The 72,089-nt window shown below is 34.2% G+C and overlaps 2 protein-coding genes and 1 long non-coding RNA gene across 4 annotated transcripts; all 3 read left to right on the forward strand.

Moving 5' to 3' along the window:
- Positions 1-9,294: 9,294 nt before the first annotated feature.
- On the forward strand, positions 9,295-13,288 carry LOC128215596 (uncharacterized). Of its 2 annotated transcripts, none has more exons than XM_052922307.1 (6): positions 9,295-9,335; positions 9,986-10,073; positions 10,718-10,828; positions 11,046-11,096; positions 11,895-12,060; positions 12,759-13,288. In XM_052922307.1, the coding sequence occupies exons 2-6, from the start codon at positions 10,011-10,013 to the stop codon at positions 12,953-12,955; spliced, it is 588 nt and encodes a 195-aa protein (XP_052778267.1). In that variant the 5' UTR covers positions 9,295-9,335; positions 9,986-10,010; the 3' UTR covers positions 12,956-13,288. The 2 variants fall into 2 exon arrangements, with proteins under 2 accessions (XP_052778267.1, XP_052778269.1); XM_052922309.1 differs by having other exon boundaries at positions 12,854-13,288.
- A 21,040-nt stretch (positions 13,289-34,328) lies between these two features.
- Positions 34,329-48,186, forward strand: LOC128212838 (uncharacterized). The gene is made up of 3 exons (XR_008257623.1): positions 34,329-34,438; positions 34,758-34,866; positions 48,113-48,186. It is a non-coding gene; the product is annotated as an uncharacterized LOC128212838 (long non-coding RNA).
- A 3,073-nt stretch (positions 48,187-51,259) lies between these two features.
- On the forward strand, positions 51,260-59,977 carry LOC128212839 (acetylcholine receptor subunit alpha-type acr-16-like). The gene is made up of 9 exons (XM_052918185.1): positions 51,260-51,406; positions 52,027-52,175; positions 54,896-55,044; positions 55,361-55,469; positions 57,124-57,362; positions 57,900-58,125; positions 58,389-58,555; positions 58,846-58,975; positions 59,257-59,977. Exons 1-9 carry the CDS (start codon positions 51,367-51,369, stop codon positions 59,467-59,469), a joined length of 1,422 nt encoding a protein of 473 aa, XP_052774145.1. The 5' UTR covers positions 51,260-51,366; the 3' UTR covers positions 59,470-59,977.
- The last annotated feature ends 12,112 nt before the right edge of the window (positions 59,978-72,089 follow it).

Here is a 72,089-nt window from a genome sequence, read left to right on the forward strand (position 1 = left end):
TTAACCCTCCACTAATTCACATTGCACCACCTATCCACATTGTGTAGTTACATAATACTTGTAATAAATAGTTATACTGCTCTTCTGATGAAAACGTAATCATAGATTGATTGACGTGTATATAAATGACAGTGCGTTTATTTGACGTTGCGATGATGTCACCACCAACGTTGTTATACTTATGTTCTATATCCTCCAGTAACAAGTGGTAAAAGTTTATAAAAGCTGTGTCGGGCTTCTTATTGACGATTTCGACTAATAATGGATATATATTTTATTATCTTTACGGGTTAATCTTACAAACGAAGCAGCCAGCTCTCTGAAGTACATTTATGGCACTATAGGTTAATGTTCTTGTTTATAATTGCCAGAAAGATCAAAGGCCTTGACTGAGACAGGTCAAACACAAACAACACACAAACAACACATGCAGTAACATAACCACCCAGTGCAGTTATAGTTAAATTAAACGATATAATTGCTGGTGATAATGTATTGGTTAAAATCAATACTCAACTGTATACAACTCATGGTTATTTATACAATTTCTTAAAACGAGATGGCTATCTTGTTTACTTTGTTAAATTTACTTTCGCTTGAAATGCGATACAAACATTGTTAAAAAAGAACTTGAGAAAAGTTCCCCTTTTAATGTAAAAAAAACACTAAATGATTAATTTGTAGCAAACTTATGGCGGTATAAAAGTGTCATATAAGCACAGTAGACTAAAATAAAATCAAGTTTAATTGAGCAATTCAAGGACCATAACTCTAAAGTAAGTCGGGCGATTCCACTAGTTAACGAATTTTGCCGAGATATTCTACTCTTATGCTTGTTGTCCGAGTTTGTGCCGCCTGCCACAGATGAATCCATAAAATGTCCATATTATGACGGGCGTATAAAAGGGTTGGGAAAGCCGAATTTATGCTGGACCACCCTGTATTTTACTAACCTTAATTGACACACTTTTGCAACAAGTAAAACCTACTTCATGTTAATAGATGGCATATTCTGTCTGACAAATTTGCTTTTGGCATTACAACAAGTAACGCCAAAATTTAATTAAAAAAACAATTTATTCACAAACAATATTGATGCTAAGGCAAGGCAACGTGACCGCAAGACATTTTGAAGCACAGAAGATTGTAAGAGGCGGCAATATCATACATACAAGTGCAATATTGTTTAACATAATACAGAATGTAAAAGGCTCTTAGCCGCCAAATATCAGTTAATTAAGTCCATGTTTTGGGTCAGAACGGTTGGTACGCGTAGACAAGTACATATATTCAAAAATAAACTGTTACAAATTAACTCTTCCATGACATATGGAGTGAATCTGTTTATTAGTTTATTTTAATGTATCATTAAATACACATTAACCTTTCAGACTTGTTCTGATGCTGTGATTCAGATTGATAGAATTTCGACAGGCATGATTCGGACATCCTCAATCATTTGATTTGATTTAAACATATTTCATTTAACATATCTATATATATAATAATAAAAATAGTCGAGGTACACATTAAATACAATATAAATATTTGCATTAATATATTGAATCGGATTGAAACGAAAGCATAGCTTATAAATTTATCTCCGTGAAAATTAAAATACACGTTATGCAGAATAGTGAAAAGGTTAGACGATTTCAATTACATGTAAATATGTTGTTTATGAAAACATGCAGAATAGTATCCCAAGAGAACGAAAAAATGCAATTAAATTTATCTAGAAAAATCATCATTTTGGCAACAAAAAAGTAATAAAAGAAGAAAAAGAATGAACTAAGAAAGCATGGTTGAAAACAAAAGTAGACAGAGAGAGAGAATATGCAAGTTTGATGATAGTTAGATGGATGATAGCTTGGTACATATACCGTCACTCATTTGCAGTTCATGTCATAATAACCCATCGTAAGTTGGTGCCTTATGTGTAAGTGTATGACCTTATACGCGTTTTTAAACCATTTTTAACCGTCGTAATCCTAAATGCGCTTATAAGATTATACGTTCTTAGCAGGAGGAGTGGGCAGCGATAAAACAGGAGACGATAAAGATTCCCTCAATGCGACGTCGTTGTATTGCAGTGACGCCAATGATGAACATAGCAGATATTGAATTTGTTGTGAACAGCAGCTTCGTAATGGAATCTGTGTATGATGGTTGCTACAGCAGCAATTGATATGTCTGTTTTGATATATTTCTACTAATGTAATGAAATTTTCTCTTTATGTTGTTAAAATGTCATAGAGGGAAAATAAAGTGTACACATTTCTAGGTTTCTTTTTCCTTTGTTCAGTGCTGTGGCGATGTAGTATCGCCAGTGCATTAACGGTCATTGTTTTTGTGGTTATTTGTGTTTTTGTTGTTAATATGAATAATGTTCGCATCTATGGGTGTCTAGAAAAGATTTCATGGACGGCGCTGCAGTTTCATATCCAACGTTTTGTCGTCGAATTTCATTATTTATTTGAGTATGAATTTATTCCAAAGTACTATCGTATTTTATAAATTATTGATGATTTTATGAAATGTAAAAATATAATTGAACATTGAACATAGTGTAAGCTCAAACTTTAAAAACCATTTTATCAAAATGCAAATAAAAGTATTTCTCTTATATGAATAAGTTAATATTTGATAGTTAATAATTAATATAACTTTTAGTCATTTGGCAACGGCTTTCACTTGCTGGGATAACCAGGAACAATATATCTCATCTTAAGAAAACTCATGAAATGATTTTGCAACAGTTTATAATATGTAAATCTACAGTTTAATTATTCTTCATTAACTACTACTATTACTAAACTGAAACATGATTACATAATTTAGGATATCATTAACTAATGTCGAATTAATTACATGCATACATTTTTTTTTACATCTAATCTCCATAATAAATGGTCTTATCAGCTAGAACAACATTTTAAAGCATGTTTTATGTCAACCTGTCCGGGGGCATCTCTCCCGTGTCAGATAGCACATATTTGTTTATCTTCCGGTATGCCCGTTGAGCTATTGTTTTTACTAATTGGTGTAATTACCGTTTCGATTGTTTCAATTGAGGTGTTTTATCCTGGGTTGACACTGCTTCACTGCTATCACTTTGAATTGATTTTGGACACATTTTAGACCAGACAAATGGTAATTCATTGGTTGACTGCTGATAGTCCTTCGGAAAGTTGGCATCATTTTTACGCATGACAGAAGCGGATCTTTTTGTCTACTTTAATTAAGTACGTTACTGGTCCTTTCATAAACTATTCCTGAAAATCACCTCGATTTTCCCCCACCAAATAACATTTTATGACTCCTGTCATAATGTTCCTTCATTCGTTCCTGCTTTTTCTGGATTTATTGCTCTTAATTTAGTTGATGGAAGGTCGACCGTATTCGTAGTTTCTATTTTTTGGAAAAAACAACAACAAACTACTTGCGATTCTATGGTAATTGAATGAGGTGTATTACGTAGAATTCAGTAGAATTCATGCCAGTCTGTAATTCAGTGAATCATTTTATTTTCATTTTGTCAGAAACAAGCTCAGTAGCAAAAGGTTTAAACATAAACCCGGTTTAGTGGCACTGGGTAAACGCCAAAGACATATACCATAAAATCACAAACAAGAAACAAATAAGAAAAGCACAAAACTCCACAAACAGCACAGTGCATACATACTATATAAAAAAATAGGTATGTTTATCAAGAATTGTTAGGTACCTCCTTGGAACGGTCAGTAGTATGTAAATTTACTGGGGGTTTAAGCCAGTTTATGTGCACAAACCTCACTCTTATCCCAACAATCCTTAATAAAGATAAAACGCAAAAGGTAAATCTGATCAAAGTATGCATTAACTTGAGGAAAGTTATCAATAAAACAAATAATAATAAACGTATAGGTAAACCCTAGGTACTAATATGATTAGAGATCCCAACTCTATCTGCAGACGGAGGGATACAATTCAGAGCACCTAATGCAAAAACTTTTCAAAGATACGATGCAGTCATTGTTTGAAACTAAAAACATCCCGCACAGTCTGCCTTATAAAATAAAAGGTTTAAAACTGTGTGATCATAGAGTTTCATAAGAAAAAGCATCATTGTACTAAAACTGGGAACAAATAAGGAACACATTATTAACAAGCATTTTCAGTGAAAAGATATCCCCCGCCAACGATGGCTTGTTTGTGCTTGATGGCTTGTTTGTGCTTGAAGGTTAAAAAAAATCTCAGAAAGAATAAGATAAGCACATTGGTTTATCCCTTTCCGAGCCAAATTATAAAATATCGACCGTACTTTATGATAAAAAAAATTTAACGAAATAAATCAGAGGGATGATTAAATAAAACTGTCCTTTCCGAAACTGCTTACTCGGAAACATCAATCATTGCAAAATAGTACTCAATAGTTGAGATAAAAATGTAGCCGTAGAAATTCACCGAAGAAGTTCATTGCAGGATGTTGGTTCATATAACATTCAAGTTTCATTAAATTCTAGCAGCTAGTTACTGAGAAACGGCTGCAAACAATTATGTTTTAATAAATCAAGGGCAATAACTCTAAGGAAAATGATACCAATCCAAAAGAAAAATAGACAGGCATCATCACAGTATGTTTGTTCTTATTTATTCCAAGTGTCATGAAATTCTACCAGCTAGTTGCATAGAAAAGGCTGCAAACATGGATCTTTTAATAAATCAAGGGTAAATAACTCATAAAGAAATTACACAATCCAAAATATAAATGAACAGGCATCATCGCAGTATGTTGGTTCATATCTATTTCAAGTTTCAAGATTTTCTACCAACTAGTTACTGAGAAATGGCTGTAAATGAGAGTTTTTCAAAAACTCAAGGGCAATAACTCCAAGTACAATTGACCAATCCAAAAAAAAATGAACAGGCATCATCCCAGTATAGTAAATCATATTAATTTTAAGTTTCATGAAATTTTGCCAGCTAGTGACTGAGAAATGGCTGTGAATGTGCATTTTTCAAAAAATCAAGGGCAATAACTCCAAGGACAATTGACCAATCGATTTTTTTTGGACGGGCATCATTCCAGTATAGTGGTTCATATTTATTTTAAGTTTCATGAAATTCTACCGGCTAGTTACTGAGAAAACGCTGGTGACGGACGGACGGACGGACGGAAGGAAGGAAGGACGGACGGACGGAAGGAAAGACGGACGGACAGACGAAAGGTCGGACGGACAACGCCATTTCAATATCCCCCTCCCCATTTCATAGGCGGGGGATAAAAATAAAAGCGACATAGTATTAGCTGATCTTTCCTTCCAAATGATTTGAAAATGTAAAATATTTGAAGAAAATGTAGTCACATGCCAAAACACTCCGAGTCAGCCAAAAACGTGTTCGCCAATTACGGTTTTAAAGATAACATGAATTAGCAAAATCTTCATAAAAAAATCAAAGGACTGAAAGCTTAGTTATGAAAGGATGTTATATTCAACCCTATATTTTGTTTCAGGTAAGCTTAGTTATGAAAGGATGTTATATTCAACCCTATATTTTGTTTCAGGTATTCATCTTCAAAAAACTAGAAGGCAAGTGCTCTTCAAAATATTGCCTTTATATCCACGGTTTAAATAAAATCCAAGAAATTCATTAAGTCTATCTGCCCAACTTCCTGCTGGAAACATTTGAATTTTACGAATTTTCTTTAAAACATCACCATAAAAATCGGGATGAGCAAGTTGTTTCTTAAGAGCCTTTTTGAGAACTTGAGTCGCCCGTCCTTTTGCCCCGTTCTAACTAGAATGGTAGGCAGGATCCAGAGTTCGTTTGATACCAGTGTTCACCAGAAAGTCTTTGAAGTCCAAAGATGTAAACCTCAGATCTTTGCCATTGTTCTCTTTTTGTAAAGTCCATGTTCTGAATAGTTCATTCATTTCCATATTGGTGTTTGTACTCGAGGTTAATTTCATCGGCTTGACGTCGATCGATCCAATTGGAATATGAATCTATAACCACCACAATAGTGTGTTGCCTGAATTCAGCAAAGTCGTTGTGTACTCTCTACCATGACCTTGCAGCCAATCTTCAGAGGATAAGCGGTGCATTGTTTGGTGGACTTTGAACTGACATACATGTAGCAAAGGCCCGTACTATTTATTCAATGTCCCTATGTATGTTTTCCCACCATACATAGCTGCCATCGCTCTCGTTCATCCCATATCCAGATTGCGATCATGCAGCTCGTCTCATATTCCTTGCCTGAATCCCCATTGTATCACTTCTTTGTCTTTGGTCGATTCATTTCTCCAGTTCAAATACAGTTTAAGTCCCTTTTAGTCACATGGTCTGACCAACCATTCATTGTTTACTCTTACACTCGAAACCGGGTGTTATCGAATTATTTCTGCAATACTTTGGCAGATATGGATTACCATACGCTAAAGATAGTGATTCTCTATGAATCTGACTATACTTTTCTAAGTGTCCGTCAGTGTCCACGAAGCAAAAGCAATTTTACCGCTTTTACCCATCGTCTATAATATGCGACAATACTTCACTAATGCCGTTTGAGTCAATTGGTAACATCGACGGCAATTTCATGTTATAGTGAACCAATAAACAACTGTTCACTAAAAGGCCATTGCTTTCATTGAACGCCTTGTCGCAAGCGTCAGACCACGCCCATTTGCCCCCTTCTTCAAGAGAACATAAACGGGTTGCAAGAGTTTTACGAAAATGACCTGTAGTATCCAAAAAGCCCAAATATAATGATTTAAATTAAAAATATTGACGCAAGTTTGAGGTTTAGATATATTTTGATAATATCGACTTATTCTTGTGTGGCCCGAACGCCATGTTTCTTTAGAACTTCATTCAAACTTGTCAAATGAGATTGATCATTCGGCCAGTAATCAATATATCTTCAAATCTACACACAACATTTAGAATTACAGCCATTATGGTCTAAACATCGATGTACTGCTACTTATTCCGTAAACTAATACGCGCTACCAATACATTCTCTTTGATGTGTTTAAAGTTAGCAATTGCTCTGAATCTTTTTCCATCTGAAGCTGTAAATATGCCTGAGACAGAACCTTCCTGCTAGTATCGCAAATAAATATTCTGTATAAGGGATTGGAAACTGTGTCTAGCTTGTGTCGATATTTACTGTAACCTTTTTAGTGTCCACAAATTTGCTTTATCTGGCCTTGGAACCAGCAACAGTGGCGTTGCCCATACTCTTTACCTTGTAAACAATCCCCGTAATTTTCCATGCACTCGTTCTAGCGTTATCTGTATTGCATATGGCACTGGTCTAGCCGTACATTTTGCTTCGTCTTTCATATTGGTGTGCGCTTTCATTATTCAAGAGGTGCTTAAGCTCCTTTCTCACACACTCCAATGATTTTTCGTGCTGTCTTTCCAGTTGAGTGGGATTTACTGAAGCCATTTTTTTTTAAAAGCGCTGGATGCTTCCCTTTGCACATGAAAGCTTATATTTCTGATTTTCATATTCCACCGGAACTTCGCATTCCAAGAAAGTAACTACAATTTTACATTTTTAGCCATGAATGGATACTTGTTAAGAACAAAGTACATCAGAACCTATTGACACAGAACTTCCTGTATCGAGTTCCATATCGACCTAAGTACCTCCAAGAATCAGTGTGACGGACCCGAAGACGACGACTGTTATATGACATTTAAGTTGCGCATCTGATTTAGTTTCCTCCCCGTAGTAACTTGTTTGCCATTCTTTGATTGCCGGATTTCCCGTGCATTTACAGTTAACGCATTTATCAGGACCAAGTTTACCGCCACAACGGAAGCAACGTTTCAATGTTTAGATTGTTTGCTTCCTGTTTTTTTAGATTTCCCTCTGTGTAAAACTTCAGCGTTAAACGACACCCGACGCTCCTGAATATAGGCCGTGTCCCTTTCAGCCATCCCCATTGTATTTGCAATTTAGCAAGCCTTGTCAAATGTCGAATTGACCTCTGACAACAGTTTTGAGTGTAATCCACAGACAAGCCGACCACACAATGCACCGTTAGAAAAATCATTGAACTCACAAGGCGTTGCCAATTGCTTCAGCACCACTACATAGTCCAACTATTTCCCCCCATTCCTTTAATTACGTTTACTGAACTTAAAACGTTCCAAAAATGACCAACGACTGGGGCATTTAGTGATTCGTGGGCGTATTAACTAACTGTTCAAACGACTTGTCATTCTGTAACGCCAGTATAAATAAGTTCCGTAAGACACCATATTGCTCAGCACCAATGACCGATAGTAACATTGGCATCTGGTTTGCAGAGAAAAAATGTCCCAGTCATTCAATTTCCTTATTTTCCAAAACCAGCAATGATTGTAATTTTGATTCCATCTCAAAACCAAAGTCCGATTTATTTATTCTGAAAGTCTGTATCTTCTTTGAAAGATGTAATATCTTGGAGCTTAAAAGATCAACGAACCGCAGAGCTTTACTACACATTTAACAAAACTGCTATCAAAGAGGCTTTCACTGGCTGGTGAATACCAGGTAGTATTTCATTACCAAATGAAATTTACTACAAATATTGGTACTTGACCTCAAAATTCGACTTTGGTACACTATATACCAAATATTCAATATTCAAAATAGGAAAGCCTTTTGGTTTTCTGAAAATAACTTTAATAAAGTGTTATACATGTATATATAAATATATATAAACAGTTAAAATGTTCAAAGGCGAGGCTAACCCTGAACTAAAATGAATGGTCACACTTGCTGTTGGTGAGCTGCTATTTTTGTAACAAATCCTAAACGAGCCTAAATTGATTACTTTATTATGTGGCTTATATTTTTTTCTGATTCAGAAAAGGATGCTTGTCTTTGCATGAGATGTTCTCATGTGGTTTTTATTTTCAATTTTCAATCTTTCAAACGCTGTGCCAATATCATACTTATTAGCCTGAACTTTAATGTCTTAATTTACGATTTTCGTTAAGACAACCTTGCCACTGACTGTAATATAGAACTGCGGCTTATTACGATATTGCAGTATGTTATATGTTAGTTTGAATTTGAATTAGTACCGTCTCTAAAATTGCTTTACAAACTATATACACACTGTTGTAATTAACCTTCTGTATATGTATATATGTTTTGCTCTCCAACCTGGAGGAATAAAAGATATCTATCTATCTATCTAACTGCTGACAAATACTTAGATACATACATTATGTTTGTTAACTTCCTCATTATCAAGGATTGGCTAATGTAAATTATGAGTCGGGCATTTAAATGGTTTCAGACGCAAAGAAATATTTAATAGATGAAGCCGGCCATCATCATATAGACGGTAAGTTATTTAATATTTATTTGTACGAATATCGTACCTTTTTCTCGACACTTTACCATCGTACATATATTTGAAAAATAGTTATTAATAAATGAATAATTATTTATAACAAATTAGAAAATATTTTTATAAATGTACAGTTTGTAATCTCATATAGATATGTTCACCTAAAGTACTATTTAACATGTTAGGATCATTTTGTCACCTATTTGTTAAAGAAAGGCATAAAAGATTTGTGATTACGCATATTTTACCTGTAGCTAATTGTTCTTTATTTAGTCTGGGCTTTATGAAGGAAAGAAGTTGTTGAAACAAAATTTGTTATCTTAAAACCTTGACCATGCTTAGTTGGTTCAATTTTTCAGTGTGATTGTGTGGTTCCCTCAGAAGGAATGAATAGCAAAAAAACACATCGAAACCTAATTTAAGAAAAAAAAGCCTATGTGTAGAATTGCATCTGAACCAAGACGTATATCATAGACAGGGTTAAGTTAAACTATCTATATATGAATAAACCTGCAAAAGCACAATAATGTTTTTCTCGGTATAAATGTGAATATTAAAAAAATGGACAAGCCATTAGATATAAAATTATTTTAGTATAGCCTTCTTCATTTATGATTGTTTAATAGTCCTTCGACTGTTTTCAGGTGTCGCAATTTCCATCGAAAAAATATGAAATTGATCATTTTCATTTGCCTTGCCGCGTCGTCAGAGTGTTTCCCTGAAATCTATGAGGTATTTGTTACAACTTGTTTCGCAATTTCGCCATAATTAGTGACTTTTTAGATAAACATTTTCATTTGGTATTTTGATAACTAGATTGTATGCCTTTTCTCTAATATAATGTAAAACTACGCATAATAAGATTAATACATTTGAGATTTCTTAAATTGATAAAAGGCTTTTGTAAGAAATTTGTCCGAAAGCATACACATGTTGCATGAAAAAGACAAACTGTGGTCGGATTAAGATATGGAATACTTTTAGCAAATAGACTTATATAACTAAGGCAGGAGCACGACGTCGTTGTGCTCATTTCTACCGTAAATAAACATTTATAATCAAACTTGCCATATTCAAAACGTTTTGGGTTTTACAGGTTACGTGTCATGAATAAATAAATTCTGAATGACTTAACATACTATTTATAATGTAGGAATACAACACTGACACTGCCCAAGAGAAGTGGCTTATTTATACTTTTTTAAAAATCACCAAGTCAAATTGCATTGGTCTATAGACAAGTTCATTCATAATTACTCCACCGGAAACTCAAATTAAATCTCTACAGAGTGCAGCAGCCGCCTCGTTTTTTCGGCTGTTCATGGATATCAATCGTAGGTGCAACTCTTACATAGCTCAAACGTTATCTATCTCAGACTGAAGGCCTGACTGCTGAAGCTGTGAATGCGACAGAGTATGAAGTTGGTGTTGAAATCAGGGACGAACACGGGGAGCTTGTTTCACAGTCTGATATATTTATAAACGAGGTAGGGTTCTGATTTCCATTTTTGACAACACAGGGAAAGCACAAAAGTATTGCAAATATAATGCCTTTTTTAAACAGTTCATATTAACGTTATTTCCTGGTGATGTAAGTATTTAAACTTCAGTGGTTAAATTCCTTCAATTGTATAATAAAACTATGTCGTTAATTGTTCTAGAGTGATTCATATATGTTTATTTGATACAAACTTACTGTTTTAGAATTTTCAAGTGGAAAAGCCGGTGAACAGAAGCGTCTGTTTGATCAAGGAGGTAAGTTAACTGGCACGACATGCATATGCACACAGAGTAAATGTCCTAGCTCCATGTTGCCTTCGTTATTTGTTTAGCTCATATAACTTGCTTAGGTACTTTACTTGTTACTTAATGCGATCTCTATAAACATGTTAAATCCTTACTCAATCCGAAAAATATATTTCCATAAACTTGTCACATAAATTTTTCGTGCGCTCCCGCGTTTAAGGTGTTCATGTCACCGGTTAAACATCGAAGTTGGCCGGCATCTTAACATAGAAAGAAATGGCAGAATATGTGCGTCCGGCTTAATCAACGAGAACAGGCTTTTTTGAGAAGATGAATTTCATGCGTTTTATATGCCCGAGGTTCAATCTGACCTACATGCCTTTTACAGACTCCTACAGTCAGATAATAGTTTTGTTATAAGACAAGTGGCAATATTTGTTTTTGTTAAAAATGGCGGATTGAAATTTGTATACAATTTGTATTGAGCAATGACACCACTGTATTGTAATTAATGATGTTAACATAATAGTATGTATTTTGGGCCGGAGGCCTTTGTGTACTGAATAAAGTTGAGTTGAGCTGAGTTGAGAACAATAGAACTATGTCGTTTCAGTATTTTATACATCTCAGTAGAAACATACCTCTTAATGTGGACTCGTGGGCATTCTATTATTGTCAGTGAATCGTATTTGGTACCGTTTTAGCTATCCTTTCTTCAAAATAAATTCGATGTAATGAATGTTCTGGCAAAGGCTATATGATGTTTCAACCCAGTTATTAATGATTTTTTCAACATTTTGAATTTAGATCAACGACACCAGCACATGTTTCAATGAGAAACCTTTAACCTTTGAACTTCCCTCATCTATTTGGGTTCATTGTGAGGGTCGTGAAATACGTATACTGGAGGCAACAGAGTGTGAGGACGATTTAGAAACAGAGCAGAGAGAAGATGGTGCCGATGAGAACGAACGTAAGTTTTTAAAGGCGCACAATATAGGTTGATGCAAGTTATTTTTTAATACATTATAATGTTTTACTCATTTGACTAAAAATAACATATATATTTGTGTACAAATTAAAACTTTATTACATTTTATAAATGTTTTTAATTAGTGGTCACAATGATGCTACGAATTCCCCGTTTAAAAAAGCGCCAAAATATCGCTAATATTTTTTATCTTTCCACATTTTGTTTTGCTTTCGACATGTCCTATAATTAGTGCTTTTAGACTTTTACATATCAAACGTGTCTTACTGACCATTTCAATTTCTTAACAGGGATTCTTAGTAAAATGTAGAACTTTAAGTACAGAAAAAAAAATGAGTCCAACCGAATTCCTTTTTTTATCTAAAATCTAAAATAGGTGAGCACTAAGGCAAACATGTAATTTCAGCAACTGTCATAAGTGGGACGTTAAAATAACGATTTAACCAGTTAACAGTTTGATCACCAAGTATAAGAATTCTCATGATTTAGGGACGTCAGCAAAATTGAAATAAAAAACAACACATTTTTGCAAACTTCCATGCTTATAATGAAAGCAACAATGAATACTCTGCTTTTCGAATTTTATTTAAAAAGCAGAGCTACACACAATCTATCTTAATTAAACTCTTGTTTATGTAGAGAAGGAATGGAACAAAATCATTTTCATTTTATTTTTGAAGCTGGACTTCGGAAGAAGCGGTCACATAACAGCTATGGTGTATGCTGTCGATGGCAGCCGTTTTACTATACTCGGTATTTCCTTTACTGTTGCCAGAGCAATTGGTTCGGCTATTGTTCGAGGAGGTGTAGATGTTACGTATCCTCCATCATTTGGACCAGAAGCTGCGTGTACGGATACAGATACGGATTCTATTGATTGCACACTTTCAGGATTGATTTCAAGGTTGATTGTGTACTTGCATTCGATAGTATGGATTAACATGAGTTTTGTTTTATTTTTAATTGTATACATGGGCCATACTTGACACTACAAATAAATTCAATTAAATACTGTTTAGTACTTCACCACAAGCAAACTTTCTACAAATTTGTTGATTTAATTGTTATTTGTTCTGTTTCTATATTTGCTTGTTTATATTGTTTGCCCATTTTAAATGTTCTGCTAATTTGTCGATACAGTTATGATTGCAATGGTTTCATTTCTAAAATGATCTATAACTAAAAGAGGAGTATAAAATAACAAAAAGTAGTTTATAGTATTTCTTTGAGCCTTAAAAAGAGTTTAATGCACAGTGGAAAAAAAAGAAAAAGAAACACAAGTGATCAACATGATTACGTCAGTGTATATCTGATAAGAACAAGTTCAGATCCGAAAAAGGACAAGTCCATTAATGGTCAATGCTAGATCCTCTAAAGGACAAGATCAAATCCGATAAAAGACAACTTCAAATACGATAAAGGATACTCTCAGACCCTTTAAATTGCGGAATTGTAGTACCTTAAACGATAGCAAAATGTATGTGATGACATTTGTATATGACAAAATTCTCTTGAAAACTGTACATATAAACAAAACAGCCATTCAAAAAGGGCAGGAAATACCCAACAACTTATTGGTATTACCCCCACCAATTCAAATTGTGTACTAACATGATACAATCAACCGTTATGCTGCTCTTCTGATGTATTTTATAGTTTGATTAACATGTATAAATAATGAAATTTTATGTCTTCGGTATTATAATAATATTGCCACCAACGGTGTCATATTCATGTTCTATACATCCCAACAAAAAGAGTTTAAGATAAAATAAAAACACGGTATTTTTTTACGTTTTTATAATAGAACTAGAAATATATATTCTATCATCTCAACGGAGGAATATAACAAACAAAACTATCGAATGCATCTATTATTTTATATTTATTATTGTATGCAATGTATGAATCATGGAAAAATACAATACAAAATAAAACAAGCATAAACTTATAGATCATGTCAACTACATTATGCAGCGGCGAATCCAGGACTTTCTAAATGGGGGGGGGGGGGGGCACAACTAATTAAAACATATCAAACTCTTTTTGGATGCATTATTTTAATCATATAATGACATGGAATTAACATTTGTCTTCACTGTCAATAATGTTTGGCAGATAAATTGAATTAAAAAGATAACATTTTCTGAGATAAACCTTTCAAAAAACAACAACAAAGATATTTAGCCGTTTTGGGGAAGCGAACCAGGGTGGATGGATTAACAGGCTAAGTCATTAACCACTCGTCCACCTGGGACACACATATTTATGTTTAAAATTAGTGCTCTATAAACCTACACTACAGTGTATTGATTGCACTCAACAATACTGTAGGTACTTCGGATGTCATTGTTATAAATTTAAGTTAACTGAAGTAAAAACAAATTGACAACAAATTCCTATATTTGTTTTCTTTTAATCAGCTGTCTGTGTAAAATGCGGCGCCGATTTTTTTTTATCGAATGTTCGGGCACCGATGTCATTATTTAAAAGACTCTTTCGCTTCGCATACTTTATTATACTCGATGATAAGGTTGTTTATTTGCTCAAATGTTGATGTAAACAACTTATTTGTACAGTTAAATCAATAAAGATGTGCCCCAAAAAACATAACTTGCCGGCCCGCTGGGGGGGGGGCACATAGGGCCCGTTCCGGTAAAGGGCCCCCGGTAGATCCGCCACTGTTATGTACTATACATATCACCCCAAAATTTTTTAAAAAATCCCTTTCTTCAATTATGGCCCTTGCAGTTAAATTGTTTGACAAAGGAAGACACATTTACAAACATCACAGTTTCAAAGAAAGATAATTAAAAAAAAACAATCATAAAACTAATATTATATAAATGCTCGGTATACTGAAGGTGTAAACCTTGCACTTAATGACGGATTTATATGTTCTTGTAAAATGCAAAAAGACCCCGACTGAGAATGGTCCACCAAAATGATCACACGCAGAACTACGCCAATTCATATTTTAAGGTGGCAGTCAAACAACAAAGAGGTTTGGAATGATAATTTATGGGTAAATCCAGTGCTCAATTGTTCACGTCATCTGACAATTTAAACGACAACTCTTAAGACGAACTAACTCTCTTGTTTACGTTGTCAATCCACTTTTGCTTTTATTGCGATACAAACAAGTCGTTGGAAGAAGAACTTTAGACTGGTTTCACTTTTTAATTTGATAACCTAAATGATTTGTGACGCCTTTATGGTTTTATAAAAGTGGCATATTTAAAGGAAGACTAACAGGAAGACCACAAGGTGTTCCTTTGGAATGTGTTGAATGGCGATCAACATTAATTTTTTAAGCTTAGTATCCTTAATTTTATCTAAGTCCATTTTATGGGCACAAAGGCACGTCCGCATAATGGGAAACGTTTTAATTAAAAATGAATCAGCTATACAGTCTTTCATAAAATCTGTACAATAGTTTTATGAAGCACCATCAAAATTACATTCAAGTTAAAGAAAAATAGAACAAAAGTGGTATCAAAGGTATTCGTTCTGTCGGACCGATTTTAAAAGAGAAGAATTTGTGTAAACCATTCTTTAAGTGATGAATAACACACTTCATAACATATTTTGACGTAAGTAAATGTCGTTTTGCTCCTTCTTCTCCTATATGGCTTCAGTGTGGCTTGGTCCCGTCACATCCCCTGTGTGGCTTTAAGTTGAAGGAACATTCAGCATGTCTATAAAACTTACGGATAGTAAATAACGCAGTGTTTATCAAACAAAACGAAACGCAAGTGAATGACATTATTGCATTTTATAGCGTAGGCCGAAAGGCCGACAAACTTTTATAACAATAAATTGAGATCTACCATCGGCAGATCGACATAACATTTGACTAATTTATGCGCGCACGGGGCATATCAACCCCAGAGCTGTTACACCTTATTGGCATTGCCAATCTGCTCTAGAAGCTGCGTTGTGCATGAGTAGCTAGCTTAAGAAGCACTGTAAATAATATTCTTTTAACTCATGTGGCGGTTAAAAAACTGCGATTAAAGTGACAATCTTACTCAAAATTATTACATACACATGTATAACAAACATACATTTTGAGTGATAAGCCTTAAACTACTTACTAAACAATGCACTTTTGGAAATTATTAATTACAAATAACAAGATTTTGACCATGTATTTACTTGCTGAACATGCAAAAATATTAAATGATTGGTGAATGCTAAAAGATTTACTCTGATCTACTATCATTTCATATGGTAGAAATACCGTGTTTTCTGCACCTTTCTTTCAAATTAAACTCGGTATCTGTCATAAGAACCATTGTTCTTGACATTTATTCATCTTTTTTGGTTTATAAAAACAATTTTATTATTGTGGTAATTTTGTTTGGGAGTAATAGTGCATCTTTAAGCAGCGTCCTCATTTATTTAATATTGACGAGTATAAAAATATTGTAAAAAGCAGAAACACATTTGTTTTCCAAAATAAACACGTACATAATCAAAAAAGAAATTTGCGTACAAGTTACTATCTGTGTAAACAGTATCGTTTTGAAAAATGAAACTGTGTCATTAGTTTAATACATGGAATAAAGTTTAATTTTCAAAATATTTGTAAGTTTATTCTAAAGTAAGAATTGTTTACGAATATTTATAATAAACCAGTTGAAAAACATGGATATAAAGGGAAAACTATCAAGTGGAAAAAAAATACCGGCTATTCTGGTTCCGACCTCATTTTTAGCAATTATATAATTCGAATACTCATGGGGAGGGAACTCAGATATATAATACATAATTAATTTAATGCAGTTTTCCCCCTTCTGCGTTGCTAAAGTAGCGAAATTAGCTAAATAGACGAAATAAGAGTTACGAGTCTTGAGCATGTTGCATATTTATAAACAACTTACATACATTCATGGTTTATTAACGCATGTTCGTAATCAAGGTAAGCATCTGTACTGTGTATTCATCGATTTTACTAAAGCCTTTGATTATGTTGTTAGGGATAATCTCTGGAGTAAACTTATTAAGTTAGGATTACGAGGAAAAAAAATTGGTATAATTAAATCCATGTACTCGTCAGCGAAATCCAGAGTAAAGTAGTGTAACCAGTTGAGTGGAACATATGAATGTGTGATAGGTGTACGACAAGGAGAATGTTTATCGCCTTTCTTGTTCTCGATGTTTTTAAATGACTTAGAGTCAATTTTCTATGAAAGCGTTTTAATGGTATCAATATTGATTCGTTTAAACTTTTTCTAATATTATATGCTGCTGATATTATTGTGTTTGCTAATAATGCTGTGGAATTGCAAGAAAGTCTTAATTTATTGTCAGAATATTGTGAACGTTTGAAATTAGTTGTGAATACTGATAAAACAAAAATAATTGTTTTTAGGAAGAGAGGACGGCTCCCGGCAAATATTCATTTTTATTATAATGGTAATGAAATTTAGATTGTTAATAAGTTTGATTATCTGGGAACGGTTTTTACTCCCGGGGGCTCATTTTCAGATGCCCAAAATACAATTGCAGGGCAAGCTTTAAAGGCAATTTTTAAGATGAACAAGAATTTGTATAAATTTACGGACCTTACTATTAAACACAAGTTAGATTTGTTTGATAAGCTTATTTCGCCCATTCTAAATTATGGTAGTGAAGTGTGGGGCTTTGTCAAAGGTAACGCCATAGAGCGAATACATATGCAATATTGTAAAAGATTGTTGGGTGTTAAAAGAAGTACACAGAATGATTTTATTCATGGTAAGCTTGGACGTGTAAACTATCAGACAATTAGATACAGTAATATTATAAAGTATTGGGTTATTACGTACAAGTGATAATAAGTTTAATAAGAAAATATATCTCACTTTATTGAATGACTGTGAAAGGTACCCTAATAAGAAAAGTTGGTGCTCGTTATTACGAGATCTGTTGATGTATGGCTCTTCCAAGAAGTAGGGAACGATAAATTATTTCTTGCTTATGTTAAACAGAGACTAAATGATAATTTTATCCAAAACTGGAATGGAAGATTAGAAGCCTCTAGTAGAGCTTTGTTTTATAACAATATAGCATGTTTTAAACTACTTAATCTCATGCAGTATTAAAAAGTTTCGATTTAGTTTATCAAGATTACGTGTATCTGCACATAGACTTAGGATCGAGAGTGAAAGATGGGCGAAACCCAATCCAATACCCGTTGATGAGAGAAAATGTATTACATGTCAAGTCTTAGAAGACGAATACCACTTTGTTCTGGAATGTGGCCTATACTCTTATATAGGAAGTAAATATATACCAATATTTTATAGACGTAGACCAAACATGCAAAAGTTTATCCAATTAATTACATCTGATAAAGAAGGCATATTAAGAAATCTTAGTATATATGTTTACAATGCATTTTTAGTAAGATCAGTTGACATGTTTGTGTCCTAATTATTGCACGTGTATTGTGATCCATCCGTTTATCATGTAACGTTTTGTATTGTGTAGTTAGATATAAATTTTTACTAGTTTAACAAACATGTATGATATACTTTTACATAGAAGTACTGTTACATAAGTGAGTGTTCAGCTTTTATTATTTAGTAAAACAAATTCGAAAGTGATAGTTGCATAAATGATGTATGCAAATACTTCTGGTGAAGTATCTCTACCTAAAACAAAATAAGTACGCATGATTGCTTAAATCCGTATTTATTAAATATAACTTTTCACTTCGACACACACTCTCTGTCTGTATTGTTACCAGACTAAATATTTGCACACAGTGTTCATGTACAATGATTCTCTAAATTTTGTTACATTTACAGTCATTATCTAATCTTACCTGATTCAGATATGACTATTACAAAAGTGAATTTCAAAGTTTAAGTGATATCCCTTAGGCTTCCTATAGTTTCGTTTTGTATAGGTTGTCCGATATAGGGAGTTGCAGATATTTTGCAAACACAACTCTCATTATAGAACAACTATTGTATATTTATATATGTACATGTATTTATTTCAACTTATCTGTGAATAAACATATAACGTTATTGACACGTTAATTTAATTAATAGTGTGCATTATAACATATTTTGATTTACTGAACTTATGAAGTTGGTGTATTTGCGTATTTGATATTTATGTTGTTGTTTTTTGTGGGTTTTTTGTTTGTCTAGTTTTGTTATTTGTATGCATGGAATCACCTGAAAACACTATATTGTATATATATTTATCCACATGGGCTATGGCCTTCTGGATATTCTGTAAATAAATCTTGAATCTTGAATCTTAAATCATAAATCTGATCATGTTGTCCACGAGTGACATATGCTGAGGGCAATCTTGACATACATCAATACAATTAGGAAATATATAGTATGGGGATGATTCGACCCAGAAGAATTTTGCGCGAGGATGTTGTCGTCGTAGAAAGACATCATAAACATGAACTTGTTTAACATGCCGTATGTATTTTGTTGGATGCATTCGGTTTAGCGGGCATAGCCTGGTAGTAAATTAAATAAAACTCATGTTCGAAGTGTAGAGAAGATATGCTAACAAATGGTCATCAGTGGCAGTGCATTGTTTATGAAATCAAAGTTCCCAGTAAGGTCTCATCTGCAATTGAGTATTACTCCATACTTGTGTAATCATTTAAGTATTAAGTGTTCCATAATTTAAATGAGTATTTCAAGTTACTGGCATTTCATCGTTTTGTTTTAATTGAGTATCATCATAACAAATTTACAAATATTTGCGAAGGAATTCATGAGCATGCAAATAATATCTTTAGATGTTTATGTTAATGTGTTTTACAAACTACATGACTATTCACAGAACGTTGCAGGCCGAAAGCCTATTAATGCTTTAAGAGCTAGCTTTGATTTAATCGTTGTTAACCTACACGGCTAAATCCTAAAGGTCATGTTGTGATAAGTATCTGACCAATAACAAGATCTCTGTAGAAATTCTGACAAAACATATAGCACTACATCCAGTAAAATATTCAAGACAGCCTCAATAAAAAACAATTGCTTTGGCGACCCATCTTGACTCCTTAATACAGTGTCTTTAAATATTGCTCGTCACAGCATGTACATTTTGATTAGTCCTAGCTTCTTATAATCGTATTCGCTTATACGCCTTCTATTGAGCTTAAGACGTATGTTCATTGAAACTTGACACATAGTGGTAGAAATCTGGACATGCTGGCGATCATCATATTGTGTAAGGCACATTATGATTAACATGTATTTCATGGAAAGCCATGTATTAAAGTCACATACTCAATTAGTCATTAATAATGTAACACACGTAGTGATAAACAATCTCACCCAATCATGTATAATCATAAAGTCTACCATTTTTTACAAGGTTTATTCGTGCAGATTAAGTGCAATATTCTACAACTTCGTTTAGGTGTAATAACACGATGGAAACTACAAGGACAAACCCAGAAGTGAAACATTAAACTTGCAGATACAATACACATACAGCGAGAGAAACACACACAACGTCATAGGAGAATAAACGCAGAACTAAAATACCTCAACTATTCATTTGCAATAAAACTTTCAATACACATATATGCACGAATCGTTATGAACGTCGGAGCCTCGTGATAACATCAAATTAAAACACCCAATAATGGTTGTTCTAAAGGGATTGCACTAATTTCCTTAATTTGTTAGAAGGAAGTACAATTATTTACAAACACTTTCTTATTTAAATGACTTGCGGCAATACATAAATTACTGTTTTAATGATTATCGCGCTATGTTTTAAAAAGTTTCCTTTGTTTTCGTACATGCATAAACTCCGATATCGAGACGAAATGGATACATTTCAACGCTATTTACATTAACTACACACTGTTGATTAAACGTTGTTCTTAACAACATGGTACAAAGGTACAAATAGTTTTGAAAACTCAAATTGTTGAAGCAAAAACTATTTCTTAATATATACATGTGTGATTTCCCATTGAATCTGTTTGGTCTTTCCAATCAATTGGCTGTAAAATTGACCATTACTCTTGATCAATTTGAGATAATTTATTGTTTTTTTAAACAAACACCGACTCGTGTGAGCAGAACTTAATAAAAATACGTTGTGTTTTTAATATCGTTTCTAACCTTTTTCGGCAAATTAAACTTATGACACATTTTTCAAAATTCATGAATATCATATTTACATCTAGTGACAACATACAGTTGTAAAATCATTCTGTTAACAGTTTATTTCCACACATATGTTTAATATATTTCCCAACTAGAGTCCTTTCACAACACTGCATGTTAGTTCAATTTAACTTCGCTGATAGTCGATTATGTAAAGTTTAAAAACAAAAAGTAACGAGCGGGCTCAGATCTGTATAGTTATTACTTGCTAGAGTGAAGCCAAAACAATCAGCGAGATATAAACAAAAAAGCTTAAGCAACTTAACGACAACTGTTGGCACGATCGTAGGCAAATTCTGCGGCACTCTGAAAGGCGTGCAATATTGGGACATTCTTTTCAGGACGCAAAATGAATTCGTTTGTATAGTTCACAATAGGAAATACATTGTTTTGAGACACACTAAATGTGGCTGCAGCATTCAACACTAACTTCTCTATCTTTTTACTACAGTAAATGTTCGTAATGTCATTTGCTGTTTTTTCACATACTCGATCACAGTGTGTAATTATAACACTAACAGCCACATCTGAAAAGTAAAACAACAGTACAATTGTAACAAAAAAAACGTTTGTTTTTAAAAAGCTGAAATAGGCCTTATTATATAGTTAAGTGTCAGTCTGGGAATCGTAGCAAATATGTTCGACAATAAAGAAACTCTTTAAAATTACTCATTACACCACAAAAATAACTTGTCGTCTTATAGGCTTATCAGACTTTTTCAACTGATACTATAATCTTTATATGACGTCAAATTGTACGCTCATGAGATATAGTTCTAGTTCCGTGATGCTACCAAATACAGATAATTCAGATAATTCCACAATACCAGTCATATTGTATAATACAGAATACTATATTGATACCCCCACATTTAGTGAGGACCTTGAATGTGTATTACTATTTTGGGTTCGAATCATTTATCTTAAAGACTATATAAACATAATAAATTGCGCAATACATGTTTTATAAAAGTATATGGCGTGTTATGCGTTGCAATATTTTACTATATTTATTATGTGCTATATTGGCGATATTTTATTCTTTAAATTGTATTTGAAAAGTATAATGAAAGAATAACATATTTTTATTCTGCGTTTTATTGATGTATGAACTGTCACTTCATATAAATACAGCTTTAAATTCATAAATACCGCAATCTATCCTCTTATTTCGTTATGTATAGCATCAGTCGCGCGTAGTAATATCGTTTTTTAATACAATATGGCAGCGCCTAAGCCAATAAGCGCATAGTGCGAATATTAAGAAAATGGCTAGTATAGGAGTACCATAGCGTTTTTATTGAATGTCTTTTGAAAGTTGACACTCCAAGTTAATGCGCATCTGAGTCTCGAAGAAAGTCATACTAACCAAACATGAAACGTTTCAGTACTTTTAAGAAACAATTTGCCCGGACAAAACAGTTGATAGAATAAATACCTGTGCATTTAACCATTTCCTTTCTCTAAATATGGCAATCAACAATGCATTAATCCTACTACTACTACTACTACTACTACTACTGCTACTGCTACTGCTACTGCTACTGCTACTGCTACTGCTACTACTCCTGCTACAGCTGCTGCTGCTGCTGCTGCTGCTGCTACTGCTACTGCTACTACTACTACTACTACTACTACTACTACTACTTATACTGCTACTGCTACTGCTACTACTACTACTACTACTACTACTACTACTACTACTACTACTACTACTACTACTACTACTACTACTACTACTACTACTACTTATACTGTTTCTGCTACTGCTACTGCTACTACAACTACTACTACTACTGCTACTGCTACTGCTGCTTCTACTATTACTACTACTACTACTACTACTCATCGAGGCCTTACTTTAAGAAGGAATAATGTGTGTATGACAGAATACGACCCCATGATGCTGCTGCTACTGCTGCTGCTGCTACTGCTACTGCTACTGCTGCTACTACTACTACTACTACTACTACTACTACTACTACTACTACTACTACTACTACTACTACTACTACTACTACTGATACTGCTACTGCTACTGCTACTACTACTACTACTACTACTACTACTACTACTTATACTGTTTCTGCTACTGCTACTGCTACTACAACTACTACTACTACTGCTACTGCTACTGCTGCTTCTACTATTACTACTACTACTTATACTGTTTCTGCTACTGCTACTGCTACTACAACTACTACTACTACTGCTACTGTACTGCTGCTTCTACTATTACTACTACTTCTACTATTACTACTACTCATCGAGGCCTTACTTTAAGAAGGAATAATGTGTGTATGACAGAATACGACCCCATGATGCTGCTGCTACTGCTGCTGCTGCTACTGCTACTGCTACTGCTGCTACTACTACTACTACTACTACTACTACTACTACTACTACTACTACTACTACTACTACTACTACTACTACTACTACTACTACTACTACTACTACTACTACTACTACTACTACTTATACTGTTTCTGCTACTGCTACTGCTACTACAACTACTATTACTACTGCTACTGCTACTGCTGCTTCTACTATAACTACTACTTCTACTACTACTACTACTCATCGAGGCCTTACTTTAAGAAGGAATAATGTGTGTATGACAGAATACGACCCCATGATACAATATGTTTATGCAATAAAAAGTGGATCTAATGTAAAAGTGTGATTTACACTTTATACTTTCTTAATAAAGGGTAAAGTGAAATTCAAGCACAATTCGAACCCCAAAGTAGTAATATTTTTCAGTAATGGCACTCGACTCGTACAGTACTTGCAAAGTTTTGAACAACTGTCTGTAAAATAATTCATGTCTCATTTAATATATATTAACGCATTGTGAAAATCAGGAAACATTTGAATAGCCGTATATAGGTTTGATTAGGTTTCTTGGTGCTTGGTGGAATTGGAGACACAATCTACTAGTTACACGAATATATGAACTAATACCGGGTGGTATTCAATATTGACCTTTAAGGTGAATTTAAGAACGATGTGTCTATTCAATTACGAGAATGAAATCAATGATGCTGTACAATAAGATCGACTTATTGAAAACTAACCATAGTACTACATAGGTTTGAATCACGTATTTTGAATTATGAATTATGTTCGCTCCTCTGCATTTTATGTTATAATTTCCGTATATAGAACATCTTGAATTTAATTATTTGTAAACTATAAGAACATATAACAACCTTCTGGAATGATGCTTGTCAGACTTTCAAACTTTCGCTGAAGGGGTCGTTTTCCACCAGTGAGAGTTAGCGCACTTACGACAATAACGGTGCAATGTGGCATTAGTTCATCGGAGCCTCCATTGAGCGCATTCCCTTCGTTAAACTAAAAAAAAGATCTCCAAAGTCAGATGATATATATGGAATGCTAAATTCATGTATTTATAAAATTACTACGGCTGGTTCATCCAATAAATAATTTTATATCATAAATGAGGCTCACGAGATCAATTCCTCTACCTTGCCAGATTTACTTTTCCATTAATGGCACTGACCTAGTATTCTATTTGTCCTGTTACTTTGTTTATTAAAAACGATTAGCTACCTTAAAATTACCAATTACCTTTTTTTAAAAAGGGAGACAACTGTTTTCCGTGTTGACATCGGCATACTAGGTTCCTATGTTTAAATTTGCCCCAAATTTTGTTCTCAAAACTTTTCAATTTTGATTAATTAGTTTATAGTCAAAGTAATTGCATTTAAATACGTCATAATCAATTCAAAACATAACGTTTTTAATGATAAAGTGTTGAATGTTCAGGACTGCACCGGCAATATAAATGATTCATTTCTTTTGAAAGTGAAATTTTGTCGTTAACCATAGAAATGGAATTAACTAACGTTAAATGCTGCCCAGTTTTCAGCATTTGCGGGTTGGGTAAGTGCAAATGTAGATTTTCTGTCCGATTATTTTTGCCAGTGTCATAATTATTCAGAGTGACGAAACTTTCTTGGCGAGTAATTGTTGAAGTCGGTTGTTGGCGGACTATTGTTGAATTCAGTGTAAGATCGTATTTTATTTCACGAGTGGTCACAGAAAAATATTTTTTTCACGAGTGGCGAAAATAAAAGAAAATTTGTTGAATTCAGTGTAAGATCGTATTTTATCGCTACGCCACTCGTGAAAATATTATTTTTCTGAGACCTCTCGTGAAATAAAATACGATCTTACACTGAATTCAACAAAGACTCTGGGTCTTGCGGTATTTTTCGGGGTGAGTTCATGCTCAGTGCTGCCGAAGGATGTTTTGTTTTTGAGACAGCGAATTAGTTTCATATTATCTATCAAAGTTGAATGTCGTGTTCCGGTGTGTTTACGAAGACCTTATAGGAAATGTCGACGATGTGCCCGAAGATGCTTTTGAGAGGGATGCAGGGCAGACTTTGAAAGTATTTAAAAAGAAAAATGAATTGTTGAACTGATGAATGTGAACTGGAAATTGGTCAAATTCAAAAAGCTTGTGAATACATGTACGCGCTTAGAGTTTGTAGGAAGAAATAATCTATCAACTTTATTACTAGTACATGTGGCCAAGTAAATATTCAACCGATACCTACCAATTGGGTTAATTGTAACAGTATGCTCCATGAAAAAGTTCATACATAAATTGGTAAGCTTGTTTTTTTAATAGTTATAATCAATCGTAAAAAATGTTTGTTTTATTAAAACTATTGCATAATTTGATTTTGACAATTCAATACGATTCGGTCAATTTGTATTTATAACTGCACTACAGACGACAACAAACATGTACTTGTGACATACATGTATTTTTTCAAAATCAAGGGAAGCAAATCTTTTAAAAGATGGAAAAATAGTCCCAAGTTGTCTGTACAGAGTGGAATGAGCAAGGGTTATCATTTCACTCGAATCAGAGTGAAATGATCAAGATATCAATCACTAATATTTTTCATTCTTTCACCGGTATGCATGAAATAAACTGAAACATTAATTGCACTTATCCTCTGACATATCAGAATAGAAAACAAATAGAAAAAAGGGTGTTGTTCTCGCGGTCACATAACCACCTGACTGTAGATAAACATCACGTGGTCTACTATCATAATAAACAATTGTTTGCAAGTGACAGGATAAACTGGCAAAAAAGTATTAATTAAAGCTATAAAATACAAAATATATCAAACTCATTAACTGAAAATGCCCAAAATAAAACCAAGGCTCGTTTTTTAATCAATTTTAACAGTCTCGTTTAATAAATTCCGTATCACACGATCACTTATGTGAGATCCCCTATATAGTGTTAATGTTGTATAAAGTATTTGGGTAGGGTGTCGTGGAACACCAGAAATGATTGCAATATATAACGGTTGTAAATCATTCGATTCACTATAGCACATAAACTGCGGCGTAAAATCACCTTATGTTTATAGTCTTCACTCCCATTTTGGGGCGAATTAAGTTCTCTATGATGTCGTTTTGCACCTGACAATGTATTCCCAGTACCACAATATCCATCGTCTCGTTAAGTACATAATGTATTTTGATATTTGACAATGCTAAAGGTGTATAATGACTGACATTTTCAAATGAGAATGATCTACCTTGGATAATTTGTGTCATTTCTGGCGAATGAGTGTACCCTAAAATCACGTATTAATTTATTTGAAAGTTGATTGTTGCATATTCAACTAATGGATTGAAGTTCCTTAAAATATTTTAACCCAAAATATATTTTGTTCATATGCTAGATAAACAATAACACAGATATATTGTGAAGTTCCTTACATTTGAACTTATTGATACTTACATTGGATTGCATCTATCAAAGTGAAAAGTCAGAATGATGAACATTTGACATAAACTTTCAAAATATTGCACATATGTCAATGGTTCATGTTTGCAATTTTCACTTTTGAAATTGTTTGTCTCTTACCTTTTATAAAACTTTACCAAAATGATAATGTGCATAAAATCTAAATCATGTATGACATACTATTCGTCAAATGAGGTCAAAATATTATAAGGCCTGAATACATAAACGATTTTGTTGCATGAACCATATGGCATTTCTGTCTCCGATGTGGCGCACAATTATTTCACAATTTTGTCTTGTTTGGTTTAAACAGTATTTATAAAGATAAACAATACAAGTTAAGGTATACAATATAAGTTAAAATGTTAGCTTAATTAATTGGTAGATGTATAATGTTGGTCGGGTATTGACAGAATGGAGAGGCTGCACTCTCAAAGATTGAGAGTTTTTACATTTTATTTTCAAGATTTGGACTTGGGATTAGCTTCTTTTGGCATCAATACCTTCAATTAAGTTATACAAGATAACGCACAATAGAACATATCTAAATTGTTCGGAAACCTGCCTTAAAGTGTTCTTAACGCCTTTAGCTATAAAACATCAACTTGTGACCATAACGATGAAAAACTGCGATCTCATCTGAGGAGTCAGCCCTCTTATATAAATTGTTTTCAAACACGTACGCAAAACTTTGCCCATTCGTATATATATATATATATATATATATATATATATATATATATATATATATATATATATATATATATATATATATATATATATATATATATATATAATGCAAACATAGGTGAGTTCACCAATCGTATTCAAATAATGCAGGACATCTTTCAAGCTTTATTTTACTTTAAGACATATTTTGAGTAATATACGTTGAAACGTTTGTAATGGGAACTTTTTTTGATTTTTTTTAATAGCTGGACTTTGTGTATTTTGAAGAGCTGAAATTAGAACGAATAGGGACTATAACTTACCATAAGGCTGATTTTTTCTATTTGTCAACAGGTACATTAGTTATTCAGTAACTAACAGTGTCAGTAAGTAATACTGTAAATTTAATGCATAAAAATAATAAAATTGATGAACCTTTTCAATATGAGAGTTAAATAGCATTAAAAACAACAAAAGTAACTAGTAAATATAGTAACGTTGTAAACAATACAAAACAATGGCAAATCGAGCAGATTCATAATGAATCAATACTGAAAAGTATACTGAACAACAGCACGTTAATCAAACATTATACAACAGTTTGGCCAAATTGCTGTTGGAGATCAATACTGAAAAGTAGTTAACATCAACATGTAAATCAAACTGCGGCCTTCAATGATTCATGTGAGGTTTTTGCGTTATATTTTGGGAGCTAAAAAATCGACGAATCTCAGTGCTTTGTACGGTGAATTAGGAAGGGTTCCTCTTTCTATTTACAGAAAAGTTAATTTAATTAAATATTGGAATAAGGTTATTTCACTTAAGGACAACAGTCTCGTTAAACGCACATATAAGCTTCTACGAAGGGACGATTTCGACACTAAGACATACAAAAATAAAAATTGGGCTTCTCAAGTTAAAACTATTTTGAACGAGTACGGCTTCTCCGATATTTGGATAAATGAGTCTATAGATATTTACACACTAGAAGTAATTAAGAGGAGAATAATGGATACGTATTGCCAAAGCTGGTATTCTGAGATAAATAATTCGCCTAGACTAAGAACGTATGCTATTTTTAAGCACACTTTTATACGAGAAAAATATTTAGATGTAATTCATGAATACAAATTCCGACATGCTTTAGCAAGATTTAGAATTTCCTCTCACAGATTGGGTATTGAGATTGGCAGGTATACCAACACGCCATTAAATGACCGAGTATGTACACTATGCAACATGAATCAGATAGAATCAGAATATCATTTTCTACTTGTCTGCCCAAAATATAGAGACCTAAGAGTTAAATTTTTTAAACCATACTACTGTCACTGGCCTAATATTAACAAATTTGAAAATATTATGAATAGTAATCATAGAACAACAATATACAATTTGTCAAAATTTATTTTCTTTGCTACTCAGCGTAGACACTCTTTATTAAATTAAACGTCTTTTTATATTTATGATAATGCCTACAAATGTTTACTGTTAATGTTACTAACATTTATTCAATTGTCGCAGGATGTTACATCTTTCCTGTTTGTTTATATTCTTGAAAATTTTCAATGTACATGTACATGTACTTTTCTCCATTCACTGTTTGTTTTTGCTAAAAACGTTGTATAATGTTTTCATGCAATAAACATATACATACATACAATAGTCAGTGATTATACAACAGTTTGGCCAAATAACTGTAAGAGATCAAAACTAAAGAGTAGTTAGCAATAGCATGTAAATCAAATTGCGGCCTTCAATCCTCAGAGATTATACAACAGTTTGGCCAAATTACTGTAAGAGATCAATACTGAAGAGTAGTTAACATCAACATGTAAATCAAACTGCGGCCTTCAATAGTCAGTGATCATACAACAGGTTGGCCAAATTACTGTAAGAGATCAATACTGAAGAGTAGTTAACAATAGTATGTTAATCAAACTGCGGCCTACAACGATCAGACATTATACAACAGTTTGGCCAAAGTGTTGTTGGATATCAATACTTAAAAGTAGTTAACAACAGCATGTAAATCAAACTGCGGCCTACAACGGTCAGACACTTTACAACAGTTTGGTCAAATTACTGTGGGAGACCAATACTGAAGAGTAGTTAACAAACGCATGTAAATTAAACTCCGGCCTTTAACCTTCAGACAGTATACAACAGTTTGGCAAAAAATATTTTCAAAAACTAAGGTTTGCAAATGTTGCAATGCTAATAGCCGTAAGAAGTGATTTGCACCTGTGGCCAGGCTGTGGGAAGTATTTGTAAACAAAAAACAAAAGTCAAAATACTTAGGTCTGCAAAAGTTGCAATGTCAATAGTCGTAAGAAGTGATTTGCACCTGTGGGAAGTATTTGTGAACAAAAATCGAAAGTTCAAATACTAAGTTTTGCAAAAGTTGCAATGTCAATAGCCGTATGGAGTGAAGTGCAACTGTTTAAGGTATTTTTCATTAAAATAAAAAGTGCAAATACTAAATAAATGATGTTTCATAATGGAAGAACATTATGACTGATGTTGTAAGCATAGTGAATGTTCTGTCAGGAATGATAAATATCAAGTGATTTTTATTTAAAGTAACAAATATGAGCTGAAAAATCTGAATTGTTAATAATTGTGGTAATAAGATGTATGCTTTTATTAAGTATTTGACATTGTTTTAAGCAATAACAGGAATGAAGAAAAGACAGATGTGCACATGGATAATGTATATTTCTTTAGGTTGCATATTAAGAAAGTGTGCATGCAGCGATTGACGAAAATTTTTGAATGCAAAGGTAATGCAAGTGATGACAGATAATTGTTCAATATCTTAAAAATATGGCAAGCAGAAATGTAAATAGTACAGTTGCAAAATAGCACACAGATGCAAAAGTTACAAAAGTTATGAGATAGCAAATTATGTATAATATGTTAGAATGATCAGTAACTGTAAAAAAAATAATGTTTAAATAAGAATAAGGTTTGAAAATGTTTAATATCTCTTATTTTAAATTGACATTCATAAAATAATTGAGTCAATTTCTGAAATAGCTTGAAAATTTACAAGTGCAGCTAATTTTAAACTAAAAACATTTCTTCACTTTATTAAAAAAACAAAAAGCAGTAGCAAAAATCCATTCGGAATTTTACATTGAGGATTTCCACACCTGTGTTAGTAAAGCGACCCCTGGCAGTGACAGGTACTTGCGTTTTCAATTGTTGTTAAAACTTATTGAAATCTGTAATGTCATCCACCTTGAACAGTCTCTTCAGGTTGTCCATGAAGAAGTTAAGGAAAAAAAAGAAAGAATTTACTCAAAGGAGAAAGAAAAAAAGAAAAAGAAAAAAGGAAAAAAAAATCCAGGCAAACACACTGAGGCATAGTCCTCAGTGCAAACCAGCATATACCGCCCCATCTCTGGTGGGGGTGGTTTAGGAAACTAACTAGTGAGAAATCTGTCATTTAAAAAAATAAATAAAATTTCTCACTAGCTAGTTGTTATAATGCCTAGGATACGTTGTATATAGAAACAATTACTATTGTAAAGAATTTTAAAATTTAGACATCTTTTTTTTTTTTATTATTTATAAAAATGTAGGCTGAGCCTAAAATGTTTGTATATGATGTATTTGAAGTGTTTGATTTTAATGCGTATGTGATAGATATTATTTAAATATTGAATTTTTAACCAGAGATTTATACATACTGTGTAGGAATATTTCTATATATACAGTCCAAAGCACCCACGCTACGATTAAAGACGAGATGTTTTAAATGTTATTCAATCTGTGGAAATACTGTAAAACGTAGCGTGCTCGCCGAATGGGTATAACCCGATGGCGAGGGTAAATAAGCTCACCCCCCCCCCCCCCCCCCCCCCCCCATTAAGAAGAGCACCAGTGAAAAGCGGTCTTTTTTCTTCAGGATGACCATGGCAGAACCATAATGTTGTTCAGTGTCTGGCATCTTGTTGCAGGATTGGCGTTTGCCAACTGCGGTTTTCTCGTCTCTACGGGCTGAACTTGATAAAAACTAAAACTTCAAAGTGTGGAGCGAGCCTAATAAATGAAGTGCAGATTTTTTATTCTATACGGGCATTGTGAAATAACACGTTGTTCTTTATCAACAATTTCTTACATTGATGACTTGTAGTGGATTAATTGATATAAACAGTATCAATAAAAAAAAATGAACAATGCCAAAAAAGGAAACGAGTGCAGAATTTAACCATTGTGTAATAAATGTATATGTAAACTTGAATGATTATAATATGTTAGAGTACATGCGATTATCTTAGAGTGTTATAAAGAACAACTTTTATTTATCTATGAAGTACCTGGTCTATAGCAGCACTGATGCTAACCAACAATAAAATAATGCTCAAACCTACCTGCTGCTACTATTTCCACGCTGGAATGTCATTCACTCTAAAGTTTAAATAAAAACATCCATTTACAATTGTATTTTGCACGTGGTTTACATGGTGTACTATAGAAATAATTTTCCGTGAATGACCCGCATTCATATCGATCTGTGACAGATTACACTATTTTTAAAGCGACATGTTTTCAAAGCAGTATTTATATTATCAAATATAATGAATGATGCATGTATAATTATCTGTTGTTGTTGTGCTTTTAATAAGACAAATATTTACTTGCTGAAAAAAACTAATACCACAAATAGTCTACATTTCCTCTACAATGTATTTTACTTCAAAATGTTAAGATAAATTGATTAATTTAATTTACCCATGTCACTGAACCCGCAAATACGTTTACGAAGCTTTATTTTAGTTGTACATGTTAACATTATATTTCTTTTTATAATTTCACTTCGATACCATCTTGTTTACCGATGCGTTATTGATTTCTTTAGTCTGGCGAAGGAAGATAATTGTTGTTATTGGTGGTGGTGGTGGCAGTAACAGACTGGACTGCTTCTTTTCCAGCTTTTATATATTACTATATGATAATATACTTTGGAAGCCCTAAACTATAGATCTAAGTAAGTTAAAATAAAAAAATAAAAAATGAAGACACTTTCGACCTTTTTCAAAGTCAATGTTTCAAATGGTTACAATTGCTGTTTATTGATCTAACATTTCCATAAGAATATAAATGCTATTATTTAAATCATAATTTATAATCATTTCATAATCAAACGACTAATAAGTTAACTGACGCGTTAAATCGTCTTTGGGTTGGCGAAAGGAGACAGCTATTTCACTGACATATTATCTTTATTCAAATAAGGAAATATTTTCATTAACATTTTCATTTTTATTTGTGTGTATTAGTTATATGAATATTATGAGGTCCTAATTGGAATAATAGTGAATTTTGGAAGCTTTCGCGAGTCGGCACGCGGAATTCGATCTCGAAAACAGAAATTTCAACTGCCTATAATGCACCAGTCAATTGTAACCACGCCCCCCCCCCAGGTCCGGGGAATAGCGGGGACTTTGACTTTCGGTCCAGCCAACCCCGGGTAAAATCTCCTCCCTGCGCGGACGAACTGTTGGTCAAATCCCCGCCAAATGCCCCCGCACCCCAGGGAGCCTAGGTAAGGCAAATTGCCCGCTATATTTTGCGCGAAGACAAAACCACCGCATTCACCCGGCACTGCGGGGCCACCTGAATAAAAAACACGGCCCATTTCCCTGGCCATCCCCGGTATTCCCCCGGACCTGGGGGGGGGGGTGTAACAATTGACTGGTGCATAACATCATTATATTTTAATCGTTTTGTGCATGCACTTACAATCGAAAGGCTAAAATCAATCATTTCCATCTCCAGTGCAATTTCATAAGCCAATCACTAAAACACACAGAGCGAGACTAATAAATGTTCGGCACCGCTGTCACGTACGATCGTTTATAAGATGACCACCATATACAATACAAGTGTTCGGCACCGCTGTCACGTACGATCGTTTATAAAATGACCACCATATACAATACAAGTGTTCGGCACCGCTGTCACGTACGATCGTTTATAAGATGACCACCATATACAATACAAGTGTTCGGCACCGCTGTCACGTACGATCGTTTATAAGATGACCACCATATACAATACAAGTGTTCGGCACCGCTGTCACGTACGATCGTTTATAAAATGACCACCATATACAATACAAGTGTTCGGCACCGCTGTCACGTACGATCGTTTATAAGATGACCACCATATACAATACAAGTGTTCGGCACCACAGTCACGTACGATCGTTTATAAGATGACCCCCATATACAAAAACAAGTGTACGGCACCGCTGTACAATATGGATAGTAGTTAAAAACACACTTGATCAATTGCTGCAATCCATCTTACTTTCTGTATTGTTTAGATGAATATAATTAGAAACGGCCTTTGTAGATACTTTTTCTTCTTACGTTACCTATTTAAAAGTATATGGGTTTTTTCCAGGACACCAGCTCATTGTTATGTGTTGCGTGTTTGTTATTAATGTTGGAAAATAGCTCAATGAGCTAATGTTTCTTATTATCATAAACCCGACTTCAAATAAAAATTCGTGTATCTTGTAACTTTGTTTTATCTTGTATCTCGTTTGATCGCATTTGATCACACAGGAAGACACCATTGTTGGATTGGACGCTTTCGAGCATCAAATATGGATCGACAACCGTTTCATTTGGGATCCAACGTCATTTTCAAACGTAACACTGCTGCACGTGCCTAGTGACGTCATTTGGAAACCTGACATTGTGCTATCCAACATGTAGTCAATAGACATGATTTGTTATACATCATGATCAGTCTTCATGAATTTAAGGTTTGTTTAGAGTAATTCATTAAATGGTATTATCGCCTTGTACAAAACAGTTTTTGTCAATAGCAAATGTAGTTAAAATATAATTCTCCTATTTCCTAATGTACGTGTAGTTTGTCATATTTATGAGTTAGGAAAGTCATCTAATCACATCATAAATATGTTTGCATTGTCGATAATTCGCGTATTCATTTTTATGTATTAACCCCTAGAGTATACACATTCAATTCATGGAAAACATACTGATAAAAAAAACTATCTATCTAAGTGCGACTGAATACCCGATATCTAAGAAACCTGACGTCAACGTCGTTATTAGCAGCGACGGTTTAATTAGCTACAGACGTCTACAAACCATCTACGCCTATGGATGTAAGGTATGCGATGTAAAAAAGAATAAGAAAAAACACTAGCGTCCTTGCGTTTTATGTCGTATAGTACTGAATAATTATAACAAAACTGCGGTGAGCAAAAAAATAGGTATGAAAAGGTCAGTGAATTATATCATAGTGAATAACTTGTAACAAAAAATGAAATGTCATTTCAAGGAAACGGAAACTACATTGAAAATTCCAGTTTCATTCCCTAAACAACACCATTTTAAAGGCAGTCATATAAAACTATGACGTCATACTTTCTGCTGATCTCCCTCACCTATTTTAGGTCCTATACAAGCTTGTAAAATTATAAAGTCATATAAAGTATTTACATAATTCAAGTTATTCCTTTAAGGATAACTTTCGTTATTGGTATCTTTGTAATGCATTTAATTAATGGTGCTCTATAACCATATTGCGAGCAATTGCATGACGTAACTTATCATACTGATCTGATTGGCCGCAGTGCGCGCCCTGTACAAAGCACATGGTTATACAGGCCTTTTTGCTCCGACCATCGAATGAGAAAGGTCAGCCTTTTGCAGCTCTATTATTTTTGGTTTATTTTTGTAACTCAGTTTAACAGTGTCGAGTGACTCTTAGGTAGACACACCAATGATTGTGTTATGTTAGTCCAGCATATTCACTCGTTAATACAAGAATAAAATATAAAATTATGATACGATGAACCATATTATTATGCCAGTGATCTGCGTACTAAAGCATACTGGTTAGCGACCTATTATTCGCCCGTACCACTTTTTCGCCCACCCAGTTAAAACCAGTCAAAACGAAATATTTTACACAAATCAGTCTGACGTTTCATTGCTGCATCATTTTTGACAGATATCAGCTGTTTTGCGTTCAAATGTAAGAAGTATGTGGAATTCGACCCAAATAAACATTGTTCATATTTTTGACCTTGTAAGTTGCACGCAGGGATGACGTCATCACGCGCGCGCTCATTTGCATGAGGCCCTGTAAGGATTTTTTTTTTAATTTTCATTTGCAATATCAGACGACATAATTGATCTGTCATTATAAAGTATATAACCGGTGTTAAAGTATACAAATACCATAAATTGCTGTATTTTACGTTCAATTTTCGAAAAAGCAAATGGTTAACGGAAAACGGTGAAGTAATCGCCGAATTTTTCGTATAAGGGAAGCAACTCAAATTTGAATTAATCATTACATCCTTGTACGGACATGCGTTGTCCCTCTTCGGAAGTCTATAAATAAGCTTACCGAGTAGGTGTTGTATCATTTTAAACATACATAAACATACGTATATCTAGTATCATTCTTGTTGTAAACAATTATTTAAACAACCCGGCACTGTTTCACTATCAACGTACATACGCAAAGTACTGTTATTTATTATTATTCATGTATATATATGTCTGTATTGAACTTAAAGTTATAATCGATATGCACATTCCATTTTAATCCAGCTTTACATCTGATACACTTTCTCATTGTTTTTGTCAAAACACGAACTACCTAACAAAACTTGTAAAAAGCGATTTGCACGATCTTTTTAAATTTCAAAATCAGAACAGTTGGGGTAAACCGAGGGTGTTAACAGGTGGTTCATTAAATAAGTATTCAACATTTTTCAAAGGTTTAGACAAACCCACACATGTTAATGTTCCTAAAACTTTAAAAGTTGGTATTGACATGATTTGTCTTTTTTTAGAGAATAGCACTTCCTTTACGGACTCCATGTTCCTTACAATAAACAACACATAATAAATGCAAAATTTCATTTATTGATTTGAAATGTGTTCTAGCACTCGAACGTATATGACTGGTGCATACGTGTATACATATATTTTAAATCAAATGATACTTTGAAATAAACATATATCATTGACAAACAATACATCAGTTCCTTATCAAACATATTTCGAATAAATATATGATATTTAAAGCTGATCCAAACAAATTATTATCAAACTAAAGAAAACATTTCTTAAAAATTAACTTAGTCTTGTCCAGTCAACGTCTCGAAGCTGAATGACCATTTACCGCCTAAACTACTCGTGCATACATTGCACGCCACCTACTGGACATAACATCTAATCAAGGAAAATAATTTTCTTCTTATTCAAATTTTCAAACGCAGAAAATTATATTTCCTTTACGGACTCCATGTTCCTTACAATAAACAACTCATAATAAATGCAAAATTTCATTTATTGATTTGTTATGTGTTCTAGCACTTGAACGTATATGAACGATAAAGAACGGGTACTAATAAACGTTTTCAATATAATAGTATTGAAATAAAATAGGCATTACCAAAAATGATTATATTTCATTAACTAACGTTTGGATCAGCAAAACTCAAACAAATTATCAAAACACAACATTGTGTAACACATTTATAAACCTAGACTTAATGCGACTTTCAATCTCTCGTCAATATTGTCTTTCACATAACCATCCTTAGCGGATTCGCTAGCCCACCGACCATGTCTCTTGAACATACGATCTGCAATTCCGTTGTTCGCTGCAACGGATGCACCGCCTGAGCGTAAAGAATGCACACCAAACTTCTTAACATTTTCCACATGAGGCTTTAATGCCTCTATGAACACATCACGTAAATTAGAATAAGACATTTTCCTATTCACGTTTCTCACTTTATATCCAGATTTTGTCGCACTCAAATTACAAAGTAAGAAATCATCCCCTTTCAAATCTGCCCAATTTATGAATTTCAAAGTATTTTCAACAGGACAAAGGGGCGTGCCAGTTTTTGCAACTAATACCCAAAAACCATCTCTATATCTATCTGTCTTGCTGCTTTCCATAAATATTGCCATATAAGAAGAATGAAAAACAATATCTGATACCTTAATATTTAACAATTCAGAACTTCGTAAAAAACCAGCAAAACCAATCAAAATCGCACAAATAGTTCTTTGACTTTTTAAATTCTTGTATTCATATAAAGTCTTATAAATTGATGCAATACTATTTATGGTAATAGGTTCTTTCTTTACAACAGGTTTCCCTAATATTCTTTTAGCAGCTTCCAAAACATTTTCAACTAATTTTGAACTAGTAGGAGAAACCAACCCATTTATTTCATGGTGCCATTTTAAAGAATAAAAAGCAGCAAGAACTGGACTTTTAGAATTTACAGTTTGTATAAGTGAAGCCAAATACATTGCTACTACGAAAGCCCCGGCGGGCAAAGCGTCCCTACTTCCCATCCCATTTCACATAATCCATTTTTGAAAACGCACAAATGCTCCGTGGTATTTGCTAATGGTGGAATCTGCCCTGAATTTCTTCAACAAATCCGGAAGTAGGTGCGCCCTGCCCGCCATCGCTTCCGGTAACTCATCAATTTCGTTCTTATGGACCTGAAAAAAAAATACATGTGTAGAAAAATAATAAGTATTATTGCATCAGCTTGAAATACGCAATAAAATGAAATGATATACATGTATAACTTAATACAGATTGGGCTGCCTTTAGATATATGTCTAAAAATCAGTTTTAATCATAAAATTGCATTAAATAATATCTACAATACAAAACAGTATCCAATACAACCAAAATTTTATGCATGATTATTTTACATTCAAAATCGACATATATCATGTTATTTTACATGCAAATATAAACCAATTCTGGCAACGTTTTATCTCCAAAGAAACATTAATGACATTCGAATCGTATCTACATCCAAAAATTGCAATACTGCCTCTGCTTTGTTTGCATGACTGAATTATAAAAATACATTGCCTTGCAATACTGCCTGCGCTCTTTAAATAACTCAACTAGAAAAACTGGCGCCTTGCAATACTGCGCGGCCGCGCTCTGTGCATATTATGTTTATCTATCATGCATTTTTGTGCCTTGCAATACTGCCTGTGCACACTGTTTTCATATGTCTAAATGAATCAAATACAGCGCCTTGCAATACTGCCCGCGCTCTTTTTAAATATCAAATTGAATCAAAACCAGCGCCTTGCAATACTGCCCGCGCTATGTACATGATTAAAATAAAGTGCTGCGCCTTGCAATACTGCCCGCGCTATTTACATGATTAAAATAGATTTCCGCGTCTTGCAATACTGCCCGCGGTCAAACAAGGACAATACTGTCATATTTCTTAGACCAAGCAACATTAGATCAAATCGTGCAATACTGCTTTTACTATATACAAAGACCATATATCAATACGTAACGTAAATCATTGCCTGTTCATTTACACAGAAAAATCGACTTTTAAAGCCAACATGCGGAATTTCAAATCCGTGATACCAAACATGCCTTTACCGTTTCTGCAAGGGACATAATACTGTCTCCTAGTAGGCAAATCAAACCAATCGGTTACCTCCCTTACAAATGATCCATTCGGACAATTAAACGGCCAAAACAATGCCGATTTCCAGCATGGAACAATCAGAACTCCTGATGCTCTATCAAATGACATTTTCTTGAATACATGTGTAATCATTGTGATCGGGGGCACAAATAGACCAACATGATCTCCCCAAAATTCTGAAAATGCATCAACCCCTGCACATGTAGGGTTCACGAATCTCGAATAAAATACTTGCAATTTTGCATTATAGTCCGAGGCAAACCAATCTATTTGCAATTTGCCAAATCTTTTTTGAATCATTTCAAAAATATCATTCGAAATACCCCAATCATCCATGTCTACTATCTTTGACAAGTAATCTGCAATCTCATTGCTAGATCTTGGAATCCATTCCAATTCCAAAGTAATAGATTTTGCAATACAAAACTGAAATATATCTATTGCTAAAACCTGCAAATCAACTTTCATCGAGCCCTTTGCTACTATGGCTTTTACTCCCTGGTTGTCTGTAAACCATTTTACCCTCTGACCTGCCAATACATGTACTAAAGACTGTAAAACCCTTTAAACAGCGGCTAACTCTCGCCAAGTAGAAGACCTAACACTCTCTTCCGTAGTCCACGTACCATGTGATACACCGTTTCTCGTGCTTACAGCATACCCTGCAAACCCTTTGCAACTAGCATCCGAATACACAATTTTTGAGCACTTAAAAGACTCAACAATACTCTTTGTGTTTAAATTTGACATATTTTCCCGCCAAAATTCTAAGTGCGATTTACTTTCATCCGAAAGTTTGATATACTGTTCCCAGTGGCGTGCAACAAGAATATCGATACTCAAATTTCTAGTCATGATTAATGAAATTTGTCCAACAACAACTCTCATAGAAATAATCTGACCTACACAACTTGCAACCTTCTTAACATGTACATGTCTGTGAGTCTTGAGATTATCAAAAATCTCTGATATTGTACCCAAACATTTATTTATTCTACGATCTGGAATAGAAATAAGCCCATTTCCCGAATCTAGCGTGACTCCTAAAAACTCTAAAACCTGCGTAGGCACCCAAATACATTTCGTTGCGTTCGGAACGAAACCAGACAATAAAAGATCAGACTTAAGCTGTTGACCAAATGACATTGCACCGTCAAATGTTTGTGAACTTCCATAGCCATCATCTAAAAACATTGTAACAAATTTCCCCTCTCCACGCCATTTTTCAACAAAGGTCTGGTCAATTTAGTAAAAAGATAACATGCACTTGAAATCCCAAATGGTAGCACTAGAAATCTATAAAACACATCCGTTCCTTCTGGCGTTTTCCAAGAAAACCCTAAATATTCTGTATGAGGCTCAAAAATATCAACAAAATGATAGGCACTCGTCAAATCAAATTTTATCTGATAACACCCAGCTTTGAAAAATGACAATGCAACTTTAATGTCTTCAAATTTAACGGACTGCTCCCACAAATGTATATTTACTTCCCTTAAGTCTAAAATAAGACGTTTCTTTCCTGAACTTTGAGTAGAAACAGTTAAAGGGTTAACAATATATGGTGGATATTTACAAACTGAAATCAATTCTCGATCTAACAAGTCCTGAATAGCTTCTGAAACAAATTCGGATTCTAACAAAGCAGATTTGTTATTTTTACAAAATGTCCTTGGTGGATTTGAATACAAAGGAAGTTTATAGCCGTTTTCGATAACGTCCAAAATAAATTCACCTGCATCAATAGATTGCCAAAATTGAATATGTTTCTTTAACCTTCCTCTTACAATAATGACTTTATGTCCCTGCTCATATTCATAAAAATCATGAGTCAATTTACTATAGTCAAAATACTCATCTTCAAACATGTCATGCTGAATTTCCGGTGCGACTTCCGGTTTAACGTCCAACGGTTCCGTTGGCAGACTGGTTCCCGGCACCGGCGGCTGAAGCGAACGCAGCGGATCTATGCTTGGGACAGTTCCGCCGGAAGTGGTCGGGGTCCCCACAAGCGTAACAGGGTCCGGGCGGGAAACTACCGGAAGTTGCTGAGGTGAAACCTGCTGTATGGTGGGGGCCTCGAAAAAACCTCCCGCGGTTACTCGGAAAGGGTCCGTATGGCTTAGGACCGGCAAAACTGGGATTCCAAGTCGAAACAGCAGCGTTACCGTAAGAGCGACGTAGGCCGCCTCGTTGACGAGTCTTCTGCTTCTTGAGGGCCCTGTTTTCTGCTTTCTGGATCCTCGACTCATCGTCCGAATTACTGGCCACTGGATTCGTCTCATACTGCCTTACAGTCTCCCAACCCCCTGTTGAGGTATCCGCAATCCTCACAATCTTATTTCTCTTGTGAGTTTTTTCCAAAAGTTCAGTCAATTGTTCTTTTACGTAATCAAATTTCTCGTTCTCTATACCCCAAACGCACTGCTTAGCTATGTCCGCTATTTCGTTATTGAAATCATACTGATGTTTGTTTCCAGTGAAACGCCACACAAGGTCCTTTTCTGTTTTTAACTTTTTGACTTCAGTAGCCACACTCAATGAATTGCCTTGAACATCCTTTTTTAAATTAGATAACTCCGGCAATATAGCATTTAATTGCACTTGAATATTTGGAGAGTCCTCCATACTCAAAACAATGTATATACAAAACGCGCACAGTTCGACACGTATGCAAGACTAATATCGGATTAACTTAGTCTTGTCCAGTCAACGTCTCGAAGCTGAATGACCATTTACCGCCTAAACTACTCGTGCATACATTGCACGCCACCTACTGGACATTACATCTAATCAAGGAAAATAATTTTCTTCTTATTCAAATTTTCAAACGCAGAAAATTATATTGTTATACTTTTCATATTAATCACAAATGTAAGCTGTTTGAAAATTGTCGATATGATAAATGTTCTGCTCCTAAAATACTTGTCATGGTATCTAAATAATTATGTAGATGGACTAATTATGTCTTCATCAAATTACGAGTGTCTTTAAATCGTTATTCATCTATGATAATGCAACACTACATATCTGATATTTAGTTTATTTATGACTAGTTTATTACTAGTTTTCTACCTATTCATTCCTTTAATAATTTATCTATCTTAAATCGTTGTCAAAAAGCTGTGCGTATCGTTGACCAAATTGTCTTGTTTCAGTTTTTTCTAATTATTTCTTTTATACAAATCTCGAGTGACTTCAAAGAAACGTATTTTAGTAGAAGAACTTATTGGGTAGACAGTACTTTGTCGATATTAGGTATCCATAAATATATGTTCGTTACTATATTATTTATCGTTTTAACGAGTTGTACAGGATCCTTGGCCGATATCTGAAGAAGGAAGTGGTTCAAAATATTCGCAGTATAAGAAATAAATTATAATACATTAATGCATTAATGAACAAAAAGGAGATTAATATACATGTATCATGTTTTACTGAAACCCAGCTTTCAAATGAAGTTTTAGACTAAACTGAATAACACTTTCTCTGGTGGGATAACATTTCGGGACATATTTGAAACTAGCCTATAAAGAGCCCTTGAAATTTCCTCACGATTAGTAATAGTCGGTACTTTGAATGAAATGTCTTAACTAGATATAATAAAATCACTTTGACAATTACGACAAAATATCTCAAATTATTTATTATTTACTGATAAAGATAAGCCCTTAATGAATATTTGGCATAATTTAACAATCGACAAAATTAAAAGAAGTGGGGTTACCTCCGTTCGAATAATGGTCTGCTGAAACTGTTAGCAATTCCAAAATAACAGAACCAGATATAACCGATAAACTCAGTAATCTAGATGTAAAAAGCAGCTGAACGAGATTGAAATAAGCCACTTTATACTAAGAAATACTCCGAATTCAAGACAAATCAACGGCATCCAACTACATATCAAGATTATTAATATGCTGTTTTAGAACGGACAGTACTCAAGTATATTTGTAACCATTTAGTAAGAAACAAACCTATTTTTAAAATCAATCGGAATTTCTTCCTGGGCATTTTACCATATACCAACTTATAGACATATATCATCAACTACGTACATTATATTACGTGTTGCAAATTACTTACCGTGACGCCAGCTTCATATACTTATACTATAACCATGATTGAATTATTTTACTTTAAAGTGCCTTGTATTGAAACACTTGTGCAAGAAACAAACACAATAATAATCATGCAAAAAAAACAGATTTGAAATCAATAAAATACTAGTTGTTTTAACTACATATATACAATGGTAATTATTAAGGCCGACACGCTTCAAGACTTGTATTGTCACTATATACGCTATGCAAGGTTTGTCGTGCTATGCTATGTCAACCAATGTACGCTATATTTGTATAAGTAATAAATCATATTGCTGCAAATCTATCGCGTCGCCATGAAAACGCCAACCAAATTATTGGCTGGTTGCACCATCAGTAAAACTTTTCTGACGCTACATTAGCAGTGCCTTAGCTCTTTGCAATATATGATGAAGATGGGTATAAAGCAGAAATGCTAAATTCAGTATGCAATGCTATGTTTGCATGCCGGAAAGCTTCAAGACTTGAATTGTCATTATATACGCTATGCTAGGTTTGTCATGCTATGCTATGCAACTACAACCACTATATGATATATTTGTATATGTAATAAATCATATTGCTGCGAATCTATCGCCATGAAAACGCCAACTAAATTATTGGCAGGTGACACATTCAGTAAAAAATTCTGAGGCTACTTTGGCCCGGCCTTAGCTCTTTGCAATATATGATGAAGATGGGTGTAAAACAGAAATGCGAAATTCAGTACGCTATGCTATGTTTGCCGTGCTATGCTATGCAACAACAACCACTATTCGCTACATTTGTATATGTAATAAATCATATTGCTGCAAATCTATCGCGTCGCCATGAAAACGCCAACCACATTATTGGCAGGTGACACATTTACTAAAAAAAATCTAAGGCTACTTTGGCCCGGCCTTAGCTCTTTGCAATATATGATGAAGATGGGTGTAAAACAGAAATGCGAAATTCAGTACGCTATGCTATGTTTGCCGCGCTATGCTATGCAACAACAACCACTATTCGCTATATTTGTATATGTAATAAATCATATTGCTGCAAATCTATCGCGTCGCCATGAAAACGCCAACCAAATTATTGGCAGGTGACACATTTACTAAAATTTCTAAGGCTACTTTGGCCCGGCCTTAGCTCTTTGCAATATATGATGAAGATGGGTGTAAAACAGAAATGCGAAATTCAGTACGCTATGCCATGTTTGCCATGCTATGCTATTGCAACAACACCCATTGAACGCTACATTTGTATATGTTATAAATAATATTACTGCGTATATATCGCTTTACCATGAAAACAACAACCTCATTATTGGCAGGTGAAACATTTAGTAAAACTTTCCTGAGGCTACGATGGTCCGGCCCTTGCTCACGAATTGCAATGTATGATAACGATTGGCACATAATAGAAATGCGAAATTCAGCCTTTAAATCTTACAAAATGCTTCATAACGTAAATTAGATTCATATATGCAATTTTGCCAATTGCTATGCTTGTCTTGGAAAAGCCGTCATAAAGTCATTTTATTATGTGCATAACACATTGATTGGCGCATTTGATAACTGCAAGTTCTTTTTTTGTAACATTTCGTGTTACCAAGCCAAAAAAAAAAATCCAAAATATTTGACAATCTCATTTAGGTTTATTATTTTCTGCGTGTTTTTTTTTGGGGGGGGGGCAGATCGGCTTCCACTACCTCAGCCTCTCATTGGCGATTGGCAACTCTCAAATAACATTTAATGGACAATTTGTGGTATTTATATAGATTGGTCGGATCTGATCATAGATATACCGTGACAGAACCGTTGATATTTTACCGTTTCGTCCGAGCCTTGCCCATTATTTCCCAAACATAAGATAAATATAATAAAAATGAAATAAATATTGAAAGGGCTATGTTTTTCTTGAATGTAATGATGAGTAATAGAATATCCACTACGGGCTCCCCCTTGTTGCTGCTCTGCTTCTGATCTAAAGTATACCAATAACATGCATATAGTACACTACACGTATACAAACATTTGTTACATTCCTATCGTTCATACAATAGTCAAAACCATGACTCGGGTTTCATTTAAATAAATAATCTGAACATCCCATTTTATTTAAGTAATGTTAACTTATTTCTGTATGTATATCGAAATGGCTTCTATACAAATTTTGGCAATTTTAACCGCCAGGATGATAAAAAAAGCAATTACAAAATGCAGCTTAACCGAAAGTTTAATCTTAATTTAGCGCGCTCAACGTCATTACAAAATTTGCAAATTACGTGATTTTCTGAATAATCTTAAATTCTATGTAGCTTTAAATACTAATGATTTGCATTTTTAAGAAGTTTTGGGTTAACTGTTTTCCCGGAAATATTGCCGAAAATGGACAATTATAGTATAAAAACTATTTTGGTGCCACGCCACTTAAGTAAAAATCAACAGATTCTCGAACATCTGATCTACTAGACCACATGGACTTCAATACGTACAATCGTAACATCACGTGATAATGTAAATCAACCAATCACACAACAACAGAGCTTGGAAATTGTGGTCTTTAAAGACGATATTTGCGCAAATATCAACATTTGCTAAAGGGTTCCCGCTAATAGTATCTTAGTTTAAACTCTTCTAATGATTTACCACACTCTATTTCGGCATGCACAAAAAGTGCATTTTACAAAAACACGTGCGAGTACCTATCTGCGATTTTCACTAATCAAAATATATGTTATGCTCCGCCAACTTATTTGCCTCATAAGCATTAAGTAAGTTAGTGGACTAGTTTGGAAGTTCGTCCTATATATTTCTTTTTAATTAATCATCGTGTGGACATTGGAAATGTTTCAGACTCTATATGAGACTCTATCATAGTTATATATTCCCTTTTACTTATTTTTTCTTTAACTATTTAATCCTTAGTGGCATTGAGAATTTAAATATTCCGAATAATTGAATGCCTATTGAATAAAGGTCCTAAGTTTAAAATTCAGATTCGCCAAACGATACAAAAAATACCTTCAAGGTACATGTAGTTCAGTTTTGAGTTGCTTCTTTGTTTTCATTAATCATGGTTATAAACCAATTATTTTTTCATAGGATTAATTTGCTTTTACACTCTTTCGAGAATATTGATGTTTAAAACAAAATATTTTCACCAAATCCTTAAATAATAAAACTCTATTTGTGAGTATATATGTCATAGACACTCGGGTGATTCAAATAGAAAATAGAATAGTTTACATGCATTCTGACAGTCTGATACCTTTTTTTAAATATTGCTCTGTTTAAATGGTTGCATTTTAAATTTGTATTTCATGTAATGCAAAACATGTCTAAAAAGTGTTGGCGACAAATAAATTGACATTTTTTTTAATTATTTTGAATCTTTGAATATTCCAATTACTGAATGTGGTATATTAATTGAGTGTGCCGAAAATACAATTGTGTTCCAGAATACTCCGAATAAGAATCTCGAATGCAAGTTAGGATTTCATTCATTGACGTACACCGGATTCGATCTGAAAATGAAGAACGAAACGGCGGAAATTGGCCTGGACGATTTTGATAACAACCTTAACCCAACAGTTATGTTCGTGTCAGGAGAGGTCATCCGCGAGGATACGTTTTTTGCGTGTTGTCCGGAGCCATACTCCAGTGTTACTTACACGCTAATTCTTAAAAAAAACTGTTTTGTAAGTACATCTTAAAAAAACTTAAAATAACAACCTGTTTACAGTCAAATACACAATTAAGGTAAACACTCCACATACAAACGAAAAACACGACTGAAAAACCACAAACTCATCAATTTCTTGACTTTCGTCAACATTTTGAAACAATTATTTCTTTATCATACTTTTGGGGGTTTGTATGCGGGGGTTATGCTGGGCGGAACATGTTCAAAATTTGCATTGAGCTAATTAAACAATGTCTATTTATTCATATCGAAAACAATCGTCTTGTGTTGTGTATACCTGCAATGCTTATAGACTGCTTCACTACCTTAGAAGTATAATGAATCTTACAATTCTGACGGCTTCTCTACTATTAAGTTGACTAATTAAAAGATACCTAAAAGAATTGCCTTTAAAATTTACTTTGCTTAAACATTAAGAATTAGTTTCCATTCGGGTGTCTATACCATTTTATCACAAGACAACCACTATTCCACAGGGAAACTATTATATTATACATAATTATTCATTGAATAAGATGTATTCTTATATATAGGGGGGCAGATTTGCACAAGCAGGAAAGACCCATGGCAACAAGTTTACCAAGTCCAACATCGCCATCAACGACAAAGGAGAAACAAGTGGTGTGGTCAGAGAGCTCAGCAAGGTTGATACCTGATTTAATGTCTTCTTACTCCAATATTGACCTTCCACCATCTAGCGGACCTCCACTGACAGTTGGCATAGGAATGTCCATTTACATGGTTACTGGTGATAAACGTGTATGTGCAATTCAACACTTTAATACTCAAACCACTGTTACCACATTTCATTTTGATTGCTTGATATAGCCCTTTCCATTTGCATGGCATCTTTTATCAAAAAGTATGTAAAAATCAATACTTTCATATACATATATTGTTAAAAAATACCAGTCGTGAGCTCATAAGGAGAAGAACACGTTGCGCATTGCAATTGAATAATTAACATTTAGTTTAATGTATAACTTTTCATAAGCTTGTTTATAGAAGTTTCCCAAAAGTAATTTAATTGTAATTTTCTCTTTAAATAGGACCGAATTGCAGGAATTCTTATGGTTCGACTGACCTTCGAAGGTTACATGTGGTTAACATGGCGAGACAGGCGGCTCTCCAGGTCACCTGAAGAATACAGTGGCTGTAACACGGTATATTTATTATCTCTTCAATCAGTGTGGGCTCCGGATATTGAACACCAGAACAGGTACGTCGTGGTCTTTGTTTTCCACAAACGTATGATATTATAAATTCATATCGATGTTAAACTTAAATCCTAATGTAATAATAAATGGTCGAGTCCAGCACTTTCTCTCTTTATACTTTCTCTGTATAATTTGATTTGTATGCATTTTGTCTCTAGTAACTTCAGTATAAAACAATTTTATATTGAAGAGGTTTGGAATCATCAAGTTGGTAAAAATAAACATTCATAATAATTAAACCATACAAGAATTGTTTCACTTCAAATTTTAGTTCACAATATTTCAATGGAAGACAGGATACGCCTGACTTTAACGAAAAAGATGTCCGAGTGGAAATTAGGAACGACGGAACGGTGTCGTACATCAGACCCGTGGTCCTGTTCCCGTACTGTATACCCACGGTAGGACGCTGTCTTATCGTTTTCGATCTTTACAAAACAATTCGTTCCGCTGCATCAAATGTTTATTAACTCAAATAGATAAATCGACTTTTATTATTTTATTGCTTCCGACTATGCTCACAAAAGATTGATGGCATTGCATGGTGTCGGGATGATGTAAAAAAAATAATTTTGAAATACTTTTCTACTTAAAATAAGGGTTCCAAGTATAGTTAAATGATAACATAAGTGTATATTTGAAGCCAATGTCTGACAACGAAGTCCGGTGTAACATGACGTTTGCGTCGTTGACCTACCCGTCGGACGTGATTCGAATGACAAACTTGACTTCCAGGATCAGGACACAGCTAGAAATGGACTCCTCCGCTCAGGAAACATGTTTCGTCGCTGGGCCAAGGACTTTCTCTGCCGTTCAGTATTCACTCAAAGTTGGACAGATGCATAGCTTCGGTTAAAACAACACAAACTAGGATATCAGTTTAAAGACACACATATTAACGCTGTATTCCTTCAAATATATAAAAAAAACATGCTGTGATCATTTGCGTGACAATTTTCCTTCTCTCATGACAAACCACTGCCATTGAATTATTTCATTTTCTATATTAAAATCCACCATCTCATTAATGTTTTATTATTCAGTTCCATTATTACCTATGTTTGTTATAATAATAACAACACCTGTACATGTAGTACTATAAGTATCTTCCATTGCCGTGAGTGTAAGATAGGTTAATTCCGACCCGAGCGTAGGGTGTTTTGCGGAAACGAGGTTTACCGCGAGGGTCGGGATGAACTATCTTACACGAACGGTCATAGTAGATGTTTTTTCTCCCACCTCATTTAAACAAAATTAAGTAAAAATGTATATTTTGCTGGAACTCTTTTGTGCCTAGTGACAATAATTGCGTATGGATATGCGATAATTCGTGGTTGTCAAGGATATGCGCGCTGTTATTCAGATTATGTTAATAGTCAAATCGGTCTTTAAATAGTTAGGAGAGTGAAGCATTATTTTTTGAAAGCTGCGTGAAAATGTTTTATGATGATATTTGAAGCGAAAAATAATTAATAAGCGTTCTAAATATTGCAACAAGACAAGGTTTCCATGATGCTACAGACGACAGTCTTCAACAAGGGAGGTATATACAATCTGGTGACCATTAAAAAAGAGTTCCTTCGGACATTTTATCTTTGCCCGTGGTCAAGATAAGAATTTCTAGCATGGTTAAATTATTGGATCTACTTATCTGAGGTGGGAGAATATAAGTATCTTTCATGTGTTTCCGGTACGGATAGAAAAAATCCGACCTGAGGACACGCGCGAAAGCCGGTAACGAGGTTTACCGAATAATATGTCACGCAGCATGCCCGATGTTAGGATTTTTTCGTGGGAAGAACGACATAGAAAACGCTCTTTTGTGCATTTGAAGGTTTCAATTTAAGTTAATGACGTCGTAAATCGCAGTAATTTTAAATCACTATTGACGTCAAAATTCCTCTAAAACTCGCGTTTTTTTATTATTTATTTTCATTTTTAAATAAAAGCCTTGCATACATACATATTTGATTGCGCTTTGTCAAAAACATATATATATACTGTTCATAAAGCATACAATAAAAGAAATAAGAAGAGACGCTTTGTTTGGCGTGACTCATCTTACATTGTAGTTCAAGACGGGTTTTTTCCAGCACTGGTCTCATAACAGGAAACACACGTCCGGAATGCAAGAAAACTCATTTTTCTTCGTATTTGTGTTTAATCTTTTGTTGACGAGAAATATATCGTTGTTAAGTTAATTAAATAAGGAGTTTGAATCTGGAATCCTCTCAACTCAAAAAATAAAGCGTAATGTCATTGTCAACTTTTTGACAATATTGGTGTCTCCTCAGATCATTCTCATTAATCAGAGGTTTTAAATCAAGTGTTGTACATATAGCATCATCGCTATGGTGTACGAGAATGGTTCAGCTCAGGACATCGAAAAGAATACCCCCAGAATCAGGGAATACCAACAACGTTATGCAATAAACATTTAGATATACGAATCCGTACTTCCTGACAAACAATATTTTCATGGAATAAATAATAAAAACTATTTTGTTAATGACCCCATTATTATACTTCTGAATATATATATAGTGTTGTTAATTACCTCAGTTTATATAGACATAATATCAACATATCAAAATGGAAACAGCAGCAAGTGGCAAATATTGCCAATGTTCAAACGGTCGGTTGTTTTATCAAGTGTGTATTCATGGATGGTTGAAATGGGCGATAGTTGGTTGGCGATTTTGTTCCAGTTCTTACATGTGGAGTTGTAGTGACATTTCTTGGCAAATACGAAATGAATGAAAGTGCTCGCTTTTTTTTATTTAACAGATTTAAATCACTGTTCTGATTCTCTCGAAAACAAACTTCGGATGCTGTTCTATACACTAATCGGTTAAAAATAAGTACGTTGGTCATATCAATTTATAAATCGTTCTAGTATATCAACTATAATTACGGAAATCTTCAGAGATTGCATAGGCTCAGGCCTCTCAAGATTTTTTTTTCTTAATGATATTTTAAGAGGCTTACAAGTGATATTCACAAAAGTGGTATTGTCATTACAAGCACATATACTAACGAGATATCAAGGTTCAAGAATGTCAGTTGATTCGCATACACATCTTTAACGTTACTGGAACCGGTGGACATGGAAAATCTATGAAAATTGATCTTGTCAGGAAGGATATTTTGAATAATAATGAACTATATGACGTGCATTGTTCTGCTGTGTTTGACAGGTATGTTAAGGTATCTACGGGAATTTAAGGCAAGCAATTTCATTTTCAAAAATATATCAGAAAAGATATACCATTGCGACGGTATGCAATATCAATGAGTTACAAAATAAATCGGCGAAACTCCACCCATAAAACATGTCATGGAATGGGTGTGTAAACTTCTAGATTGGATTTTAAATAAAGTTGGACTGGTGCATACAGTTTATAAAGTATTTCATTTTAATAATAAAACTTGGCAATTTCCGTTTAGAATAAAACTTTTCTGAATGTGTTTAATTGTTGTTGCTTTATTTTGCAATTTCATTTCGATTTTACCACAGCAATTATGTTATGAAATGTAAAGTACAAGAAGTAAATCAGCAATTAGTATTAAATTAGGTTTCAAGAAGCATATGCACACACGATGCCTTTATAATTTACCAATTAAGAAATCTTTCATGCTTTGATTGACAAAATATTAATAAAACAGCACTTTACGAAGGTTGTTCAGAATTGTTGGTAATTTTCTATTTGGATGAGCAAATACTGGCCACATACAACAGGTCAGCATCAGAAATTTACTAAGCGTATTTCGAAAAGTAGTAAAAATTAAAGCTACAGAAACTGTTTCTGTGATTTAGCGGTGTATGGCAAAAACAAAGGAGGAAGAGGCGAGGAGCATCTCCTAAAGAAACTGTTTCGTCATTACAACAAACTCGCTCGGCCGGAAGGAGATCATGTGGAAGTAGCACACGCCCTATACATGAGGCGAATCATTGCTTTACACGAAGTAGGTTTTCTCCCTTTCTTGATTCACAGTATAATTGTAAGGCAGGTTTGAAAGACATCATATGTCAATGACACGGAACCCGATTGCATATACATTATGAACATGGCTTATGAAGACAAAACATGAAAAATATATGAAAAACGGTACATGTACGAATGCAAAAAACGATACAGTAATCAGATTACGAACATATGAGTTGGCCTGATAGTTTATTATTTTCTATCTTTAACGAATATTTTGGCTAAGCACATACATGACATACACTCAACGCACGTATCGTATGGTCGCTTTTCCGATTAATGTTTCTGAGTAGTCAAACTGACTTTTTCCAAAACAAAGACTTTGGTCAGTTAAGGCAAGGATATCCTAATTTTCAAGTCAATCTTTCAATTATAGTTGTGACACTTGCTGTATTATAAACAAAAAATCGACCATATACAGTAGAAGTCAAGTACGATCGTCAATAAGATGAACCCATATACAGTACAAGTCACGTACGATCGTCAATAAGATGAACCCATATACAGTACAAGTCACGTACGATCGTCAATAAGATGACCCCATATACAGTACAAGTCACGTACGATCGTCAATAAGATGAACCCATATACAGTACAAGTCACGTACGATCGTCAATAAGATGAACCCATATACACAGTACAAGTCACGTACGATCGTTTATAAGATGACCCCTTATACGGTACAAGTCACGAACGATCGTCTATAAGATGAACCCATATACAGTACAAGTCACGTGCGATCGTTCATAAGATGGCCCCATATACAATACAAGTCACGAACGATCGTTCATAAGATGGCCCCATATACAGTACAAGTCACGTGCGACCGTTCATAAGATGACCCCATTTACAGTACAAGTCACGTACGATCGTTCATAAGATGACCCCCATATACAATATAAGTCACGTAAGATCGTTTATAAGATGACCCCCAAATACAATATAAGTCACGTACGGCCGTTTATAAGATGGCCCCATATACAAAATAAGTCACTTACGATCGTTTATAAGATGGCCCCATATACAATATAAGTCACGTACGATCGTTCATAAGATGACCCCATATACAATATAAGTCACGTACGATCGTTCATAAGATGGCCCCATATACAATATAAGTCACGTACGATCGTTCATAAGATGACCCCATATACAGTACAAGTCACGTGCGATCGTTCATAAGATGACCCCATATACAATATAAGTCACCTACGACCGTTCATAAGATGGCCCGATATACAATATAAGTCACGTACGATCGTTCATAAGATGACCCCATTTACAGTACAAGTCACGTACGATCGTTTATAAGATGGCCCAATATACAATATAAGTCACGTACAATCGTTCATAAGATGGCCCATTATACAAAACAAGTCACGTGCGATCGTTCATAAGATGGCCTCATATACAGTACAAGTCATGTACGACCGTTCATAAGATGGCCCCCAAATACAGTACAAGTCACGTAAGATCGTTCATAAGATGACTCCCAAATACAGTACAAGTCACGTACGATCGTTCTTAAGATGACTGCCATATACAGTACAAGTCACCTACGATAGTTTATAAGATTACCCCATTTACAGTATAAGTCACGTACATGTACGATCGTTTATAAGATGACCCCATATACAATATAAGTCACGTACAATCGTTCATAAGATGGCCCCATATACAAAACAAGTTATGTACGACCGTTCATAAGATGGCCCCTAAATACAGTACAAGTCACGTACGATCGTTCATAAGATGACTCCCAAAGACAGTACAGGTCACGTACGATCGTTCTTAAGATGACTCCCATATACAGTACAAGTCACGTACGATCGTTCAGAAGATGGCCCCCATATACAGTACAAGTCACGTACGATCGTTCAGAAGATGGCCCCCATATACAAAACAAATCACGTACAATCGTTCATAAGCTGACCTCTATATACAGTACAAGTCACGTACGATAGTTTATAAGATGGTCCCCATCGACAATACAAGTCACGGACGATCGTTCTTAAGATGACCCCCCCCCCCCTATACAGTACAAGTCACGTACAATCGTTTATAAGATGACCCCCATATAAAGTACAAGTCACGTACGATCGTTCAGAAGATGGCCCCGATATACAAATCAAGTCACGTGCGATCGTTCATAAGATGACCTCTATATACAGTACAAGTCACATACGATAGTTTATAAGATGACCCCCCATCTACAATACAAGTCACGGACGATCGTTCTTAAGATGACCCCCCCCCCCCCCCTATACAGTACAAGTCACGGACGATCGTTTATAAGATGACCCCCATATACACTACAAGTCACGTACGGTCGTTCATAAGATGACCCCCATATACAGTACAAGTGTACGGTACCACTGTACACTATGAATAGCAATTAAAACACTCTTGATTCATTGCTCTTATCCATCTTACTTTTTGTAATTGTTTACATGAATATAATTTAAAACGACCTCTGAAATACTTTTTGAATGCGTTACCTTTCTAATAATATATTTATTTCCAGGTCACCAGCTCATTGTTAATGCGTGTTTATTGTTCACGTCACAAAATAGCTTATTGAGCTCACGTTTCTTGTTAACATATACCCGACTCGAAATAAAAAGTATTGTATCTTGTAACTTTCTTGTATCTAATTTGAATGTGCTTAAACTATTTCATCTTATAGCATTTTTCAAACAGAAAGACACTGTTGTTGGATTGGACGTTCTCGAGCATCAAACATGGATTGACAACCGTTTTATTTGGGACCCAATGTCATTTTCAAACGTCACACTGCTGCACGTGCCTAGTGACGTCATTTGGAAACCTGACATTGTGCTATCCAACAGGTAGTCAAAAGACGTTATTTATTATACGTTATGATCTGTCTTCATGAATTTAAGTTTTATTTAGAGTAGTTCTTTTTATGTTATTACTGCCTTGTACAAACACTTTATGTCAATAGCAAATGTATTAAAATAGACTTCTCCTATTTCCGAACGTACGCGTGGTTTGTCATATTTATGAGTAAGGCAAGTCAGCTATTCATATCATGAATATGTGTGCATTGTCAATAATTCACGTATTCATTTTTAATGTTTTAACCCCTAGAGTAGACACATTCAATTCATGGAAACATACTAATGAAAAAAGTATCTATTTAAGTGCCAATGAATACCCGATATATAAAAAACCTGACTTCAACGTCATTATTAGCAACGACGGTCTTATTAGCTACAGCCGTCTACAAACCATCTACGCCTATGGATGTCAGGTATGTTGAGTAAGAATAAGCAAAAACGCTAGCTTGCCTTACTGGCGTTTTTTTGTTGTCGTATAGTAATATAAGATTATAACAAACCTGAGGAAAAATAGGTATGAAAATGTCAGTGTTTTATATCATACAGAATAAATTGTAACAAGAAAAGAAACGTCATTTCAAAGAAACGGAATCTATATTGAAAATTCCCTAAACAACACCATTTTATTGGCAGTCATATAAAACTGTGAGGTCATACTTTCTGCTGATCTCCCTCTCCCATTTTAAGTCCTACACCAGCTTGTAAAATTATAAAGTCATATAAAGTATTTACGTAACATGCATATAGTACACTACACGTATACATACATCAGTTACATTCCTATCGTTCATACACTAGTTAAAACCATGACTCGTGTTTTATTTAAATAATAATCTGAACATCCCATTATATTTAAGTAATATTAACTTATTGTTTGTATGCATATCCAAATGGCTTCTATACGACTTTTGACAATTTTACCCCCAGAATGATACAAAATGCAATTACAAAATGTAGCTAAACCGAAAGTATAATCCAAGAGTAATCTAAATTTAGCGCGCTCAACGGCATTTCCAAATTTGGATATCACGTGACTTTCTGAATAGCTTCAATTTTATGTAGCTTTAAATACTAATTATTTGCATTTTTAAGAAGTTTTGGTTGGACGGTTTTCCGGTAAAACAGTAATGACACTTATGTATCATATTTTACTCTATGATATCGAATTTACAGAAAAAGGACAGAAACTGTATAGTATAAAAATAGCGGGACGAGGTGCGAACCCACGCCAATTAAGTAAAAAACAACAACAGATTCTCCAACATCACATCTGATCAACTAGACAATATGGAGTTCGATACATACATTTATAACATCACGTGATAATGTAAATCAACCAATCACACAATAACAGAGCTTGGAAATTGTGGTCTTGAAAGACGATATTTGAGCAAATATCAACATTTGTTGAAGGGTTCAAGCTTTTCGTATCTTAGTTTTAACACTCCTAATAATTTGCCACACTTAATTTCGGCATGCACAAAAAGTGCATTTTACAAAAAATGAGCAAGTACCTATCAACGATTTTTCACTAATCAACATTGATGCTATGCCCCGCCAACATATCTGCCTCATTAGCATATAGTAAGTCAGTGGATCAGTGTGGAAGTTTGTTGGTATGTCAGATATATATCTTTTTAATAAAGCATCGTATGGACCTTGGAAATACATCAGACACTATATGAGACTCTATCATATTTATATACACTCCCTTTTACTTATTTTTTTTATTGAATTAAGGTCCTTAGCTTGAAGTTCAGATTCGCCAAGCTACACAAAAATGACTTCAAAGTAATGCTGTTATGAGTTTTTTTCGAAGGAATAATTTGCTTTTGAATATTGATGTTTAAAACAAAATATCTTATTTGCGAGTATAAATGTCATTTACACTTGGGTGATTCAAATAGAAAATAGAATACATGCATTATCACAGTCCGAGACCTTTTTAAATATTGCTTTAATTAAATAAACGAATGAGTTTTTTTAATTATTTTGAATTATTGAATACCCCAAATTGCTGAATGTAGTATATTAATTGAGTGTGCCGAATATACAATTGTGTTCCAGAATACTCAGGAGAAGAATCTCGAATGCAAGTTAGGATTTCATTCATTGACGTACACCGGATTCGATCTGAAATTGAAGAACGAAACGGCGGAAATTGGCCTGGACGATTTTGATAACAACCTTAACCCAACAGTAATGTTCGTGTCAGGAGAGGTCATCCGCGAGGATACGTTTTTTGCGTGTTGCCCGGAGCCATACTCCAGTGTTACTTACACGCTAATTCTTAAAAAAACTGTTTTGTAAGTACATCTTTTAAAACCTAATAATAACAACATGTTTACAGTCAAATGTACAATAAACGTACACATACCACATACAAACGAAAAAAAAACACGACCGACAGACCTCACACGCATCAATTTCTCTATACTTTCGTCAATATTTTGAAACAATTGTTTCTTTATTATATTTTGGGAGTTGGTGAGCGGGGTTGAGGCTTGGCGGGGCATGTTCAAAATTTGCATTGGGCTAATTAAACAATGTCAATTTATTCATATCAAAATCAATCGTCTTGTGTTGTGAATACCTGCAATGCTTATAGACTGCTTCACTACCTTAGAAGTAAAATGAATCTTACAATTATGACGGCTTCTCTAGTATTAAGTAGACTAATTACAAATATACCATCAAGAATTGCCCTTCGAATTTACTTTGCTTAAACGTTAAGATTTAATTTCCATTCGGGTGTCTATACCATACAAGACAACCACTATTTCATAGGTAACTATTCTGTTATACATAATTATTCATTGAATAAGATTTATTCTTATAAATAGGGGGACAGATTTGCATAAGCAGGAAAGACCCATGGCAACAAGTTTACCAAGTCCAACATCGCCATCAACGACAAAGGAGAAACAAGTGGTGTGGTCAGAGAGCTCAGCAAGGTTGATACCTGATTTAATGTCTTTCTACTCCAATATAGACCTTCCACCATCTAGTGGACCTCCACTGACAGTTGGCATAGGAATGTCCATTTACATGGTTACTGGTGATAAACGTGTATGTGCAATTCAATTCTTTAATACTCAAACCACTTTTTACACATATTTTTTTTTATTGTTGAATATAACCCTTTTCATTTGCATGGCATATTTGATAAAAAAAATATGTAAAATTCAGTATATGTATAATAAGAATAATGTGAAGAACATGTTGCGCATTGCAATTGAATAATTAACCTTTAGTTTAAAGTATTACATTTCATAAGCTGGTAATATAAAGTTTCCAAAATGTAATATTATTGTAATTTTCGCTTTACATAGGACCGATTAGTAGACAATATTATGGTTCGACTGACCTTCGAAGGTTACATGTGGTTAACATGGCAAGACATGCGGCTCTCCTGGTCACCGGAAAAATACAGTGGCAGTAACGCGGTATATTTACCTCTTCAATCAGTGTGGGCTCCGGACATTAAACACCAGAACAGGTACGTCGTTGTCTTTGTTTCACAAACTTATATTATTATAAATTCATTTCCATGTTAAAATTAAATCCCTATCCTTATTAAATCCTGAATGGTCGAGTCCAGCACTTTTTCTCTTTATAATATTTATGTAAAATTTCCTTGTTGGTATTGATTCAACGCTTTGATTGTGTTGATATTAACTTTAGTACATAACAATCTTATGTTGCAGAGGTTTGAAATCAACAAGTTGATAAAAAATAAACATTCATACTAATTAAACCATACAAGAAATGTTTAACTTTCAATTTTAGTTCTCAATATTTCAATGGAAGACAGGATACGCCAGACTTTAACGAAAAAGATGTCCGAGTGGAAGTTAGGAACGACGGAACGGTGTCGTACATCAGACCCGTGGTCCTGTCCTCATATTGTATACGCACGGTAGGACGATGTTATGTTATCGTTTTCGCTATTTACAAAAAAAATAAGCTCCGCTGAATCAAATGTTTATTAACTCAAATAGATAAGTCGATTGTTATGATTTTATTGTTAGTTATTGCTTTCGACTATGCTCGCAAATGCTTGATGGCATTGCATAAAAACTATATTGGTCTCAATATCAGTGTCGGGATGATGTAAATAAAATATTTTTGAAATAATTTTCTACGTAAAAAGAAGGGCTAAAAGTATATTTAAATGATGACATAAATGTATATTTGAAGCCAATGTCTGACAACGAAGTCCGATGTAACATGACGTTTGCGTCGTTGACCTACCCGCCGGGCGTGATTCGAATGACACACTTGACTTCCAGAATCAGAACACAGTTAGAAATGGAATCCTCCGCTCAGGAAACATCTTTAACCGTTGGGCCAAGAACATTCTCTGCAGTTCAGTATTCACTCAAAGTTGGACAATTGCTTAGCTTCGGTTAAAACAAACATACTAACAATGTATTATTTCAAATATATAAAAGATTGCTGGTGAACATTTGCGTTATAATTTTCCTTCTCCTATAACATACCACAGCCTTTGAAGTATTTCATTTTCTATATTAAAATCTACAATATCATTACTATTTTATGATTCAGTTCCATTATTACCTTGTTTGTTATATAAACCCTTTACACGTAGCGCAACTCATTTATCTTCGTATTCTTGTTTAATTTTTTGTTGACGACAAACCTATCTTTGTTTAGTTAATTGAATGCGGAGTCTTGAATCCTCTCATCTCAAAACATTAAGCGCCATCCCATTGTCAACTTAAAAATGTTGGTGTTCTTATTAATCGAAGGATTTTAAATTTAATGTTGTACGCATAGCATCATTGCTCTGGTGTACGATAATGGTTTAGAATATCCCGGATTCTGGGAAAACGATCTATGTAATCCATGAACATTTAGATGTACTTCCTGACAAACAATATTTTCATTGAATAAATTACCAAAATGACCCCATTGCCATAAATATGTATATATAGTAATATCCCCAGTTGGTAGAAATAACATCAACACATCAATATGGAAACAGTAGCAAGTGCCAAACATTGCTAATGTTCAAACGAGCGGTTGTTTTATCCTTTATGTATCAATAGGCATTGCTCAATGCATGTGTCATTGGCCATTTTGGTCAAACAATATGTTGGACATCATTCTACGAGGAACGCTTTGATTTCGTCGCTAGAAACCTATGCACATAACATTTTTTGTTGAAATGGTTTGAAATCAACATGTTGATTAGGGTTACTTATCCTAATAACTTAAACCATATAAAATGTTTTTAAAAAAATCTAATATTTCAATGGAAGACAGGATACGTCAGACTTAAACGAAACATATGTCCGAGTTAGAGATGCTTTTCTATAACTGAATTGCCATTTTACTTAATATAGATATTCTAAAATATGTGGCTTAACTCTTAAATTATATAAACCTTAATATTTATATTTGGTAGAAATGAATTTAGTTATGAAAACGTTATTCGATTTTTAAATAGTATGTTTCATTTACCCTCGCTAATGTTTAGACTGTGCAATAAGGTAAGCACATACGTTAAAGGAGCGCCCAGAATTATAAAATAAATGTGCGTCAGTGGACCGATAAAGATAGCACTTCATTTAGGGCGGTTATCAATGTTTGTTCATAGCTATTAACATTAATTTCACCTGGTCGGTCATATTAAAAGTAATTAAGCCCGGTTAATAAAGCAAATCAAGATGGCCACTGTAACGGATGGCAGAAACATCTGGAAACATGTAGCTGATGTTAAACAGATGGTAGAAGATGGGCGATAATTGGTTGGAGATTTTGTTTCAGCTCATACACGTGGCAATATAGTGGTGACATTTCCGGACACATTCAAAACAAAGTGCACCTGCTCGTTCTTTATTTAACATATTTCAGTCTCAGTTTTTTAGCTCACCTGTCACATAGTGACAAGGTGAGCTTTTGTGATCACAATTTGTCCGGCGCCGTCCGTCGTCCGTCTGTCCGTCCGTCCGTCCGTAATCTTTTACTTTAAACGACATCTCCTCATAAACCGCTTAGCCAATTTCATCCAAACTTCACAGGAATGTTCCTTGGGTGATCCCCTTTGAAAATTGTTCAAAGAATTTAATTCCATGCAGAACTCTGATTGCCATGGCAATGGAAAGGAAAAACTTTAAAAATCTTCTTCTCCCAAACCACAAGGCTTAGGCCGTTGATATATGGTAGGTAGGATCACCAAATGGTCCTCTACCAAGATTGTTCAAATTATGGCCCTTGGATCAAAATTGGCCCCGCCCCGGGGGGTCATGGGTTTTCTCTATATGTTTATAGTGAAAACTTCAAAAATCATCTCCTCTGAACTTACGTGGCTTAGAGCTTAGATATTTGGCATGATTCATCGTCTAGTGGACCTCTACAAAGTTTGTTCAAATTATGGCCCTGGGGTCAAAATTGGCCCCGCCCCGGGGCTGATGGGTTTTCTCTATATGTGTTATAGTGAAAACTTAAAAAATCTTCTCCGAACTCACAAAGACAAGTAACGTCTTAATTTAAACTGGATAACATATTTAGTACACATACCAATTTTCAATATGGGCCACATACAACAATTAATAACAAATATACATATATATAGATACACACGTAAAATCAAGTAGTGACAAGAGCTTAGATATTTGGCATGATATATCATCTAGTTGTCTTGTACCAATATTGTTCAATCTTTGGCCCTGGGGTCAAAAAATGGCCCCACCCGGGCGGTCATGGGTTTCCTTATATATGTATATGATGAAAACTTATAAAATCTTCTTCTCCGAAATCAAAAGGCGAAGGCCTTAGATATTTGGTATGAAGCATTGTTTATCGGACCACTATTAAGATTGTTCAAACTTTAGCCCTGGGGTCAAAATTGGCCACGTCCCGTGTTCATAGGCTTAGGTTTTCAATATTTTTATATAGTCTTATATAATAAAACTTTAAAAATCCTCTTCTCCAAAATATTTGGTATATAGTGTTACATAGTGGACCTACACCAAAGGTATTCAAATTATTGTCCCGGGGTCAAATTGGCCTTGCTCAGGGGTCATTTGTTTTTACATTGTCCTGTCACTTAAACATCTTTTCCTCTGAAAGTAAAGGTCAGAATGACTCCATACTTGATATGTAGCATCCTTACATGGTCCTCTCTCAACGTTGTTCAAATGGTTTTGTTTGGCCCCTTTTAGGGGTCACTAGAGCAAAAAATAGAAATAACAACTTGATCTTATTAACTGCTTGATGGATCTTCAAGTCTGAAGCATCCTAGCATGGGCCTCTGTCAGGTCTTTTCAAATATTTTTGTTTGGCCCCTTTTAAGGGCCACCAGAGCTAAAATTAGTAAAAAAAACCTTAACATTTTCTTCGCATGAACCCCTTGATAGATCTTCAGCAAATTTGGTTTGAAGTGTCCTTGCATGGACCTCTCTTAAATTTGTTCACATAATTTTGTTTGGCCCGGTTGCCATGGCAACCTAAAGGAAAATGTCAACAATTGGTTATAATCATCTTCTTCTCCTAAACCGCTTTGACAATTTTGATGAAACTTCATAGGAATGATCCTTGGTTGGTGCTATTTCAAAATTGTTCAAAGAAATTAATTTCATGTAGAACTCTGGTTGACATGGCAACCTAAAGGAAAAGTGTCAACAATTGGTTACAATCATCTTCTTCTCCTAAACCGCTTGGACAATTTTGATGAAACTTCATAGGAATGATCCTTGGTTGGTGCTTTTTCAAAATTGTTCAAAAAAATTAATTCCATGCAGAACTCTGGTTGCCATGGCAACCTGAAGGAAAATATAGGCTGTCGTGTCCGCGCTGTGACTTACTCTTATATGGACAGATTTTAAAATGACTTGCCATATGTTTTTGACATACCAAGACAACGTGTCGTGTGCAAGACCCATGTCCCTACCTCTAAGGTGAAAGATACACTAAGTGTTTATTCACAATGGAATGCTGAATATGAGGACATAAAGAGTGTTGGCTGTCATTTAGTATGATTGTTTTTTTTCTATGCTCAGAGGCAATTTAATATAACTTGCAATATGTATTTGACACATAAAGGCAAGATCAACTTTTTATGTACTTGTTCATAGATCAGTGTCACATTGGGGGGCATTTGTCACATACTTTGACAGCTCTTGTTCAATATTCTTTGAGAAACAAGCTATATTAATAACAAAGGTTAAACTCTTTAACTCAGGTGAGCGATTTAGGGCCATCATGGCCCTCTTGTTATTGTTATTGTTTTATTTCATTGTCTATATTGGATTGTATATTCGAGCGAAGATATAATATTTCCCTTCGAAGTGCATTAAACATATATCAAGGGTAGACCACTCAATCTCTTTTCGACAATGGAAACCTGGAGAACAAACAATTGGTTTGTACAGGGGACATATATGGTGAAATTATAATAAATGATAGCCTTGATTTTTTGCATGATATATGCTCATTTAAACTGCGATCCTAAGATCATTTGATGGCAATGTGTTAAATTTTACAGAATTCGTTATATAGGCAAAAGGAATGGAAATAACTTAATGCTAAATAAAAGTAGATCGAAAATGAAATGTATCGTAGTAATTTTAAACCATTTTTACGCACTTAATATTCGTTTGAAACGCCATTTGCGATATCAAAAAGGGCTGAAATGAGCTTCATGTTTGAATTCTATGACCTCAAAAGTTGGGAATCAAGCTATTCAAACTTGTATGACTTCATGCATATAAATTGATAACGTTATAATATACCCAATTGTTTGGCCTAACCATATTTCAGTGATGCTGAAAGAAGAGTGAAATTTCAAGATGAAAATTAATCGGTGAAATAAACAGAGAATGTTCTGAATCGTTAATACCCAAATAACTTTCCTCAATCAAAGTACTGAAAGCAGAGGTCGGCTGCGGAAATGGCATTGTGCTTCGTCATGTTGCCTGGAGAGGCAGATTCACAGGTTTCTCTGGTATAGAGGATATTTTCAGAATGATTAAATGTGCAAAGTAGGATACACTGCTGATGTTCCGTCGTTTAAAGGGACTCGCTCATGTTTATGTAAAATACATTTTTGTTAGCAAAATAAAGTGTAGCAAATCATTAGGAGTGTTAAAACTAAGATATCAAATCTGGAACCGATAATAAAATGTTGATATTTGTTCAAATGCAGTCTTTAAAGACAATACTTTTCATAAGGACAATTAAATAGTATGTATATTTCCTGTGATTTGTCTGAAAAACAGGGCGGATAGGTCGGTTTTGTCTTGTAATTTCTTTTTTAAGTAACAAGCCTTATATTCGTGTATTTGCTACAAGTTCCTGCTATTGTATTTTAAACACTGTTTACACACACCTTTTGGCTTTTTACTCACGCAATGTATTAAGCTATTCAATCTGATTTGTAACAATCTGCACGGTTAGTGGTTTTTGCAAAAATGTCCACGTAAACCATTGATGGGGCTCCCTTAGTGCACATGACCCCCGGGTTCAGGTAATAAAGCTTGTCACATAAGTAGCTTCACATGAAATTTTAATCAGTTGAATAATGATGGGTAATGCTAAGATATGAACTGATTTACACGGAAATGTAACTTTAATACTGAACACAGTGTCACATCTACAAATATTTGACAAATTTACAAATATCTGGCGTACGATTCATTCCGCATATTCCGCATATTACTAGTATAACGTATCTAAAATACTACTCATTTTTTTCACATAAATTTAAATATCAGGTCCCCATTCAAGGACGTCGACAGCAATGTTCCGACAGTTGACGTGATGCTTGAAGGTTGATGAAAGTTGTGAAACGACTGTACACATGTCCAAATTTGGGGATATGATCCCATTTCTTCCAATATTTCCAAATTGAAATTTTCACTATTTGAAAAAATGGAATATCATTTTTATTTCACTGATAAATCTCTATAAACCACTCAAGATATTATGAAAAAAACTACTATGAACAAATGTCTGTGACCTAGGATGGTCAGGGCTGGATTTAAAATGGAACCAGTTAGGCCTATAGTGATAATTGTTGTGAATGAGTTTCAAATTATTATTGAAACTTTTCTTACTTACTTACTTACTTACTTGTTTGCTTGCTTGCTTGCTTGCTTGCTGGCTTGCTTGCTTGCTTGCTTGCTTGCTTGCTTGCTTGCTTGCTTGCTTGCTTGCTTGCTTGCTTGCTTGATTGCTTGATTGCTTACTTACTGCCTGCCTGCCTGCCTGCCTGCCTGCGCTAAGTGTCACTCAGTTTTGAGATATTTAGTGTCACTCAGTTTGGAGATATTTAGTGTCACTCAGTTTGGAGATATTTAGTGTAACTCAGTTTTGAGGTATTAAGTGTCACTCAGTTTGGTCATATTTAGTGTTTTTAGCTTCTAAGGTGTCTGGAAACAACCTGCATGGCCGCAATTTTGGCGACGACTGTTTAGGTTTGGCCTAGTGTGCGCTTTGAGCGTTAAATAATTGCACCCTTGCTAATTGTAAGTCGACCGCAGATTTGAACTTATATATAGAGAGAGAGAGAGTACATGTACTTAGATATGATAAAATAAAACACAAATATTAATAGAAATAAAATGATGATAAAAATAATTTAATAAATCATCAATATTACCAAAGCCACATTCTGAAAATCCGCTCGATTAAATAAATATTAATTTTGTGATGCATGTCTTGACAAAGTCCATTAACACATTGAGCTCCAAACAGACATTCGTCATGTTTCAAATGTTGTCGACTGGGAACTGCCTGAAACATGTCGTAAACTTTATTAACCTTTCCACATTTGAAGTCCTCAACGACATACAGTCCAAGGTCATAAATCCTGAGCTCACCGTTTACCGTAAGCAAATGTTTTAGTTGAATGTCAACCATTGTCACTGGTCCTATGATCGTGTTGTTCATTTTCTGAATTAGGTCTAGAAGTTCGTTGAAATATTCCTGTTTCTTAGAGAATGATATTTCTTTTCTCCACTGTTCATCCGATAATTGATTTCCTTATTCATAAATGCCTATAATCTCTCTTGATAATGGCGAAACGTTTTTGTATTCATCACCATCAGAAGCTGTATAATCTAAGCAGAACCAGAAGTTTTTGATGAACGGTCGAAAGTTCAAAACTGCATGGAAAATAATTTCTAGTAGCATTTGGCGTACGTCTTTATTGGGACAGTTGCCAACAGCTTTAATCATTTCCTTTAACGGCTTATCTTGATATTTCTGGAACACCTTTAGGCGTTTTAAAGAATTTTCTGAGTTATTCACAGTTTTCATAATTATCTTTTTACCTCGATACATTCCCAGAAACCCGTTTCTAGTCGTACCAGCGCCGACTTTGTTCAGTAATTTTATATCCTTGACATTTGAACAATCGAATGAATACGATGATATACTTCTGAACGTTGGCACGTGGTTTCGAGTTCCGTTAGAAACCAAGTGCACTTTTATTTCACAAATGTTGTTTATCGGTCCGAATGTGGCAAAGAAGAGAAACGCCATAATGAGAAGCGTTTTTCCGCTAGTTAGAAGAAGCATTCGTCTTACGTTCAACAAATCCCTTTTGTCGAGAAGCATCGCTTTGTTTAGCATATATATCTTTTATATGTATAAGCAATCAATTAATATATCAAAATCCAATTAACCATTCAAGGGTTTATGTCGATGTAGGTTTACATATTTCCATGATTTTATACTTTGTTTATGAATAGAAGGACACATGTTTCATCAATTTACATATAGATATACCAACAATATTTCAAAATGTAAATAAAAATTTCATGATGCTGACGAATCAATAAAGTATTTATATTGATGTGAATTTAAATATTATGTTATACTTTGGCAATGAACATACTATACAGTTGATTTTGTACTAAATATACTTTCTTTCCAATTTAATTTTGAAAAATTTATGTATAGTAAAATCTTGTCTGTTCAATTTATACTGAGAAAATACGCTTTGTTTATAAAAATTCCAAATGTAGTTTATAGTATGTTGATGTAGAACTACTAGATTTGCGATATTTTATAGCAAAACCATTTCGCAAACATCTCTGTATTCCACATTTTCTCAAAAGGAAACTCATTTTATTCCAGAATGCATTGAACGCTTAACAATTTGTAGAAATATGAGTGTGATTTCTAAAAGTGGAGATGGAGTAACATAATATCCATTGTAGTCATACCACGTGGTTTGTGACGTCATATTAGAATATCGCCTTAAGTAACAAGCGGTCCAATTCGAAAAGGAAAATCGCTATAAGTTCTATATTTTCTTACCAATTTAAGCGAAACATAGCGCAGTATAATGGGAAAATTGCATACAAGACTCGGTTATTATGATATATGTTTTACAATGCATAGTTTGCTTTCCCTACATTGTGTGAAATGTTCAGTTGGTACAAAAAATGGTTGCTATTTCCGAATGTAAAAGTTCAAAAAAGATTGCATTCCCAACAACATCTGTTTGCATATCAAACACAAGTTCGGTATATCATTTTGTATCCGTAGGGTTAAACTTAGATTTCAGGCTCTATAAGTACGAAGATATGTTATTGTCGTTTTTTTTTATTATCGCAAAAAGCAGTTTGAGTTTGGCTATCATGTAAAGTAGCAGACACTCGCTTGTTGTTGTTGTTATAATGGCCCACACATATAATGAATTTGGTACCTTTGTATATAATGATTTGCTGACACAAAATGTTTTCGGGTGGTTTCGATGATGCTTTTATATTTGTTTTACCTTACCAGGAATAAAAAATAGCAGAATAACTATTTATTTTCAAATCCCAAACTACATCGCTGTTGTTCTGTGCGTGTTTTTTTTGCTCGAGAAATGCATACGGGTACTGAAATAGTGGCAGTTACTGTTCGAGTGTTTATTGCCAAATATGCATTTGAACAAATATATTGAATTATATTTTGAATTGTTCATATGTCCATTGTTGATTCGTTCACTTGGTAGTTAGGGTAAGTGCATTAGTCCAGGGTGTTTATTAAGTAATTAGTTCCAAAAGATTGCGATTCGTGGAGGACAACTCCAATCTTGCATCAGTATCTGTGTCATATTTAAGTGCGTTTGTCCGGCAAAATGAAGGTATGTTGGTTTCAAAACTGCCAACGCACTGTTTGATATGTTCTTATAACCACAGACAGTTCTAACCTAAAGACACCTTTCGTTCACCATAGGTAAACCAGGACCATGAATCTAAAAACGAAGGAACTCTTACCCAGATACTGTTGAACAAGCACATTGAAATAGATTAATCATCTTGAACGATAACTTTCACGAGGTGAAATATATTTCTATCGTACACTGAAACAAACAATTTTCCTTTTTATTATATGCCTAGGTTTTAAATTAAAAGTCATTTAAATACACTTTTTAAGAAAAACGCGCCATTTTGTATGGGCACGTAACGATATTTTAGAAAGAGAGTGGGCTTAGATTTCAAAACAGTGACATAATTGCTATATATTGTTTAAAGAAATGTTTGTTAACAGTATCTAGTAAATTTACTGATTATGCTTTGAGTTTGTTACCATTGTATTCCTGTCAGGGTCTGACGGTGAGTCAATATGATGCATTGACTATTCAGTTGTATGACTTTACATTTAAGTCACACGAAGTTTAAAGATTGTTGTGGACTGTTTTGTTAACAATTGTACATAAACGTGCTTGTTAGTTTTTTTGTAAAAGATACAATGATGCAGACTACATAAATATATATTCACTAGTAATACATTGAGAAAAATACAGGGACAAGCCAATTAGTCGAAAGTTTAAAAATACTCCCTGTTCAGGGGCACAAGGCAATGGGCCCTAACGACAATATACTATAGGCACAAACATAGTAACATCACATACAAACGACGATTTACTATAGGCACAAACATAGTAACATCACATACAAACGACAATTTACTATAGGCACAAACATAGTGACATCACATACAAACGACAATTTACTATAGGCACAAACATAGTGACATCACATACAAACGACGATTTACTATAGGCACAAACATAGTAACATCACATACAAACGACGATTTACTATAGGCACAAACATAGTAACATCACATACAAACGACAATTTACTATAGGCACAAACATAGTGACATCACATACAAACGACAATTTACTATAGGCACAAACATAGTAACATCACATACAAACGACAATTTACTATAGGCACAAACATAGTAACATCACATACAAACGACAATTTACTATAGGCACAAACATAGTAACATCACATACAAACGACAATTTACTATAGGCACAAACATAGTAACATCACATACAAACGACAATTTACTATAGGCACAAACAAGGCACAAACATATTAACATCACATACAAACGACGATTTACTAATATATGCACAAACATAGTAACATCACATACAAACGACGATTTACTATAGGCACCAACATAATAACATCACATACAAACGACAATTTACTATATGCACAAACATAGTAACATCACATACAAACGACGATTTACTATAGACACAAACATAGTAACATCACATACAAACGACAATTTACTATATGCACAAACATAGTAACATGACATACAAACGACAATTTACTATAGGCACAAACATATTAACATGACATACAAACGACAATTTACTATAGGCACAAACATAGTAACATCACATACAAACGACAATTTACTATAGGCACAAACATAGTAACATCACATACAAACGACAATTTACTATAGGCACAAACATAGTAACATCACATACAAACGACAATTTACTATAGGCACAAACATAGTAACATCACATACAAACGACAATTTACTATAGGCACAAACATATTAACATGACATACAAACGACAATTTACTATAGGCACAAACATAGTAACATCACATACAAACGACGATTTACTATAGGCACAAACATAGTAACATCACATACAAACAACAAAACAAATTAGGATCACAGTGTACATGGTTTGAAGTAATATTTCCTTGCGAACAAAATAAATCCATTTCATGTCGCATATGCAGGTTATTCCGTTTTAATGATGGTGGAAATTGATTTTCCATTCTTTGAATGTGCACTTAAGAAGAAAGAAATGATATTAATATTCATTATATTTGCCATAATATTATAATTATGTTATGTACAATGTGCCAGAAGTGGATTGTATCAAAAACAGTACAGTATACAAACGAGTTGAATATTGACATAGTTTATTAGAGATCTGGAAAGTGTATAAGAATCAGAATCAGAATCAGAATGTATTGTATTTGGATTTAAACATACAGTTTATCATCCATGTAGCAATAGTATGTACAAGTAAATAGTAAATAAATACAAACACTATACAACAAACGTGTTATGTTAACCTAGAATGGTATATTATATACAACAGTATACTGCATATAGTTACTTTTAAGTATTCTTATTCACTTCAAACTCGAGGAATAAATTTAAAAAAACAAACAAAAAAAACAACAACGCAGAATGAAGATATTAATGAAGTAAGTCATCACAACTCGTTGAAAACAAAATTAAATAAATAAGACTCTGCTGGAGGGTAAATTAATAATTTTCCAAAAAAATCATATTTTCTTAAAAAGGTTCCTTACACTTATATGTATATTTATATTTAGGCCAAAGAAAGCATGTATTTAAAGTAGAGCTGAAAATAACGAGGGAAAAGCATCGTGTTAAAACTATAACTATAAAATGAATATGACTTAAAGAGGGAAACAATTAGTTCATTGTATAAGTCATTGTCAATCAGCTGGTTGTTTGGCCTGGACCGCTGTGTGTTTAAACATGATATTTGACGTCATTGTCAATTAGCTGGTTGTATGGCCTTGACCGCTGTGTGTTTAAACATGATAATTGACATCATTGTCAATAAGTTGGCTGTTTGGCCTGGACCGCTGTGTGTTTAAACATGATAGTTGACGTCATTTTCAATAAGCTGGCTGTTTGGCCTGGACCGCTGTGTGTTTAAACATGATATTTGACGTCATTGTCAATCAGCTGGCTGTTTGGCCTGGACCGCTGTGTGTTTAAACATGATATTTGACGTCATTGTCAATCAGCTGGTTGTTTGGCCTGGACCGCTGTGTGTTTAAACATGATATTTGCCGTCATTGTCAATCAGCTGGTTGTTTGGCCTGGACCTATGTGTGTTTAAACATGATATTTGATGTCATTGTCAATACGCTGACTGTTTGGCCTGGACCGCTGTGTGTTTAAACATGATAGTTGACGCCATTGTCAATTAGCTGGCTGTTTGGCCTGGACCGATATGTGTTTAAACATGATATTTGACGTCATTGTCAATCAGCTGGCTGTTTGGCCTGGACCGATGTGTGTTTAAACTTGATATGTGACGTCATTGTCAATACGATGGCTGTTTGGCCTGGACCGCTGTGTGTTTAAACATGATAGTTGACGCCATTGTCAATTAGCTGGTTGTTTGGCCTGGACCGATATGTGTTTAAACATGATAATTGACATGATTGTCAATTTGCTGGTTGTTTGGCCTTGACCTAGACCGCTGTGTGTTTAAACATGATAATTGATGTCATTGTCATTGTCAATTAGCTTGTTGTTTGGCCTTGACAGCTGTGTGTTTAAACATGATCTTGGTTAAATTGAACATACCTCCTTTTACAGGCCAAATAACCTATTTCAAAAGAAGATATATATTAAAGTTTGTTATCATATTAAAATGGACAAAATGCTATTTTACATTATCACAGGAAAAATATATGAATTGAAATTTAAAAATGAACGTGGTATAATTAAACTGCAATAAACGTTGTTTTTTTTCTTTTGATGCATTTTATCGAATTTCATAAAACGGATGTCTGCAATTGACTCTAAATCAGTTTATCAGATTTTCTTAAAACACACTTGAGAAAAGTTTTTTTTATTTTATTGCACCCATGGTTTTTACTATCCAGGTCTTTCAAACGTCTTGTTTCTACTATAACTTAGTCATTTAGATTGACAAGAAACATGAGATACAGTTT

The sequence above is a fragment of the Mya arenaria genome, chromosome 13, assembly GCF_026914265.1.
Source record: "Mya arenaria isolate MELC-2E11 chromosome 13, ASM2691426v1".
Lineage (NCBI taxonomy): Eukaryota > Metazoa > Mollusca > Bivalvia > Myida > Myidae > Mya > Mya arenaria.

What these genes read in the sequence shown, in the direction of transcription:
- LOC128215596 (XM_052922307.1), top strand. Translation starts at nt 10,011, where the DNA reads ATGAAATTGATCATTTTCATTTGCCTTGCCGCGTCGTCAGAGTGTTTC. An exon ending in GCGTCTGTTTGATCAAGGAG is followed by an intron (nt 11,097 to 11,894) that starts GTAAGTTAACTG and finishes TTTTGAATTTAG; the next exon opens with ATCAACGACACCAGCACATG. An exon ending in TGGTGCCGATGAGAACGAAC is followed by an intron (nt 12,061 to 12,758) that starts GTAAGTTTTTAA and finishes TTATTTTTGAAG; the next exon opens with CTGGACTTCGGAAGAAGCGG.
- LOC128212839 (XM_052918185.1), top strand. Translation starts at nt 51,367, where the DNA reads ATGAACTATATGACGTGCATTGTTCTGCTGTGTTTGACAG. An exon ending in GACATTGTGCTATCCAACAG is followed by an intron (nt 55,045 to 55,360) that starts GTAGTCAAAAGA and finishes TATCTATTTAAG; the next exon opens with TGCCAATGAATACCCGATAT. An exon ending in CCTCATATTGTATACGCACG is followed by an intron (nt 58,976 to 59,256) that starts GTAGGACGATGT and finishes GTATATTTGAAG; the next exon opens with CCAATGTCTGACAACGAAGT.